General features: G+C 40.6%; 4 protein-coding genes across 5 annotated transcripts in view; 3 read left to right on the top strand and 1 right to left on the bottom strand.

Annotated features, from left to right (window-relative positions):
* The window catches only part of casr (calcium-sensing receptor), a 12,950-nt gene extending 8,218 nt beyond the window's left edge, over positions 1-4,732 (top strand). Inside the window, exons 3-6 of the mRNA XM_061961589.1 lie at positions 690-1,529; positions 1,602-1,823; positions 3,399-3,522; positions 3,597-4,732. Of these exons, the coding sequence (XP_061817573.1) occupies positions 690-1,529; positions 1,602-1,823; positions 3,399-3,522; positions 3,597-4,732 (2,322 nt within the window). The remainder of the gene's footprint in view (positions 1-689; positions 1,530-1,601; positions 1,824-3,398; positions 3,523-3,596) is intronic.
* A 7,518-nt stretch (positions 4,733-12,250) lies between these two features.
* On the top strand, positions 12,251-25,259 carry b4galt4 (UDP-Gal:betaGlcNAc beta 1,4- galactosyltransferase, polypeptide 4). Of its 2 annotated transcripts, XR_012050606.1 has the most exons (8): positions 12,251-12,577; positions 18,565-18,957; positions 20,532-20,764; positions 20,849-21,036; positions 21,893-22,015; positions 23,334-23,438; positions 23,518-23,757; positions 23,799-25,259. XR_012050606.1 is itself a non-coding variant. In XM_061962382.1 (7 exons), exons 2-7 carry the CDS (start codon positions 18,708-18,710, stop codon positions 23,651-23,653), a joined length of 1,035 nt encoding a protein of 344 aa, XP_061818366.1. In that variant the 5' UTR covers positions 12,251-12,577; positions 18,565-18,707; the 3' UTR covers positions 23,654-25,259. The 2 variants fall into 2 exon arrangements, 1 of the variants encoding a protein (XP_061818366.1); XM_061962382.1 differs by having other exon boundaries at positions 23,518-25,259.
* A 7,423-nt stretch (positions 25,260-32,682) lies between these two features.
* arhgap31 (Rho GTPase activating protein 31) lies at positions 32,683-64,899 on the top strand. Its single transcript, XM_061962383.1, has 12 exons — positions 32,683-32,789; positions 45,787-45,889; positions 46,102-46,246; positions 48,496-48,578; positions 48,651-48,758; positions 57,856-57,998; positions 58,077-58,281; positions 58,395-58,516; positions 59,203-59,259; positions 59,351-59,995; positions 60,169-60,311; positions 60,400-64,899. The coding sequence occupies exons 1-12, from the start codon at positions 32,690-32,692 to the stop codon at positions 62,329-62,331; spliced, it is 3,786 nt and encodes a 1,261-aa protein (XP_061818367.1). The 5' UTR covers positions 32,683-32,689; the 3' UTR covers positions 62,332-64,899.
* A 5,012-nt stretch (positions 64,900-69,911) lies between these two features.
* Positions 69,912-71,109, bottom strand: gsx1 (GS homeobox 1). The gene is made up of 2 exons (XM_061961590.2): positions 70,618-71,109; positions 69,912-70,507 (listed from the first exon to the last, which is right to left on the bottom strand). Exons 1-2 carry the CDS (start codon positions 70,997-70,999, stop codon positions 70,152-70,154), a joined length of 738 nt encoding a protein of 245 aa, XP_061817574.1. The 5' UTR covers positions 71,000-71,109; the 3' UTR covers positions 69,912-70,151.
* Positions 71,110-72,089: the final 980 nt, after the last annotated feature.

The following is a 72,089-nucleotide window of genomic DNA, read 5'->3' as shown; positions in this document are numbered from 1 at the left end:
CTCTCTCTCTCTCTCTCTCTATATATATATATATATATATATATATATATATATATATATATATATACGGTATATATATATATATATATATATGAAATACTTGACTTGGTGAATTCTAGCTGTAAATATACTCCTCCCCTCTTAACCACGCCCCCAACCACCTCCTGAAATCGGAGGTCTCAAGGTTGGCAAGTATGCTTATGTCTGACTTAAAATTTTCCTCCTCTCTTTCTTAGTAGTGTGCTGTGAAATTCACTTTGCTCATACAATTATGTGCAATAATATATAAAAAGATGACATAGGCCACATCGCAGTTACAGCTGCCCCCAACGGGCCACTATATGAACGTATAATCGCCACATGATATAAGGACACAAGTACCCCTTTCATTTGATTCTTATGATACAGTTTGCCAACAAACTGTGGAAACAATTGCTTGGCAATCAGAAGTCAAGGTGACAAAAATATATTAAGTTCCGCTGTTGGAGAAAAATCATTTCAAAAAGGGCTTCATTGACATAAAAAATGTTCAAAATAAGATTTTGCATATAATACCATGTAGCAAAAATCCCAAAATGCCCTATTCACACACATTTCCAGGTATTTGAGGGCTACATATAATGTGGCCCCTGGGCCTTGAGTTTGACACCTGCTACTGAATGATGATGGGAATATGTACTATGTTTCAGATCAGCTATGCCTCATCGAGTCGACTACTGAGTAACAAGAACCAATATAAGTCCTTCATGAGAACCATACCCTCAGATGAGTACCAGGCCACAGCCATGGCGGATATAATCGAGCATTTCGAATGGAACTGGGTCATCGCTGTGGCCTCAGATGATGACTATGGTCGTCCCGGTATAGAAAAGTTTGAGAAAGAGACGGAAGAGCGTGACATCTGCATTCATCTCAATGAACTCATCTCTCAGTACATGGAGGACCATGAAATCCAAGCTCTGGCTGACAGGATCGAGAACTCTAGCGCCAAAGTCATCGTTGTGTTTGCCAGCGGTCCAGACATAGAGCCTTTAATCAAAGAGATGGTGAGGAGAAACATCACAGATCGCACTTGGATCGCCAGTGAAGCTTGGGCGAGCTCGTCTCTCATCGCTAAACCTGAGTATCTGGATGTCGTGGTGGGGACTGTTGGTATTGCTTTAAAGGCGGGACACATACCTGAGTTTAAAGAGTTCCTGCAACAAGTACAACCCAAGAAAGTCAATCACAATGAATTTGTCAGGGAGTTTTGGGAGGAGACTTTCAACTGTTACCTGAAAGACAGCCCCAGACTTCACGAAAACGACAATGGCAGCACAAGTTTTAGGCCCTTGTGTACTGGTGAGGAGGATATCATGAGTGTAGAGACCCCATACCTGGACTACACCCACCTTCGTATCTCCTACAACGTGTACAGTGCCGTTTACTCCATTGCACAGGCCCTGCAGGACATCGTCACCTGCACACCTGGACGTGGTCTCTTTGCCAACAACTCCTGTGCAGATATAAAGAAAATGGAAGCATGGCAGGTAAATGTTCCCCTTTATCCACAACCTAAGATGAATTAATTGCAATCCAATTGAGTTTTTTGTGCTACACAGGCACTGAAGCAGCTAAGACATCTCAACTACACCAAAAGTATGGGTGCAAAGAGGCATTTTGATGAGAACTCTGCAAACTACACCATAATAAACTGGCACAGGTCTGCCGAGGATGGTTCTGTGGTGTTTGAGGAGGTGGGATACTACAATATGCACTCCAAGAGGGGAGCCAAGTTGGTCATTGACAAGACAAAGATACTGTGGAATGGACACAGCTCTGAGGTACATGTAGTGTTTTAGTTCAGTTTAGTGTGGTACAGTCATGTGTTTCTATGGACAGGATTTTCTGCTTCATCTAAGTAAACAGTGTGACATCACAGCGGTCATAATGTACCAACCCAGTGAATTACCCGAGCAAATAACTGCAGTGTTTAGCTTCACTTATGGTACATCAACGAGAGGGGTCTAAATGTAAAAATGATTCTGGTACATGTCACAATGAAAACAAAACACTTCATTAATTATTATCCAAATGAATCTTAATTAGAGGAATACGAAAGACAGTTTTTATGGTATCTTTTAACACAAGACCGTTTTTCATGAGTACATTTTAAAAACAGGTCTTAAAATTGCATTTTAAGGAGTGTTTTCCTTATCCTAAAGATTTTAGGGGGGCGGGGGGATTCTAGAACAAGAGGGCGTGGGAATGATTGGCAGAGTTCTGTTACGGTCTGAGTTGGGTGTTGTTGATCTGGACCCCAAATGCAGACAAAGCAGGCGAAAAGCAGGTAAAACCCCTTTTGTTAGAGAAAATACAACAAAAATATTATATGAGGGAAGTGCACAAAAAGCCACCAGGCAAAGGAAGCATAAGGAAAGCTCTGTAGCACTTTGAAGTACACAGCAAAAATGCTCCAGCCCAGCGGACAGGGCTGGCATAAGAAGCAATCTGATTGGCACCTAGGGGCAGCAATTGCAACCTCAAGTCTTTTTGAATATGATGCCACAGGCCGATATTATCGGACATCTCTAATAATAACGAAGGAAAAAAACATATATAAGTCGCACTGGAGTATAAATCGCATTTTTGGGGGAAATGTATTTGATAAAACCCAACACCAAGAATAGACATTTGAAAGGCAATTTAAAATAAATAAAGAATAGCGAACAACAGGCTGAATAAGTGTACGTTATATGAGGCATAAATAACCAACTGAGAACGTGCCTGGTATGTTAACGTAACATATTATGGTAAGAGTCATTCAAATAACTATAACATATAGAACATGCTATACGTTTACCAAACAATCTGTCACTCCTAATCGCTAAATCCCATGAAATCTTATACGTCTAGTCTCTTACGTGAATGAGCTAAATAATATTATTTGATATTTTTACGGTAATGTGTTAATAATTTCACACATAAGTCGCTCCTGAGTATAAGTCGCACCCCCGGCCAAACTATGAAAAAAACTGCGACTTATAGTCCGAAAAAAATGGTACATGTGATTTTTAAATGTTAATACACCTGCAAAATAAAACAATATATATATATATATATATATATATATATATATATATATATATATATATATATATATATATATATATATTTTCACATTGTCAATGTGGGGTATTGTCTGTAGAATTTTGAGAACAAAAATTAATTCATTCCATTTTGGAATAAAGTTGTAACATAAAAAAAATGTGGAAAAGGTGAAGGGTTGTAAATATTTATTTTTTTTGCACTGCATGAGCCCTTTTGGTTACCTCATGGAAAATTAGTGAATGACAGAAGGTATAAGGTATTAAGATGGGGTCTGTGCTTTGCTTTCTCTCATGTAACATTTGGTACAGGTGCCGTTCTCCAACTGCAGTGAGGACTGCGATCCTGGCACCAGAAAGGGCATCATAGACAGTATGCCCATGTGCTGCTTTGAATGCACCGAGTGCTCAGATGGAGAGTACAGTAATCACAAAGGTACGCTTAAACCAGATGATATTGAATATGTCATAAAAGATGTGGTTCTAATGGATACATCACTGCTCACACAGATGCCAGCATTTGCAGCAAGTGTCCCAATAACTCCTGGTCCAGCAGCAACCACACCTTCTGCTTCTTAAAGGAAATCGAGTTCCTCTCCTGGACTGAACCCTTTGGGATAGCGTTGACCATATGTGCGGTCCTGGGCGTCCTATTGACGGCTTTTGTCACGGGAGTTTTTGTCAAATTCCGCAACACCCCCATAGTGAAGGCCACAAACCGAGAGCTGTCCTACTTGTTGCTCTTCTCACTCATTTGTTGCTTCTCCAGCTCCTTTATCTTCATCGGGGAGCCGCACGACTGGATGTGCCGTCTGCGCCAACCGGCTTTCGGCATCAGTTTTGTGCTGTGTATTTCTTGCGTCCTTGTCAAAACCAATAGAGTGCTTTTGGTGTTCGAGGCCAAGATTCCGACGAGTTTCCATCGTAAATGGTGGGGGTTGAACCTGCAGTTCCTCCTGGTTTTTCTCTTCACTTTTGTCCAGGTCATGATATGCGTGGTGTGGCTTTACAATGCCCCCCCTTCCAGCTACATGAACCATGACATCGATGAGATCATTTTCATCACCTGCAACGAGGGCTCGGAGATGGCACTTGCGTTCCTTATTGGCTACACCTGCCTGCTGGCGGCTGTCTGCTTCTTCTTTGCATTCAAATCCCGCAAACTTCCGGAAAACTTCACGGAAGCCAAGTTCATCACTTTTAGCATGCTCATATTCTTCATCGTTTGGATCTCTTTCATCCCCGCCTACTTCAGCACTTACGGAAAGTTTGTCTCAGCCGTGGAAGTCATCGCTATCCTGGCGTCCAGTTTTGGCATGCTGGCCTGTATTTTCTCCAACAAGGTCTACATCATCCTCTTCAAGCCCTGCAGGAACACCATTGAGGAAGTCAGGTGCAGCACGGCGGCCCACGCCTTCAAGGTGGCTGCCAAAGCCACGCTTAAACACGACACGGTGTCCGGAAATAAGTCTGGCAGCATCGGGGGATCATCTGCCTCCTCCCCGTCGTCCTCCATCAGCCTCAAGACAAACGGAGACGACGGTGAGACCACTACTAGGAGGCAAAAGCCGAGGGTGAGCTTTGGCAGCGGGACCGTCATGTTGTCTTTGAGCTTTGAGGAGTCAAGGAGGAGTTCTTTGATGTGATCATTTACCTTTTTACTCATTTTACTTTGGACTTTATTTTGAAATGTAAAGTAAACCACGTCATTTTCTCTAACATACCATACTTTCCAGGCTATAGAGCGCATCAGGATTCAAGCCACAACCACCAAACTTTAGAAGAAATAAACATTTTTGAATATATTATCCGCACCGGAACATAAGATTTTGTAAATGTTTATTTACATGGTGCCTGTCACGCGGCAGTAAAATGGCTGATCAAACAAAACAGAAGTCATTGCCATGGACCCACTAGCTGCGGAAGTTACCTCTCCAATCAGCTAAACAGACTCAGTAACTCCACGGTGACGTTTTGGTGAATTTACAAAACTGAAACAATACAATAAGAACGCCATTGTAAGTTAAAAGTTCAAACACAGAGACTTGGAAACATGTTAGCGTATTCGCTAATGCTAACGACGCGTTAACGACTTCATTACATTACGACAGCATGTACAAATATACATGAAAACGCTCCAACAGACATCACACATGGGACAGTTTGTAATAAATAGTTTTAGTTATATTGTAAAACTTACAAATGTTGCTCGGAGTGATGAATGAAGGACCATTTCAAACAGAAACACCATAGACCAATTGTGGACGAAACGCTAAATATTTCCGGTTCATGGCATAAAACAGGAAGTATATTTTCAACAACTCGTCCAAACCATGGCGCCGTAGCACAACAATAACACACCTTTTCAGTGTCTCTGTCGGTGTTGAAAACTATTTGTCGAATTGGCACCAGCCGTTAGCAAAGAAAAGTCCTTGGATTAAGTGCATCGTTTTATAAGCCACGGGTTCAAAGCGTAGAAAAAAAGTAGTGGCTCATAGTCCGGAAAATACAGGAGTTAAACGGATATACAGTGGTACCTCAACTTAGGAGTGCCCCAACTTAAGAGTGTTTTGAGATAAGAGCTGACTATCGACTAATTAATATGCATTAAATTGCAAGAAACAATTCAAGTTACAAGCATCCCTGCAATTAGTTGCCGTGGCAAATGTCCCAGTGAACCCCGTAAGGTCCGACCAAAAACATCTGGTCTTACTCGCTAGCATTAGTTTGTAGCTAGAAATGGACATAACTTTGATTTCCACTTTTGTGAAGGAAGAGAGTGAGTTGAAGGACAGTGCTGAGAAGAAGTGGCTGATAGTCATTGGATTAAAAAAATAAATAATCAAAAACATATAGCAGACTTAGCATAGAAATTTGAGCGTATCACTGCTAGTCTGCACCATACTAAATGCAGACTGTGTCTAACACCAGCCAGGGATGTTAGATATAATATCAAAACGGTGGGCATTTATCCATGAAAATATGCAAAAGCTACTGATGGTGTGGTTTGTCGGAGAAGCAGCTTGATGGAGACATTGTAGAAGTCCACTGTCCAAGGTGAATGCTGTACATTATTATTACACTACTTCATTAAACTACTGTGGTCTTTTTGTAGTAGATTCTACAGTACATTCTATTGTATAGTTTTTTTGTACACTATTTCTTATCTAAAATGTGTTCATTTTTAAAAAGGCTTTAACATGTTAAAATTGTGCTGTTTCAGAGGGCAAGCAACAATTAAATTGAATTTAAATTCATTTCAATGGCCGAAGTGGATTTAAGATACAAGTGTTTTGACTAGACTTAAACTTTTCTGATGAAGAAAATAGCCTTGTTATGCAAAACACAAATGTCCACTGCAGAGGACGCTGAGTCTCAGAAGGATATTAGTACATGTTTTGTCTTAAAAGCATTACTATAAATGCAGTCACATTTAACCTGGGAGCCAAAGTTTGGTTTGGGACCATTTGTGGGCAGTCTGTTTTTTTTTTTTTGTGTTTGTCTTTTTTTTGGGTAGGTGGGGGGGCTGCTGCATACTTAAATCAAATTCCCACTAATATTAGGAAGGACATTTCAAGTTGCTCACACACTGTTGTTACTTAAAAAGTTGCACACAATTATTTTGACAGTAATAACTACTTGATGTGGGCAGCACGGTGGAAGAGGGGTTAGTGCATCTGCCTCACAATACGAAGGTCCTGAGTAGTCTTGGGTTCAATCCCGGGCTCGGGATCTTTCTGTGTGGAGTTTGCATGTTCTCCCTGTGACTGCGTGGGTTCCCTCCGGGTACTCCGGCTTCCTCCCACCTCCAAAGACATGCACCTGGGGATAGGTTGATTGGCAAAACTAAATTGGCCCTAGTGTGTGAATGTGAGTGTGAATGTTGTCTGTCTATCTGTGTTGGCCCTGCGATGAGGTGGCGACTTGTCCAGGGTGTACCCCGCCTTCCGCCCGATTGTAGCTGAGATAGGCTCCAGCACCCCCCGCGACCCCAAAGGGAATAAGCGGTAGAAAATGGATGGATGGATGGAACTACTTGATGTGTAAATGTTGACAATACATTAGATAGATTTTAGCATGTTCAATAAACAAAAGGGGTACGGAATATCAAAAGTAGTATTCAAACCTTTAGTAGAAAAAGTATTAACACCTCTGGATTACATCAAACCTTATGATTAGATTCAAGAGACTACACTAGATAATCACATTAGGAAGAACTACATTATTGTCAAGATCAAGAATTGGATTGTTGCTGTTCAATTGTTCAATTTGGTTCTAAACCAATTTTGTTTTTGTCCTATCATCCATAGATAGACGCATACTGTAGCACATACCTTTTCTGACACACCACCACATATAATTATGCACTTGCTGCAAGGCTGTAAGACTATACCAATGTGAATTCTACATAAATACACAACAAGAATGGAGGCCCTTTAAAAAAGTGACTGCATATCTGGGAAAATGTGTAAATCAAGCCCGCTATCATTGCAATCTGCCAATGCTTCAATAAAAACTACAGTAGTGATGTTGCAGTAGATATGAGAATTTGTGAATTTGAAGTGTTTTTCAGAGAACACTACTTATTTGCTTGTCACGAGTGTGTGACCTGAGCAAACAGGTGTTTCTCACATGTAAATGCTATTCAGACTGCTCGACTACAGTAGGCGGCCGTGACGTAAACACACATGCAGGAGGAGCAACTTCACAGAGTCACGGATGGCACTATTTGTTTAAAGCCACCCAGGCTTGACAACTGTGAAGTGGATTATTTCCTTTGTGACTGAGCCATGGAGCTTCTTTGTCCTGGGTGAAACAAATCATCACAGTAGAATAGTAGAAATTGGAATTATACTGTGTCCATGTCACCATATGTATTTAAGAACATGTACAGTTAAGCCGTGTGCCTCATGACGAAAATAAAATGTTAGGTATACAGTATAATATATTGGACCATTATAGGAGTTTGAATACACTGTATATGATATATTTTGCTATCTAGTGTTAATAGGGTGAGAAAAATTTGTATTTTTAGGTAATAATCATACAAAAATAAAATAAAAAGACAAGGTTTTTGATGAGGCCCAAAAAGAGTGAAGTGCTGGGACTGCTGGGATCATGGTTGATCTAAAAGAGGCTGACAAGCAGCTGGACAACTAAAGAGCCTCAAAACAAAAACAAGTGGATTTCCTGCAGATGTAATAGTGTGATGTTGTTGCGCTATATTATGAACTAGACAAGGTGTTATATTTTATTTTGAATTATCGCTTTTATTTTGAAGAACCGGATGTCCGGTGCGGGAAGTGTCTTTGCTGTTTTTTTCGATTACTTTACTTCTTCTTTTTTCGGACTTTTGAAAGAGAAGTTAATAGTTCTTCACTGCACCGTGTTTCTTCATATTGTAAATATTCTTCCTAAACGTTCCTAGATACTTGAAAGTTAACCCAATAATGTTGTGTGTACAAGTGATGTGTTGTTTAAAGTAATTTTTTATGCATGCACAATTTAGTTTATTTAGAAGTAGAGCGTCGACTGTGTGAATGGTTTGGCAGTATTTACGCATGGTATTTACATCACACAGGAGCAGATATCATTCTGCCAGAAAGTTGAGACCTGTGTATGTGTTTCGTGTTTCCAACAGTGGATTTGTGCATTATAATTATTTTGTGAGAAAACGTTTTTGTTAATGTAATTTAATTTGTAATTATTTTTATATGAATGAATGTTTGTTACTTCCTCTTTCTTCGGACTTTTGAAAGAGAAGGAGCAGATATCACTCCGCCAGAAAGTTGAGACCTGTGTATGTGTGTTTTGTGTTTCCAACACAGGTGGCCAATAAATACTGAACCGACGGCATGGTGAAGTGTCTTTATTAAAAAAAAAAAAACTACACAACGCAGAATAAGACTCACTACACAGAGACCAGCATGGTGTTCCCGTCTGATATGCTCTGTGGAAGCAAACATTCAATGTGTCTCAGTTCTTGTCATTGATTATATCAGCACTTAAACAAAAGATCTAAAAATAAACAATAAGTATATATTTAAAAAAACAAAACAATTAATACATAATAACTGCACAGTGTAGTAAATGGTCAATTTCAAATTGAAAATATTACTATAGAAGTTTTCAAATTAAACTAAAAATCAGTTAGATACATACAACTTGGTTCAATGGCTCCACGTCAATTTCTAGCAGCGGTAAAACATGCTAAAAGTTACCTTTTAAAATACTAACAAACACTGTATGTAAATACTATAGCGTCCAGAATAAGTGCACACAAAGTCTGACGCTCTTTTTAAACTACACAGCTCAAAAACATTAAAGGAACAGTTTTTTTTATCAGGGTATGGCATGAATTCAATTGCACTTTTCTGATAAGGTTTTGGTCAGGTACGTGGAAAAGGGTGTTGTTAATCAGTTTCAGCTGCATTGGCGTTGATGGAATTAACAACAGGTGCACTCGAGGGGCAACAACGAGATGGCCCCCAAAACAGGACTGGTTTTGCAGGTGGAGGCCATTTCAAGTTCCTCCCTCTTGATCTTTTTTAACTGTTTTTCCACAAGTGTTGGCTTTAGCTAGAGTCATTATCACGACTGGGAGCATGAGGCGATTTCTTAACCCTCCTGAAGTTGCGCAGATTGTCCTACTCCTCCAGGATGGCACATCTATGCGTGCTGTTGCAAGAAGATTTGATGTGTCTCCCAGTACAATCTCCAGAGCATGGAGGAGATTCCAGGCGACAGGCAGTTACTCTAGAAGAGCTGGACAGGGCCGTAGACGGTCCTCATCCCATCAGCAGGACCAAAACTTGCTGCTTTGTGCAAGGAGGAACAGGTTGAGCACTGCCCGAGCCCTACAGAATGACCTCCAGCAGGCTACTGGTGTGAATGTCTCTGCCCAAACAGTCAGAAACAGACTTCACGAGGGTGGCCTCAGGGCACGACGTCCTGTAGTGTGCCCTGTGCTCACTGCTCAGAACCGTGGAGCTCGATTGGCATTTGCCATTGAACACCAGAATTGGCAAATCCGCCACTGGCGCCCTGTGCTTTTCACAGATGAGAGCAGGTTTACCCTGAGCACCTGTGATAGACCTGAAAGGGTCTGGAGAAGCCAAGGAGAGCGCTATGCTGCCTGCAACATCATTCAGCATGACCCGTTCGGTGGTGGGTCAGTGATGGTCTGGGGAGGCATTTCCATGGAGGGACGAACAGACCTCTACAGCAGTGTTTTTCAACCACTGTGCCGCGGCACAGTGTGCCGTGAGATACAGTCTGGTGTGCCGTGGGAGATGATCTAATTTCATCTATTTGGGTTAAAAATATTTTTTGCAAACCAGCAATCCGCAAATAATGTGTTGTTGAGTGTCTGTGCTGTCTGGAGATCGGCAGACTTACCACGTTATACTCTTCCATATCAGTAGGTGCCAGCAGGTAGCTAATTGCATCGTAGATGTCGTAAACAGCGGGAGGCAGCGTGCAGGTAAAAAAGGTGTCTAATGCTTAAACCAAAAATAAACAAAAGGTGAGTGCCCTCAAGAAAATGCATTGAAGCTTAGGGAAGGCTATGGAGAACAAAACTAAAACTGAACTGGCTACAAAGTAAACAAAAACAGAATGCTGGACGACAGCAAAGACTTACTGTGGAGCAAAGACGACGTCCACAAAGTACATCCGAACATGACACGACAATCAACAATGTCCCCACAAAGAAGGATAAAAACAACTGAAATATTCTTGATTGCTAAAACAAAGTAGGTGTGGGGAATAGCGGTCAAGGAAGACATGAAACTGCTACAGGAAAATACCAAAAAAAGAGAAAAAGCCACCAAAATAGGAGCGCAAGACAAGAACTAAAACACTACACACAGGAAAACAGCAAAAAAGACCAAATAAGTCAGGGTGTGATGTGACAGGTGGTGACAGTACACCTACTTTGAGACAAGAGCTATATTGATGCATGTTTGGTTATTCTTTAAAGTCATATCCAACAATTGCGACAACGACTTTTTATTGTCAATATCGGCTGCTGAGTTTCAGTTTTTAATTAGTTCTGCTGGTGGTGTGCCTTGGCTCAAAAAAGGTTGAAAAACACTGCTCTATAGACTGGAGAACGGCAGTCTGACTTCTATTAGGTATCGGGATGAAATCCTTGCACCCATGGTCAGACCCTACGCTGGTGCAGTAGGTCCTGGGTTCCTCCTGGTCCACGACAATGCCCGGCCTCATGTGGCAAGAGTGCAGACAGTATCTGGAGTATGAAGGAATTGACACAATTGAATGGCCCTCACGATCACCTGATCTAAACCCGATAGAACTCCTCTGGGACATAATGTTTCGGTCCATCAGACGCCGCCAGGTTGCTCCTCAGACTTTACAGGAGCTCACTGATGCCCTTTTGATCTGGGAGGACATCCCACAAGACACCATCCGTCGTCTCATTAGGAGCATGCTGCGACGTTGTCAAGCATGCATACAAGCACGACGTGGGGGCCACATAAGATATTGAAAATAATTTTGAGTTGCAGAAATTGAATTTAGGCAAAATGGACGAGCCTGCCACATAATTTTTTCACTTTGATTCTTGGGGTGTCTATATACTGAGCCCTCTGTAGGCTGAAAACTTTTATTTCCATCAAAAGATGTGGCATCCTTTTGTTCCTGAGACATTAAACTGTCAATATCAGTATAGATATCCGACATTTTTTTTTTCACCATTGAAATCTGATGTGTTTTCAAAGTATTCTTTTAATTTTTTGAGCAGTGTATTATTGAGCAACCTACATTAACACAGCTCAACGTATCTCGTTCCTTCCACACGCACTTCTATCCTCATTCCTCCTTTTTCGCCAATCACCTTACAAGCGTGGTACGTTCATTACAATAGGAATTCTGAATATCACTTACTCAAGAACACAACGTCAACCTCAGCAGGTCGTTACAATACATCGAATGCGGCTGTTGTCCTAGCTGTTGATGCTCTTTTCAAAATAAAACACAATCCATTTTTTAGGAAAATATTGATGGGGGGGAAATATGAAAATGTATGTAGATACTGTTGAGTACACAAAGGCGTTTTACATTTTTTTTGTCAGCAATCTGATCCATCATACCTTTAAAAAAGCACTTGGACGTTACGTGGTTTTACTACGAAAATCTCATACCGGAAGCAAAATTAGATTGACGCTTTACAGCCGCTGCTTGGGAAATTACATGTTAACGGTCAAAGTAACAGCAATATTAACATATTTTAATAAGTAACAGGAATAGGCTTTCTAAGGGCGTTCGCTCACTTACAACACCGCGGTATGATGCGCGGTGTACTTTTTGTGCCGAGGTTTGAAAGCTTACGTCTGCGTTAGTTGGCTGCCGTTAGCGAACGAGCAGGGTAGTCCAAGTAGAAAAAAAAAAGCTCCGGAGGAAGATTGCTGAAGGACTTCTTTTATGTAAACATGGGCCGCATCCGGGCGGAGGAGGACGCGTCGTGAAAGGTGATGTGTCCTTTTCTCACACTTTCTTTGACATATAATAGCTATTAAATAGTGTTGCGATGTTGCCTGAAGCTAGTCAATGCTAGCTCGACTGTACGTCAACAAATTAAGACTACAATAGAAGGTTTCTTAATTAAGTCTATTAATGTTAGTCACGTGGTTGCTAATGAGTGGTTAAATGCATTGATGTAATTAATCAGAATACTGTACATGTGTTAAGTCAGTATATCAAACAAAAGCCAATTTTATGTTTTTAATTCATAATTAATGATTTAGAGAGAGAATGGATTAAAAATTGACTACTTGATATGCAAACCAGCTAATGTAACAGTAACTTGTGGGTACTGTATAAATGAGCAATATAATAAGTGGTTAAAACACCTGCAATGTAATATGACACTTCACTGTACATCAAAGTGGTCTTTTTTGTAGTGTCACTAATGGCTTGCAACACAGAAGGGAAAAACCTGCACTTAGTCTGTTTTCCATTATGATTTGTCACTGTATGGGGTTATTATTGAGGGTGTGGTTGACACTCAAGGATATCCAATATGAGGACTGGATCAAATATCATAATGTACAGTTTTGGTTGACACCGTCAGAGTGTTATTATTGTGTACATGACAACCCTTTCTAGTACTTTCCCTCTGATTCTTAATGTGGATGAAATTATTATATATTACCTGTGGATTTCAGTACATATGACCCCACTAGGCAGCACGGTGAGACATGGGTTAGTGCATGTGCCTCACAATACGAAGGTTCTGAGTTCAATCCCAGGCTCGGGATCTTTCTGTGTGGAGTTTGCATGTTCTCCCTGTGACTGTGTGGGCTCCCTCCCACCTCCAAAGACATGCACCTGGGGATAGGTTGATTGGCAACACTAAATTGGCCCTAGTGTGTGAATGTGAGTGTGAATGTTGTCTGTCTATCTGTGTTGGCCCTGTGATGAGGTGGCTTGTCCAGTGTGTACCCCGCCTACCGCCCGAATGCAGCTGAGATAGGCTCCAGCACCCCCCGCGACCCCGAAAGCGACAAGCGGTAGAAAATGGATGGATGGATGACCCCACTACAAACTACAATGGAACCCGCTTATGTCAACACCAAGCAGCATTGACATAACAGCATTGACAGCATTGTGGACATAACCAAAACCGGAAATAGACATTGTTTGCACATTTAATTGTGATTTTCGCCTGGGGTAAAAGGAAAAGTTGAATCTCCATTGTTCATATTTTTAATTTAGATTATTGTGTTTTCATATGATATTTCAAACTTATCCAACAGAACTACTGCGGTGATTTCCTTGTATGATTACAATTACAGTAAATCCTTCATACTTGTGCACATTTTTCTCCTGGTGGCCTAATAGAAAAATACAAAATAGGTTAATTTTGTTTGTTGCTGTGGTAGAATCCTGGTTAATACTTTATGGTTTTTATTTTGAAACTTACTTTGCACTAAGTTTGTCACAATATCAAAATTTCAGTAGTCGATATCAACACCTGTAATCTTCCACGATTCTCAATACAATATAAAAAAAAAAAAAAGAAACCCTGAACCCATGTACTTTTAAATTCACAATTTTATTGAAAATTATTTGAACCAGTCAATTATTAACATCTTTTTAAACAGAGTTTACATTGCAGTAGCAGCTGCCAATACATAAAAAAAAAAGAACAGCAGTGGCCCATAGCCACCCAGTATATCAAAACAAACTACTGTACTTGTGAATATGCTTTTGAATAACAATTTAACATTCTAGAAATAACAGCAGTGGTGTGAAGCCTTATTGTTGTATTTCAATTTTAAGTCAATATAGGTATTTTAACCATGTTAAAACTTCACAAGCGCACATTTGGCTCAAGTGATCAACTGTCCAAAAGGAGTTGGTAAAAACAGAGCTTGTCTGGTCCCACCCCTGTGCCGTAAGCAGCAGAAAAAAATGAACAAATAAAGAACCAGCTGAAGTATTCGGTCAATATGGTGTTAGCGTGACGTCATCACGTAATTTCTAATAGGCTAATAAAAAAGGCTGAGGCTCAATCCAAATTGTCCTTCTTCCCCCGTCCCCCTTCTTCTTAACCCTCCCCATTGGCTTTAGAATCTAGTGTCATGGCGAAGTGTTGAAAATACGCCCTAGGCATTCAGACGTTGCTCGAGTTTTGCGATGTTATCAATCCTCGCCATTTGCTGGCAGACACGATTAATGTTTTGTTTACTTTCAAGATGCCGTTGCACAGGATTTTATGGTTTTGTTCACTAACAGCACCGCTTATGGGGAAGACTGTATTACATCATTCTCACCCACGAAACGTTGCCACCTGGATGTTACTCACTATTGATAGGACACTGTGGAGATGCGCTTATTTTTTTTAACCCAAAACAAACACAAACGTTTCTGTGGGGACATTCTGCTGACGTCACTTCCTGTTGCTCCTTATTGGCTGAACACTAACAAATGTGAACACTATGACCCCTCATGGCCTGGAAGATCAGAAAAAACCTTTGGTTCCAATACAAAAAGAGTGGTGTTCAAAGTGTTGCCAAACGACAGAAAGGTGTCCTTACGTTGTTGTTAGCACTGTGATAAAGGTTGGGTTGCACGTTCTAGACGTTTTCTGCACGCTAGGGTAATGCACACTCCCTGTGCGCGGGGCGAATACTTTTGTATTGTATTTATTTGATTATCAAAGATACACCTCCTTCACTTTTAATATTTACTTCTACTCACTAAAAACAAAAAAGTCATTAAAGTGCATCACAGATCATTTCTGCTGCATATTTATCCCTGGAAAACCAGGCACGTACTGTATGAGAAGTGTTGTGAAGCAGAGTTATGCCACACCTACTGACTTTTTATTGAGCTTTCGATGAGTATTCACATACAATGTGAATTTTCTCACACTTTATTTGTCTACATGCTTGCTGGTCAGAAGATACAATGAAATAAACATAATTTAAAGTCACCACTTACTTGTACACAAAGCAGCTGCTTCTTGTTCAAGGCAAATATTTGAAATATTTGCGTTTGTGTGCATGCTAATTAGTGTTGGAGAGCAGACATCGACAGAACACTCCTCTACCCCATTCATTGCCACCTTCAATTCTGTTGTTTTTCAGTGTTCTTGACGGTGCCTGGTGTAATACACCCAATTTGTTTCCTTTTGTACGATTACCGACTTAACCAGTCAGATTATTATATGTAAATTTATATAGTTTGTTCTATTATTCTTATTTCACTGATTTCCAACATATTATTACACTTCTGATTGAAAATACATGATCAATTAACCAATCAACAAATAGGTAGTGGGTAGTTTATTGTATTTAACAATATAACCAATCAACAAATAGGTAGTGCGTATTTTATTGTATTTAACAATCAAGCACTGAAAAACAAAGAAAATAATAATATAGTGTCCTGGCTCAAAATAGTCCATAGGTAAATATGTAGCATTTAACTTAAATGTGCAAGTAAAACAAAGAGCACATGGAATACGTTGTTATAAAAAAAATATCAAAAACATCAACAAGCCTCATGCAATCTCAATTAAAGTTTAAATTGGCTTGTCTGTTCACAGTAAGTCTCACTAGAAGACCCAACGCCAGGCCTTTTTGTTAGCAAATTTGCTGATGATGTCTTATAATTGTCGGCTTAGCTGAATTTCAATATTAACTCTTGCAAGGCTTATTTAGCCTCTCTTGGCTTGTTGTTGCTCTGAGATAGTTCTTAACTAGTTTTCGTTTGCTAAAAGCCCTTTCACCACCTGCAACAGTCACAGGTAATGTTATATGAAAACCAGTCTAAAACTGTCCCGGATTCTAAATATGTTTTACTACTTTGTTGTTGTCAGCTATTATGGTATATTTTCTTTTATATTTCGATGAAAACAAACAACAAATCCTTGAACATTGAACTTTTTTGTGCACTAGGGTTGTACGCCATACCGGTATTAGTATAGTACCACGATACTAATGAATCGTCGTCACGTTGTGTCATTGCTGGTTTATGAGCAGACGAGCATGTTCGGCAGCGCACAATCACGGAGTACTTACAAACAGACAAAGTGTGTAGACAGAAACGGGAGAACGGACGCATTTTGGCTTAAAAACTAACAATAAAGGTGAAGTTATTACAAGGTTGGCAAGTATGCTGACTACATGCGCTCTGAATACGTACTGCTGATTGGCTGTTACCGCTCTGCGTGTAACCAATCAGATGGTTCTATTCTTTATCTCTACACATGGTTCTTACTATTTTACAGGTTTTATTATTTTTATTTTCCAACGTTCCTCAGATGAGCCATCTGCCTCAGGGGTTATCGACCGTGCTTGTGGGGGCGCTTTTGTGTCAGCGTCCACCATGGTCTGATGAACTACTGGTGCAGATGGCTCCTGTGATAGTGTTTACTCACATGTCTCCTCTGTACCCAGCCATGCAATCATTGGTCCATATAGTTGCATATGTGTGTATGTTGTGTGTGTGTGTGCGTGTGTTTGTGTTTGGTATCTGTATCCGTGCGTACGTATGTGATAATGGGGGATATGGGTCACCGGAGTATTGTTTTTAACTTTGTGAAGCACTTTGCGTTGCATTTCTTTTGTGTATGAAAAGTGCTTTATAAATTAAGCTTGATTTGATTTGATTTGATTTGATGATATGGCCCCTTTGGTTGGGTCTTAATTTTTGTTTCGAAAAAAGTGTCGATGTCAGCTCAAGCAGGCAATATTGTAGGTAATTAGGTAATAAGTAGAACACGTCCAGTTTACATCTGCTGTGACAACTAGCAACACACGAGCCTCCACCAGGGGGCAGTGTAGCATACACAGATGTAAAACCTATTCTGCACAATCAGCCTTTTCATATAAAGCGATAAAGGAATGAAACGACCTCACAACAAACTTGAAAAGTCTAACAGGTTACTTTTCATTCACAATTGAAGTTAAAAAGTGGCTTTGGAGCAATCAAAGCTGCTCATACGGTCACTGAGGTGGGCACTATGTTTGACATGTCAACTTCATATATATTATATTTATGCATGAGAAGAAAATGTAAACTGTGAGTTGTGTCTGTTAAAATCATGGTTGTTTTTACAAATGATGACAGATGTGAACGAGAGCATGTATTGTCTGTGTGATGATGTAAATGAGGTGTGGTTGTAATGTATAATATGTGTCAATGAAAGGACATTTTATGACTTTTCTTAATTTGGTTACATGCTATAGTATAATTTTATTCTTATAATTTCATCGCATGTTTTTGTATATCATTAATTTAGGTAACCAGGGACCGCAGATGGAAATGAGCTATTTAGCTATAATCTGGTGCAGAACATATCTGTCTTTGAGCTTGATGTCTCTGTGCATTGTCCCTTCAAATAAAGACTAAATTACTACTACTACGATGGTGAGTTGGTCGATATGGACTGGTTCTCAATAGGGTTGTACGATATACCGGTATTAGTATAGTACCGCGATACTAATGAATCATATTCGGTACTATACCGCCTCTGAAAAGTACCAGTCCGCCACCCCCAATTAAATTAATAATTCATTTTCTACCACTTGTCTTTAATAATTTAGACAAAATAATAGAATGGAAAATGTCACAATATGTTACTGCATACGTCAGCAGCTAAATTAGGAGCCTTTGTTTGCTTATTTACTAATGAAACACAAGTTGTCTTGTATGTTCACTATTTTATTTAAAGACAAACTTGCAACAAGAAATATATGTTTAATGTACCGTAAGATTCTTTTGTTGAATTAAAGCCAATAATGCAATTTGTTGTGGTCTCCTTTATTTAGAAAAGTACCGAAAAAGTTCAGAAAAGTATCGAAATAATTTTGGCACCGGGACAACACTAGTTCTCAGCATAAATAGTGTGGGGCCATTGTGTCATTAGTTAGGTCTCGGCCTCTTGTAGGGTTTATAAATGTGTTTGTTATCTGCATTAACTTGTAACATCTGCTCTTTCTGATAGGTGTCGGTGTTTCATCCCTGAAGGCAGCATCAAATTCAAGCCATGGAAGATTGTGTAATTTGTAAAGCATCAGCATGCTTCATCACACAATGACTGCTCCGTCCAAACAATAGAGTTAACTGCGATCACGTCATCACACAGCCATGGGCGTCTGTTCATCTGCCTGCAAGATGTTGCGCAGGGGGAAGTACTTTTTCCTGCTGCTCCTCTGCTTGTCTGTGCTGGCATGGGTTGCCATGTTTTCTGGAGAAATTGTCAAATCCCTTCCTGTGTCCTCGGTGACAACGCAAGCTCTTGCTATGCGGGACACGGCACACTCATGGACATCAGCGGCGGATCACTTGATTACTCCAACGCCAATACAGGAGTGTCCTCAGAAGTCGCCGCTGCTACGTAAGTGAAGGCCCACACTCAGATATGTTTGCTGTGTTTAAAGTCAACATTGGTTTAAACCTCTGCACATTATACACTAATCTACTGGGCACGCCTGTACTAAGTGTTATACTACCTTATTTACAACCACAAACATTTACCTATTGTGACAATGTCAACCCAAACATGAGCATTATTATATTATATACAGCTTTTGTAGTGAATCTCATTTCAGTGGTATATTTTTTTTGGTTAGTAATTTGTTCTAAAAGACGAAGACAGAGTCATACGTTTTTCCATAATAATCCGTTTGACACCCAAAAATACTACCAACATTTTTTATATTTTTTACACGCAGAAAGAAATGCATAATACATATGAGTGATATGAATAAATTAAGATTTAATTACATTTATTGAAGACCTGTTGGCAAAGATGGTAATGAGCAAGGAGTTAGGGGGATAATTCAATAGTGTTTTTCACCTTCTTTATCAAAGTGTTGCCACCTGCAACTTTCTTTGGCCCCATGGTGGGGTTTTTTCAGCTGTACTTAAAATAAAAAACTCAGAAACTTGTGGTGTAACTGTGTTAGTGTCAAGTTTATTAGGATCTTAGGAAGATTATAGAGAGCACTTTATCGACTCCACTACTCACACTAAACATTGTTAAGTGCTTGGTAAATAACAGTCTAACCGTATCTTAGGACCAACAATACTATAGTTGTTACATAACAGTAGTCCGGTCTTCTCTGGTTATAATCATTTCAGTAGTGTCTTCTTCTTCTTGTTTTATGGCAGGGCACTTAATGTTAAACGTATTGGAGTGTGAACCAGAGATGCCCCCCTTCTCCCTCCCTCACATACACATATATACCATCCCAAACTAAATTATTTTCCATACAACTGTACCTTTTAGAAACTTTACTTCTGCTTCTAAAATGCCTATAAAAAGTGGTATATGTCTGCTGCTTGTTTGAAAACATAGCAAAATGCCATAGGTAGAAGCATGATAACATGCATGTGCAGTAAATGATCAAGTGTCTCCGTGGCGAAAGACACGTAGACGCACAAAAATGTAATTCATATGAGGCAGTTTGCTCGAGTGTAATGTTAGTAAATTGCATGCAACACGGCCATCGATAGTACATGCTGTTTTATAGATTGCACACGCTGTTTAGTGCGTGGTGTTTGAATCTTAGTAGATCAGGCCCTAAGTGGGAATCAATGTTTCTCTTGTAAATGTGTTTAAAGATGCAGCTCTTTAAGAGCAATAAGTGCCAGGATAAACATAGTAAGCAAAAGTAAGTAAGTATAAGTATTATACTTGAGACTATTTCACATCAACTAAGATACCATGTTTGTTTTACACACAATCTGTTCCCAGACATGATCTGACATTGCATTTGTCTGGATTAATATGGAAATAGAAATGATCTGTTCCAGAGTCAAATCTTTACCTTCATAGCAAGTGAGAACGAGGTGTAATTATGTCAAATACAGTACATGCTGTTACACAAATGTTAACAATTAAGTTAACCACTAATGTAATTATTAAAATGTAATCCATTGACTTTTTATTTAAAAAATAATCCGCAGAAGGTGCACTGAAGCTGAACTTTGAGCCCACCCTGACACTGATGAACGTGGAGGGCGAAAACAAGCGAGTAGCTGAAGGCCAGTTTGAACCTTCCTACTGCACGGCCAGGCAGAGCGTGGCCATCCTTATTCCGCATCGCAGCCGCGAGCGACACCTCCTCTACCTGCTGCACCACTTGCACCCCTTCCTGCAGAGGCAGCAACTCCACTATGCAGTCTATGTCATCCAGCAGGTGTTCAACCACACTGTGTACACTATCATATTGCTGTCATAATTCAAAAACCAAAACCCTCTTACTTGACTGGTTTTCAAAAAGGCTGGTGAGGTCACTTTCAACCGCGCCAAATTACTCAACGTGGGTTACTTGGAGGCACTTAAGGACTACAACTGGGACTGTTTCATTTTCCACGATGTGGATTTGGTTCCTGAAAACGACCACAATCTCTACATCTGCGATACACAACCCAAACACCTGGTGGTTGGACGTAATTCCACTGGATACAAGTAAGTACATGGCAAAGACTCTCCTTGTACTTGTACTACATGTTTGTTGTGCCAGTAAAACCATTTTAATAACATAAACTAACAATGAGACATGAGTGTTTTTTTTATTCAAACTAGAGTAGCCTCTATTTAGATAAAATAATGCTAAACCCATAAAACACATAAGTGTGACAACTGTGGCGACTCAAGGAAAGTTGGACTAAAACATGTGGACTGTGTATCAAATAAAGCGGGGTAAACATGTAAATATTTTCTAAATCTGAAGAGATCTGTTATGTGTTACAGACCCCACACAAAGATAACAAATCTGGCATTGAGCAGTATTAATCTTACAGTAATGTGTGTGTGGTGTCCTCCAAGCCCCAAATCTTGTGTGAACAATTGTGATCTAACAAAATCTAGAAAGACTAAACGTAGCAACCAACCACCGTAAAAACAGGCAATATAAAAGACAACATACAAGAGTAGGGATCAAAGTGTTCTAATTGTTGAGGAAATGTATTCATTAGAACTGTGACTACAGCTGTCATAGTTCAACGATAAATGGAGGAAATTGACAATATTCAGGACCAATCAGCAACAACATCATATCTAACTTGTAAAACCAAAACAATTTGTGATAGCTTGCCAAAAGAGAGCTCCCACAGTTGCACTTGTCTCATTGTATGTGTTTTTGTTTCATGTTTTCTACCAAAAACGTGTAAGGTCAACACCAAAAATGTCATGTAGCCCATGCACTGAGTTGTAATTCCCTGAAAAACTAACACGCTAGTTGGGAGTGAATCTTAAATGGAGGAGTAAACGAAACAAACAGAAAAGTATTTGTGGCCTAAAAGTAATGTATTTCTTCCCTGAGGCTGCGTTACAAGGGCTACTTTGGAGGCGTCACAGCCATGAGCAGAGAGCAGTTCCATCAAGTCAACGGCTTTTCAAACGCCTACTGGGGTTGGGGTGGAGAAGACGACGACCTCTGCAAAAGGTAAAACACATTTTACCACAGCCGCTTTGAAAGCCACTTTTAAGATGCACAAGTGTGCATGCAAGCACTTTATGTAGCTTGTCTGTGGCTCGTTGTTAATTCTTCTATCTAGAAAACTACACTGTAAGAACCTCCTAGAACAGGGGGGTCTGCAACCTTTTTTTTGACACCTACCTTTACAAAATAAAAATGGCAGAGAACTACTCATTTGTGTAATCTTTATTTGCATAGCTTATTTCAACCCAAAGGGAATAACCTTGTTTTGCTTACGTAATAAAAAAAATCAATAACAATAAATGTTGTTTATCGACATCTTGTATTTCAGTGTGTATTTTTATTCTACTGTAGGTTTTTGGGTTTCATTTATATGAGTGGCATCATTTAAATTGTACTTAAATTAGGATGCAGATCTCCACTCAAACAGTGTGCTCATTGTCTTTCTGCTATTTTGTGGTCATTTGTCATTAACGATAGTTAACGAGTTATGAAAATACTGAGAGTTTAAGCAAATATTCTTTTACCCCTTGGTGAACTACTCAAAACCAGCTCATGGGACCCCTGGTGTAGAAGAAAGCAATAAAGTCAGCAAAGAATAACAATCCAGAACATCCATGATGCTGTGTTCTTTCTTCCTGGAATGTAAACAATATTACGTAAAAGAAAACACTTTGTTTGAGTCTGACATTGGCCAATCAGTGGACTGCAATCTGTCTAGTCTCTATACCATTAAACTGCTTTTCCACTGCATTGCTTATGCCACTGAAAATGCATCAACAGCGGGTACAGTGGAAAAGGGGCTTTAGGTACCATATTCTACAACCACGGTTGGTCCCCAGTGTCACTCGACGTTCGATAATTATGGTATTTGTACAATAATTTCACATCCTCTCTGTGATGTACTATTAATATTTCCAAAATGTACAATGCATGGCTATTAGCAAACACAAACATCTGATGTTGTGCATTGCTTTACATGCCTCTTTATAGCCAGGCGGGGGTGCTGTTCTGACAGTGACTGCTTATTTTCAACAGTGCTGTTTGTTTATTTACAGGTAAAACTGCATTATAAACTGTACTATACACTGTCTGTTGTAATTTTTTTTACTGTAGCAGTAGTCCTGCGCAACGTCAAATTGTACTCAAAATACTATCATTTTAAGCTTCTGGTACGATAATGTGTCATTTCCCATCTGGCATTACTGCTGGTAGCCCAGCAAATGGGTTCTAATAAGTACTACTTATTATGTGTTTTTTGCAGTGGTCATTTAACTGTACTGCTCAAAGTAAACAAGGCGTAATGTCTCACTTTTACTCGTAGGGTGGAGCTACAGAAAATGAAGATTGTGCGGCCGCCTGCCGGCATCGCCCGCTACACAATGGTATTTCACAAACGCGACAGCGGCAATGAAATCAACAAAGACAGGTTGGTCCATTCAGGGATTTAGAAAATGCGCTGAAAACTATGACTTTTCCCTCATTGATGTTTTAAAATGCCCCATCAGGATGAAACTGTTAGGACGAACGCCAGTGGTATGGAAAAAAGACGGACTCAATAGCTGCTCGTACAAGACTTTATCGGTGGAGAGGCCGCCGCTGTACGTCAATGTGACCGTGGACATTGGAAAGCCACAGAGCTGAGGTTTTTAGTCGGTTGCCAGATGAGTGCAGAACTACGACCACACATTTGCAGCAGCGGAAGTGAAAGGGGATGCTGTTGGATTTCCAACAACAAATGTCCACTTCAGCTGTGTTCACATTTCAACGACTCCTTATGTGCAGTCTTAAAGTGCCCAAACATCCACCCAGAGCTCAGTACTGTTTGATTATTAATATGTATCCAATGTGATTCATCACTTCGTCATTTCTTAGTCTTTTTTTAGCTGGATGCACATCTAATCTACATATTATACATGTATCATATCTCTCTTAAGAGGAGGCTGAACTGCATTTTATTTTTAGACCAACACCTAAGTTTGGTAAAAGTAGCGTGACAACATAAATACTCGGTAGGAACTGAGTATTGTGATGTTTTTATACGTGCAGTGTTTCCACACTAAAAGATAGTCCAGGTGTATGGATTGAGCATGGAGACATTATCATTCTTGGCTTATTATTCTAGAAATATCAATAAACACGCGCTCGAAATAATTTACCAGCTAAATTATTCAAATGTTGTATAATGCTGTACCGTACTTATCTAGAAGTGACAATATTGAATTCCAGATGAGCAGACAAGTTCCAAAATGAAGCAAGTGACCTTGTAGGATTTGGTGGATGTTATAAAACCTTCCTCAAATCATCATATTATATAAAAAATAGTCATATTACTGGACTGCCTTTTCTTAGTAAGCAAAGACTTGTTTTTGTCCTGCAAAGGAGCCAGGACAATATACTTGTTTGTATAGAGCCTTATGTACTTGACTTGGGTGGTGGATTATTTATTACCTTATCAGGATGTGACCAATCAAAATGACCTAATATTATATACAATACAGACATTTTTGTAAATGTTTATTCAAGTGACCATCAAACTTGACACTTCCTGATCATGCCAGATGCATTGCCAATCCCGAAAGACTGATTTTATTTTTGAATTTTCTGAATATCTTTGTTGAATGTATCAATTTTTAGATGATTGGTGGGAGAAGAAATGATGACTGCTCTTTGCGCACCTAACTATTCGACCAGGGTCCAATTCCCGGGGTGACGATTTGATCGCGACTCAAACCGATTCTCGCTATGTATTATTTGGTATTATAATTCAAATTATAAAATGTTTCAAAATAGGTTAAGAAAAAGCTCATTCTGGCGTAAAAAAATATTTAAAAAAAATGTATTCTATTAAAAAAATATATCATTTATTTTCCATCCATCCATCCATTTACTACCGCTTGTCCCTTTTTGGGGTCGCTGGAGCCTATCTCAGCTGCATTCGGGCGGAAGGCGGTGTACACGCTGGACAAGTCGCCACCTCATCACAGGGCCAACACAGAGAAGCAGAATATAATATAATATATATAATATATGAACATAAGTCCATAAATAGGGGATTGTTTTTCATACTATTCTGCTTTAATTTATTTTAATTTGATTTTTTTTAATCGATTTTTATTAAATTATGAATGGATTTATAATCAGGATGAATAAGAATGTGAATCGCTTTTTTTTGTGCACCCCTATTGAATATGATACATTTCATGACTAAAAATTAAATGTCTAATAAACTATTATTTTCTTATTTTCACGTGGTTTTAAGTGTTGTTCTTTAGTGGAAACTACTAGTTTCTTAATGTCATGTAACAGTTGTAGGGGTTTTGCTGGGGTCTCCGTGCAAATTGCAGTGTATCATTTTGGCCACTTGGGGTCAGTATTCACGATGTTGTTTGCCCTGCAATGAGAGTTAGGCTCACTTCTACAATCTAAAGACATACAATGCAGGAGCTCCTTCAAAAAATGCAATTACAATTAAGATAACTTATTATCGTTATATTGTGTTCTTGAAGTTTTAGGTATTATTTAGCGTCATCAGATGTGCAAATGTATGTTGCACTGCAAACTACAGTCTCGTAGTAATAAAAACAAAGCTAAGCGTTATCCAAGTAAAAGCAAAAAATGTGCTGAAGACTGAGCCATCATTTTACCACGATAAAGGGAGCGGTAGAAAAGCAGTTTATCAATTCTTTTTTCAGTCCTGCTTGTCCAGAGCAGAATGACTGAGCCCATTGCAGTAGACAATGGACACGTGGTGGGGGGACACACTGTAAAGATAAGAATGAAATCACTAAGATGCCTTCCTATCCTTGCTGTGAGTTGTATGTCTTCCTCGTAATATAACACAACAATAGTCCTTTTAGCTGCACTGCCTCATATTGCACAAATGGTAAATATCACCGAAATTTAAAAAAAGTCTGCTTGTTGTTCACTTCCAGTGACCTCTGCACATTTTTTTTTTTTTTTTTTTTTTTGGAACAGTGCAAAGAAAGAGCGGGATGTCTGAAGCTTTGTATGGACAAAATGATGTCATGTCCTCTTCCTATGGTGCAGAAAGAAGCTTTGTCTTCCAGAGGCCAGGCCTGGTCATCAAGCGCACATGTGACACGCTCACATGCTCTTTATAAAACCATCTCTGTTATTGCCATATTGTTAGCACAATGCTCTATTACACTGGTTCTCAAACCTTTTTCACCAAGTACCACCTCAGAAAACACTTAGCTCTCCAAGTATCACCAGAGTGACCAACATTAAAATACAGTAGTGTAGTAGGCCTAAGTATTCATTACCACACAGATTATTCAGCTTTATATGCAAGGGACGGCGTGGCGCAGTGGAAGAATGGCCGTGCGCGACCCGAGTGTCCCTGGTTCAATCCCCACCTAGTACCAACCTCGTCATGTCCGTTGTGTCCTGAGCAAGACACTTCACCCTTGCTCCTGATGGGTGCTGGTTAGCGCCTTGCATGGCAGCTCCCTCCATCAGTGTGTGAATGTGTGTGTGAATGGGTAAATGTGGAAGTAGTGTCAAAGCGCTTTGAGTACCTTGAAGGTAGAAAAGCGCTATACAAGTACAACCCATTTATCATTTATTTAACTAAACAGGTACAGAAAGACAAACGTACTCTTCAAAAATAATACGATTAATCAATGATTACTTATATAGCCCTAAATCACAAGTGTCTCAAAGGGCTGCACAATCCACAACGACAGATCCCACATCAGAGCAAGAAAAAACTCAACCCAATGGGATGACCGCAGATGTGGGGACCGCAGATGTGGGGACCCCCTCCCTGGGCGACCAATGCAATGGACGTGGAGTGGATCTAGCATAATATTGTGAGAGTCCAGTCCATAGTGGATCTAACATAATAGCGTGAGAGTCCAGTCCAAAAAGAGATGTATGAAAACATGTCCAAATTTTGCACATATTAAGTATATAATAATATGCAGTAAATTAAAGTATAGTTACTATAAACATTTTCATACAGTATGTACATTATGTAAGGTAAATAGCCCTCTTTTAACCATATTTTATTCAAACGTAAAAGAACTTAAATAAGCTTCTACAAAGATAAGGCAAGGTGGTGGATAGCATTGTGGTCTAGGGCTGCATGAGTACACCAGGGGGAGCTCCACTAACCACGTTAAACCCAGATTCCGAACTAACAAAGGTCTTAACTCATTCTCTTTCTATGCCACATCAATGTGGAATGCGCTCCCAACAGGTATAAAAGAAAGTGCATCTCTATCCTCCTTCAAAACCGTAATAAAAGTTCACCTCCAGGCAGCTACAACCCTAAACTAACACCCTCCCCGTATTGTTAATAATCAAATGTAAACAATCAAATGCAGATACTTTTTCTTATGCCTTCTGATCTCTCTCTCTCTCTCTCTCTCTGCCCATTACTTGCTGTCCATATCCTACCAAGTCAGACCTACACTTTTCCAATATCCATTTCTCTGTTCTCAATTGTTGATGACTGATGATAACAACCAAACCTAACCCTCCCCCCCCCCCCCCCCCCACTCTACACCCCGGATTGCAACTAATGTAAATAATTCAATGTGATTATCTTGTGTGATGACTGTATTATGATGATAGTATATATCTGATAGTATATATCTGATAGTATATATCTGTATCATGAATCAATTTAAGTGGACCCCGACTCAAACAAGTTGAAAAACTTATTCGGGTATTACCATTTAGTGGTCAACTGTACGGAATATGTACTGCACTGTGCAACCTACTAATAAAAGTCTCAATCAATCAATCAATCAAACGCTTGTGGTCCCGACCCTATATGGTTTAAGAAACACTGGTCTATCGTGCAACCCTATTTGTGATTGTTGTGGCCTAAAATGCCTGATTTCGCAGTAGCATTTTTAAAAAGTTGCAGCAAAATGTCCCACGGAGATGCAAAAAGACATTTGATCTGTTGGAGAGCTGTGCTGCGTTTGAGTGCTGCTGGGACAAATTAAATTGGTGAAAATGTTGCTGACTGGCCAAAATGTGCGAGAAAATTGCAAGGATTGGACGAAGTTGCAAGGCAGAACATAATTTGCAGGGATCGGTTGAATTTGCGTGAATTGTTGTGATCATCAAAAAACCCTGGATCTAATTGAAATCATGACGCGGCCCTTTAAGGGCCTCAGTGACTGCGATGTGGCCCATGATGACTTCAGAGAGAACACTGCAATAAAACTCATTGCTGGAATGTGAGGGGTTCTCATTTGGTGAGATACAGAACTGTTGACTGTGCATTGAACCTGAAAGAAAGCCTGATGTTCACTATCTTTGTATTACTTTGTTGGGATTGAGGCCAGGGCTCCTAATGGCGCAGCTGTAGTGGCTCCTGGTTGCAGGAGGAGCTGTGTGGTCTTGTGGATCCTGTTCTTGTGGTCTTGATGTTTCTCAGTTGTCTTCATGTGTTTTTGCTGTTTGGTTCGGGCCCCTTCAGGACTGTGCAACAAGAGTTGGCACTTTTGTGACCTCTGCGTGGTTTTTGGTGCTTTTTTTGTGAACTTTTGGATCTGCCTCGGGGCACTATGGACATGTCGGCACCGGAGACCAGCTGCTGGCTCTCTGCCACACCGGATCCGGGTGGAGGGACCGGAAGAGATGTAGAGGAATAGACGGAGCTATCTTATAGCAGCGGGGTGGACAAGCTTCATCGAGCTGAATGAGCATGTATCGAACAGTTCGGTCTCCCTGCATGGATTCCCTTCTCATCAGCACAAACCGGAAATTGGCCGAGAGCTAGTGGGCAGCCTTGGACGGAGTCTGCTCTCTTGGTTTCTTAGTAGGGTTTGTTCCTGTCTCTGGGCAGACGATGTTCCTGCAGAGGCCCCCGCTGTGTATGTGGGTGTTGAAATAGTGTTTTTGTTTTGTTTTGTTTGTCTTTGCACGGTGCAATCGTAGGTGTGCAATATGTATTATAGATTGCTCATTTTTTGGTCTGTTGTGTTTTGCTTTTCTAGCTGTACGTAGAAATGACGCCGCTGGAGTGGCATCTGGTTGCATCAGCTCTGTGCTCTTTTAATGTCTTTTATGTTGTTTATGTTCTTTGATGTTGTCCTCTTTTTTGTTTCCATGTGATTTGTATCCTTTATTTTTGTTGTATCTTCACTGCATCCACACCATTTCCCCATATTGGGATGAATGAAGTCTATCCAGCTACTTGGAAAATGTAGCCAGCTAAGCGACAAGTTACTCTCGATTAAAGGTAGCTAAGCTACAGGTGAAGCTATCTCGGTAGAATTGTAGCAAGCTACACGGCAAAAGTAGCTTGCTACATCAAAGATACATTTAACAGCATTTATATCTAGGGGCCCTCATGTATAATATCAATATTAATGTAACTGAGGGTGTACAAATTACTATTAACTATCTGTCATTTAGCTGGGGATGCCCTACAACTACCTCCAGGGGTCCCTGCACCCCACTCTATGTATTTAGTTAGTTAGCTTTTTCTTTGGCCCACCCCTATAATGTTATTCATTCTCTCTGCCTACAGTAAAAAAAAATCTATATCTTGACAAAAAAGTACATTGACTAGTGTGTTGTTTGGGAACAGTTAGTAATAGTTATGTGCAGTAAAACTTTTCATGAACTCAACTCACCTTAATTTGTGTTGGACGTCTTCAATGAAGAGAGCAGTTATGATTTTGGTGTACAGAGTAAACAACTAAAAACTAAGGTTTTGGGCGTTGTTTTCTCTATAACCATACATTTGTCTAAATATGGCCAAGAACACGCATTATTGTGGGTTTCCTGCACGTCATCTTCATCACTAAAGGAAAAATCGAATCTGCGGGAGACAATTCCTTTGCCATTTTCAAGTATGTTTTTAAGGTTTTTTTTAGTCGTCAGCTTGAAGCGTCCCTCTGTCTCTGTCTCCTTCATCGTCATGTGTTATGATTTTGCTTACTAGTTTCGATGACCCGCCTTATCTTGCCTCTGATTGGCCAGTCTGTAATGTTTCGGCCTTACCTTAGCCAATTGTCACTCATCAACCAATCATCATGGATTTTCTCCGTACGTATTGATGTTCATCCAGGTCAAAATATTTTCTCCATATTTTTGGCCCGTGTTTGCAGTCCATTTTCTCCCTTTGTAGCTTGTAGCTTCGATGTAAGCTACCTCGCTATATGTGTCTAAAAGTAGCTAAGCTACCGCCAAGCTACTGGAACTGTAGTTAAGCTACATAGCTTAGCTACATGTAGCTTGTTACTGCCCATCACTGAGTCCCTGTCTACATTAAGCCGGATAACTCCTTAAACGAATAATTATCTAGCCTAAGCATCGTGTCAGCCACACTAAACCATCGTTTAAGGTCCCCCTCCTTGGATAATTTTTTACACGGGTAAGTGCGCCGTGTATTTCTTGAATCTCCGGCTCTTAGCTTTGTGTGGACTCATTGATCGTTTACAAACTGAGTTCGGAGAGGAAGTGATGCCAGAAAGACCGCGCCCCACACAGGAAGTGACGTCAGAAAGAACGCGCCACTGCCAGCTTCATAACAACCTGTATCCACTCGGAGGTAAACACTAGAAAGATGGAGGCGTCTAGACATGCCCGTGTTTCTCCTTCCTCTACATGTACAGACACTTGTGGAAATCACACATGAATACCTTAAGAGAAAGCGATTGCAGCTATTTGGGATACAACACTTCTCAGACGGCAAGAGAACTTCCGAATGTCCAGGTCAGCTGGGATTCTACTTACCGAAAAACTTTGTCCATTCGTCGAAGGAGATACAACGAGAATGCAGGCTCCCATGGATGTGATTAAAAAAAGGTAGCGTGTGCTTTCTGTTACCTGGCCGGCGAGTGAAGACTATGGAAAACATCGAATGCTTTTGGATTGGCAAAGCAGACTGTACCAGTTATTGTCCGCCATGTATGTCGCGGACTCAACAAATTATAAGTATATAAAGTCACCAAAAAGGAATGGACAATGAAGGTGAAGGCAAAAGAGTGAGGAGTGTCCTGACCAGATATCTAGCTCCCTAGATTGATTGATGTAAAAATGTTCTTTATCACATTGTTTACTTTCACGTGTCCATGAAAGATTTGATTAATTTATGATGGCTCAGGTGTGATTCACTACAATAGGGCCCCACAGCACACTGGATTCCAATTATCTGAAATACCACAACACTGGATATTGTTCAGATAAGTTACATTTAATTTAAGAACTTGCACACAAAGCAACACTGGAGGTGACTATGACGTGCGCATTTTCCGCGCGTGCGTAATAGGTCGCGTTGCGCCGGCGGACGGAGGGGTGCAGGGGGTCTTAAACGACCATTGTGTGTGTGTGGACAAGGATAAGATTAAGTGGGATTTACCCTGGATGACCTAAGCCGGTTTAGTGTAGAAGGGGCCTGAGTCTATCCTATCCTAAGTTTGTCCCACATATCCACTGAGGCTCAGTCACGCTGGAACAGATTCGGCGTGAACTACAGCAAATCTATTAGCCCAATCCCTGCGTGATTTATGAATTGATTAGTGTGTCGATGGTTGTGATTAGCAGAAACAAGCCCTACTGAAGTCTGTAAACAAACGAGTGACGGCCGCCTGGCAAGGAATTGTTGGACGCTGCTTACATCGATGTTCTGCTTCGCTTCTCATCCGACTGCACTTTGAAATCCAATCGAGTAAATCATTGCGGTCAGAGAGCGTGTACTACAATTGGAAATTGCGTCCCACGTCGTGACTTTTTGGAAAGGTTAAGCACATACGAGACGTTTAAAACCCCAGGAGGTGAAAATGCGGGGTTGCGGGCGTGTAATTGTCCCCGTGAGAAAGAACCACGCCGTCTGGGACTATGGGGAGTCAATCACACTGCAGCGATGACATCCACTTAGGATACTCAGAATGGTATGGGTGAAAAATGCGTGTAACAAGAACCATGTGTCCATCTCTTAACCTTAACACCCTTTCTGGCCCACCCCCCACATTTCCCATCTGTGCCCTTCAAGCCCTCGCTGGAGTCGCCTCCCACTTCCCTCCTTCCTTCACAAGCGCTCTGTTTTTGTTTTCCAGCCCCGGCGCTTTGCACAGGAAATTGTATACACTGGGAGCATTCAGGAAGGCGGAGGGCACCCCCAGTTTGGATATGTGGAGAGAAACGATAAAAAGAGAAGTAGAAGTCAGCTGTTAGTTGCTTCAAATCTGCGGCCACAAGTTCAAACCCAGAAGTCAAACATCTTGCAGGCGTTTTGCATTATAAATAGAACCTTCTTGAGATTGGCCTCCCTTGCATTGGTCGCTGTCGGCTACAGAGGAGCCAGTGAACGAGGAGGCTGTGGAATGACGGAAAAGAGGAGGAGATAGAAAGGAGAACTGGCAAGTGGAAGGGGGGGAAAAGTCCCAACAACAGGAAACCGAGCGATTCCAACGCACTCTCCGCCGGTCCTTCACTGATAAAGCAGCGCCTGCGACTGAACTAACTCACAAAATTCCTGCCAGAGAAATGCCACTCTGACTGACGTCACTTCTCGTCCCTCCAGTCAAAATGTGAGCGGATGCGGCGCATTTGGGAGAAGATCGCCGCGGACGTCCATGCGCCGGCTTTTTTGATCCTGCACCAGCTCGCCCTCGGCTCGGGGTCATATGGATCCATCTTTGCGTTTACAAGGAGCCGCTAATCACCTGGACCGCTAACTGGAACCACATGAGGAATAAAGGGACCAAGCAGAAGACCAAGAAGAAAGGCGGCGAAAATGTGTTCGGCTGTGACCTGACGGAACATCTCCAGACCTCAGGACAGGATGGTAACACATCGCTTTTCTCTGTCACTTTGTCCCGTAACAGCTTTAACCCTTCACTTTTTGACCACTAACTTTAAATGGAGACAAAATGGTGGATGACCGTGTAATGTTTCTTAAACTTAATTACCATTCATCCTACTATTGGCTGAGCTCACTGGTCATTTTTGAAGCTTGGGTGTGGCTGTCTCTCGTTCTTTTTGGGTCAATTTCCAACAGCAGTGACGAAGAGTCTCAGTGACTCGCCGTCTGGGCCTTGCCGCCGCCTGCAGGAAACCAGCAGAGACACAAAGAACACGATGGTCAAGCAGAGACTTTCACAGTAACCGGTTGTGTAAAAAAACAAAACAAAAAAAAAGTCAGGCATATGGGAAGGTAACTTTAAGGAAGGAGTGGGGGCATTCACAATGTAAGGCGGGGCTTTGGATCCAGGAAGTGAGGGAGGAGGATGGGGGTGGGAGGGTGGGTGGTTGCTATGGTTACGCCGCCTGTGTCATAGAATTGAGCAAACATGTGTTTGTCATATAGTTTATATTGAAAAGCAAGCAATGTGTTGGTCCAATATCACAGTGAAGAAGAAAAAAGTTCAATATTATTATCATGGTTCATATGTTTGCAGTCCGCCTGGTTTTATGACACGAGAATGAACCGAGCAAAATACATAAAAAGCCAAGGTCAATCAATCAATCAATCAATCTTTATTTATATAGCCCTAAATCACAAGTGTCTCAAAGGGCTGCACAAGCCACAACGACATCCTCGGTACAAAGCCCACATACGGGCAAGGAAAAACTCACCCCAGTGGGACGTCGATGTGAATGACTATGAGAAACCTTGGAGAGGACCGCATATGTGGGTAACCCCCCCCCTATAGGGGAGACCGAAAGCAATGGATGTCGAGTGGGTCTGACATAATATTGTGAGAGTCCAGTCCATAGTGGATCCAACATAATAGTAAGAGTCCAGTCCATAGTGGGGCCAGCAGGACACCATCCCGAGCGGAGACGGGTCAGCAGCGCAGAGATGTTCCCAGCCGATGCACAGGCGAGCGGTCCACCCCGGGTCCCGACTCTGGACAGCCAGCACTTCATCCATGGCCACCGGACCTGTGCCCCCCCCCCCTCAAGGAAAAGGGGAGCAGAGGAGAAAAGAAAAGAAACGGCAGATCAACTGGTCTAACAGGGGGGCTATTTAAAGGCTAGAGTATACAAATGAGTTTTAAGATGGGACTTAAATGCTTCTACTGAGGTAGCATCTCTAATTGTTACCGGGAGGGCATTCCATAGTACTGGAGCCCGAATAGAAAACGCTCTATAGCCCGCAGACTTTTTTTGGGCTCTGGGAATCACTAATAAGCCGGAGTTCTTTGAACGCAGATTTCTTGCCGGGACATATGGTACAATGCAATCGACAAGATAGGACGGAGCTAGACCGTGTAGTATTTTATACGTAAGTAGTAAAACCTTAAAGTCACATCTTAAGTGCACAGGAAGCCAGTGCAGGTGAGCCAGTATAGGCGTAATATGATCAAACTTTCTTGTTCTTGTCAAAAGTCTAGCAGCCGCATTTTGTACCAACTGTAATTTTTTAATGCTAGACATAGGGAGACCCGAAAATAATACGTTACAGTAGTCGAGACGAGACGTAACGAACGCATGAATAATGATCTCAGCGTCGCTAGTGGATAAAATAGAACGAATTTTAGCGATATTACGGAGATGAAAGAAGGCCGTTTTAGTAACACTCTTAATGTGTGATTCAAACGAGAGAGTTGGGTCGAAGATAATACCCAGATTCTTTACTGATTCGCCTTGTGTAATTGTTTGGTTGTCAAATGTTAAGGTGGTATTATTAAATAAATGTCGGTGTTTAGCAGGACCGATAATCAGCATTTCCGTTTTCTTGGCGTTGAGTTGCAAGAAGTTAGCGGACATCCATTGTTTAATTTCATTAAGACACGCCTCCAGCTGACTACAATCCGGCGTGTTGGTCAGCTTTAGGGGCATGTAGAGTTGGGTGTCATCAGCATAACAATGAAAGCTAACACCGTATTTGCGTATGATGTCGCCTAGCGGCAGCATGTAAATACTAAAGAGTGCAGGGCCAAGAACCGAACCCTGAGGAACTCCGCACGTTACCTTAACATAGTCCGAGGTCACATTATTATGGGAGACGCATTGCATCCTGTCAGTAAGATAAGAGTTAAACCACGACAAAGCTAAGTCTGACATACCAATACGTGTTTTGATACGCTCTAATAAAATATTATGATCGACGGTATCGAAAGCAGCGCTAAGATCAAGAAGCAGCAACATAGATGACGCATCCGAATCCATCGTTAGCAGTAGATCATTAGTCATTTTTGCGAGGGCTGTCTCCGTAGAGTGATTTGCCCTGAAACCGGATTGAAAAGGTTCACAGAGATTGTTAGACACTAAGTGTTCATTTAGCTGCTGTGCGACAATTTTTTCGAGGATTTTCGAAATAAAGGGAAGGTGGGACACCGGTCGGTAGTTTACCATGAGGTCAGGATCAAGGTTAGGTCTTTTGAGCAGAGGATGAATAACCGCTTTCTTGAATGCTAGGGGAACAGTGCCAGAGGAAAGTGATAAGTTTATAATATTTAGCACTGATGGACCTAATAATACAAAAAGCTCCTTGATAAGTTTCCCAGGAAGTGGGTCAAGTAAACATGTTGTTTGTTTTATCCCACTTACACGCTGTAATAGTTCCTCTAATGTTATTTCATCAAAAAGAGAGAGACTATTTTGTATTGCAGTATCCGTCGTAGATACAGTTGTATCTGTGTTCATAGAACCCAGTTGTAGCTGGGATGCGTTGTCTTTAATCTCCTTTCTAATGAGTTCAATTTTCTTATTAAAGAAATTCATAAAGTCATCTGCCGAGTGGGTGGAGCTATTGGGAGGAGTCCCTTGTTGGGTTAGCGATGCTACTGTACTAAACAAAAATTTAGGGTCGTTTTTGTTGAGGCGGATGAGATTTGAGTAATATTTAGCTTTAGCTAAGGTAAGCATGCGTTTATACGATATTAAACTATCACTCCATGCTTGATGGAAAACCTCAAGCTTGGTCGCGCGCCATTTGCGTTCCAACTTTCTACATGATAATTTATGAGCTCTGGTTTCCTCTGTAAACCATGGGGTGCGCCTTTTAGGGGCCCTTTTTTGTTTTAGCGGTGCTATACTATCAATGGTTTTGCGCAGGGCATTGTCAAAGTTGTTAGTGAGGTTATCAATAGAGCCGACATAATTTGGGAATGGTGCCATTACCGAAGGCAGTAGGTCAGCAAGAGTCATCGTTGTGGCGGCATTAATGTTGCGGCTGCTATAGCAGCTATTATTATTATTAGTTTGTTGACAATGAGTCAGAACTTCGAATTTTATAAGGTAATGATCGGACATTACTTTAGTATACGGGAGTACCATAACTTTGGAGGTGGTGACACCCCTGACCAGCACTAGATCTATCGTATTGCCGTTGCGATGCGTAGGTTCATTTATTATTTGTGTAAGACCACAGCTATCAATTATAGTCTGGAGCGCCACGCACTGAGGGTCCGATGGGGTATTCATATGGATATTAAAGTCCCCCATTATGATTATATTGTCTGCGTGCGTCACTAGATCAGCAACGAACTCTGAGAATTCATTAATAAAGTCCGAGTAGGGCCCTGGGGGGCGGTAGATAACAGCCATATCGAGAGGCAGCGGTGCGACAGACCTCATAGTAAGCACCTCAAACGATTTGTATTTATTATTTAGGTTAGGGGTAAGGTTAAAGTTTTCATTGTATATTAGTGCGACCCCCCCACCCCTTTTAAGGGGACGGGCAATATGCGCATTCGTATAGTTAGGAGGAGATGCCTCATTTAGCGCAAAAAATTCGTCTGGTTTGAGCCAGGTTTCGCTAAGACCAATGACGTTAAGATTGTTGTCTCTAATGACCTCATTAACTAATAACGTTTTGGGAGACAATGATCTTATGTTTAAAAAGCCCATATTATAAGTATTGGGCTGTTTTGACGAGTTTTTGTTTAAATTATCCGTAGTAGAAATATTAATAATGTTGCGTTTATTATACGTAGTGCACTTTAAATAGTTTCGACCATATCTAGGAATTGATACGACGGGAATTTTCAGATTGTTTGCTTGATGCTGCGATCGACTGAACGCATCATGATTTGCCACCTCAGTAGAATGCATATCTACCCCGGACACATTCACAACAGAAAACATATTATGTGAGTTGTGTGTTATTCTAAGAAAATTGCTATGCGTACAGGAATTATCCAGCCTGGCGCTGGCTAGTTCTAGCTTAACTGACTCCTCACCCGGACTAGCAGGCTCTGTAATTGCCTGTGACCGGGCTTGCTCTAGTGTAGTTAGTCAAATGTGACTTAAACAGTAGTCTATATTCTTAGACAGGATGATGGCGCCTTCCTGGTTAGGGTGAAGGCCGTCCCTCATCAGCAAGCCTGGTTTGCCCCAGAAAGAGGGCCAATTATCAATAAACGTTAGTCCCTGTTGTCTACAGAAGCTAGCCAGCCACTTGTTAAGCGAGACTAATCTGCTATATCTCTCATCATTGCCTCTCGCAGGCAGGGGGCCAGAGACAATTACTCGATGCCTGGACATCTTTCTAGCGAGATCACAAGTCCTGGCTATGTTTCTCTTTGTAATCTCTGACTGTCTCATTCTAGTGTCATTGGAGCCAACGTGTACAACTATATTCGCATAACTAGTGGTGCGATTAGCCTGTCGTACGTGTTTACTAGGCCTGTTGCGAGTTAGCTCCCTAAGATTAGCCTCTATGTCAGGTGCTCGGGCCCCCGGGATGCACTTAATTGTGGCTGGTTTGCTAAGCTTTATGTTTCGGGTGATGGAGTCCCCTATGACTAAGGTGTGGTGCCCGGTAGACTGGGGTGTAGGACTAGCTAAAGAGCTAAATCTATTATGCGTCTCAACCGGTACACCGTAGCTTGTAGGCCGCTTAGGACTGCTACAGGCTGGGCTAGTTAGCTCGCTACAGCTAACGCTAGCAGATGTGTCCGCAACATCTAAAGTTACGAGATTACTCTGCTCTAACTGGCGGACACGGCCCTCTAGCAGAGCCAGCCTCTCCGTGAGTAAGGTGCAAGACGCGCAGGAAGCCATACTCACGGTGTTTTCTGTCACCGAGTGAAGTTCCTGCTGTCTTCCGAGAAGTCCTGGTCACGGTGTGCAGGAGTAGACTCCTTCTGACCGGCGCCCGGCGACGCCTTTCTCCGCGCTAGCTTCGTTAGCTTAGCAGCTAGCTGCTAGCTAGCTGCGGGAGGGGTGGAGAGACAGAGATCGGGTGATTTGCAAGTTAAATAGTACTACTAAATATGTTGAGAAAGTAATAAAGAAAGCTGCAGAACAATTTAAAAGCACACAAATAGAACGATACTTAGCTTTTTCGAAACAGCGAGCAGTCAGCGAGCAGTCACGCACGGTAAAAAAAAGTGAAAATAAACCTAAATACAAAAGTGAAAAACATTGAAAGACAGGGTTGTTATATTAGGATGGGGAGGGGGGCTCTTTGATACTCAACTTAAGAGCTTATTAATTGGTTCTGTGATGGAGCTCTTATCTCAAAACACTTGTATCTCAAATCAACATCTCCCATTGAAATTAATTTTATTTGATTAAATCGGTGCCAAGCAGACATGTAACATGTAAAAGAAAAACAAACATTTAGGTAAGAAATATTGTTCAAAACAATACAATATTATGAGTATAAACAAATACAATAATTAATAACAAAGTATAATGTAAGTATAATCTACAATATTTACTTTTATAGTGTTTCCTTTCGGCTGCTTCTCTTTTAAACACACCATCAGCAAATTTTCCATATGTTCTTGGATTGAAGTCCGTCGTTTGGATATTATTTGAACATTCTTGACTCACTCTGCTTCAGTATGGTGCAGACTAGCAGAGATTTGCTCAAATTCGCTCGTGTTTTTGAGGATTTCTTTTTTTCATTCAATGAAAATTGTCGACTGTCCTTCAATGCTATTAATGCTAGCAAGTAAGACCAGATGTTTCGGTTGGATGTAGCAAATAAGTGTAATATTCTAAATTAAACCCATTAATAATGAACGTATTTCATTTTTAGAATATACCTGGTGTAAATGAAAAAAAAGTAGTAATACTTGCACTGCAATCTCCCATTGGCATTCAGAGTTAAGGGGAATGGTTCTGTGACTAGGAACGGATACCGAATTTGGTACATTCACAGGTACAGACCATATTCCGTACTACCGGATATCTACGCACGTAAAATCAAACGGTACCATAATTTGAAATCTTTGTTGCACATGACGTTGCAGACTATGCAGCGGCTCAAACACTTGGCGAAGAAACAAGCAGTCAAGCAGCACTCAGAGTGGACTTAGATGAACTGCCTTTAGGTCATGTCTCAGTTTTCAAAGTCAGCAAAATAAGTATGCCTGATTAAAAAAAGAAAATGCTCAAAATGCGCTAGCTCGATGCAAATCTACATTAGATTTGCCATAGACATGCTCCTGATTAGCATTAGAGATTTTACATAGCAATTTCAACAGATGAAAACTACAACTAAGATGCACGTTAAAATCAAACAGCTGTTGTGTAATAAATACAATACTTACAGTATAAACACTTTTTAGGGCATAACAAAAACTAGATTCCGCTTAAAGGCAAAGACTAGTCCCTTGCTCGGCAACACACTGTAGTCTATACACTACTGCCATCTAATGTCTTGGAATTGTAACTGCATGCAAAGTATACTACTTGCAAATGAGACTCAGAAGTGTAAGAAAACAAGATATAACAACTGGACAGCACATTTATTATTATCAGCTAATTATTAGACAAACTAACATTTATTAACACATGAACACACACAAAATTATCAAAACTTGGTACGGTTGAGTACTGGTATCGATTCCCAGGTATAAGGAATTGGCACCGTATCAATTCAAAGGTGAAAGGTAGGGATGTCCGATAATGGCTTTTTGCCGATATCCGATATTCCGATATTGTCCAACACTTTAATTACCGATACCGATATATACAGTCGTGGAATTTACACATTATTATGCCTAATTTGGACAACCAGGTATGGTGAAGATAAGGTCCTTTTTTAAAAAAATTATAAAATAAAATAAGATGAATAAATTAAAAACATTTCTTGAATAAAAAAGAAAGTAAAACAATATAGAAACAGTTATAGAAACGAGTAATTAATGAAAATTAGTAAAATTAACTGTTAAAGGTTAGTACTATTAGTGAACCAGCAGCACGCACAATCATGTGTGCTTACAGACTGTATCCCTTGCAGACTGTATTGATATATATTGATATATAATGTAGGAACCAGAATATTAATAACAGAAAGAAACAACCCTTTTGTGTGAATGAGTGTGAATGAGTGTAAATGGGGGAGGGAGGTTTTTTGGGTTGGTGCACTAATTGTAAGTGTATCTTGTGTTTTTTATGTTGATTTAATAAAAATAAAAAATAAATTAAAAAAGCAATACCGACAATTAAAAAAAACGATACCGATAATTTCCGATATTACATTTTAAAGCATTTATTGACATCTCTAGTGAAAGGTACCCATTCCTAGCTGTGACTAAACAGCAATCTATTCTTGTATGCATTTTTATCCAGATTTGCACCAAAATGTAGGGGTTTCTTTCTTGACACGTGAAACTCCTCTGCAAGGTTTATTGAAAACACTTTAATTTTACAATCATCTTCCATGTTTGATCTCAAAATGTTTGTTTTTAATTGCGCTCTATCTTAAAATAATTTTCATAATGGTCTCCTAGCAGAGAATCAATGTCGATTTAATTACAGGTTGTAAGTATTCTTCAAATCTAATTAAACACCAAAGTTATACTGATACTGCTGGAGCAAAACATCTTTACATTTTGATAAACAATCACAATGTAAGAATAATAAGAGTACGCTTGGTTCATCATCACTCATAAACCAGCAAGCAGCCTGCTATAATACGTATAAATAACACCATATTTTGTTCATTTGTGTTAACAGTTTGGCCTTGGCAGAGGTCTGCACTTCACATTCAAATTAGGGTTATTATGGAACTACTGAAACAAATCAAAGTGTGAATCAAATGTACAGTATGACATAACGTTTTCATGTGTAATATCGCACACAAAACCAGAAAGTTGTCAGTTGTATTTATAGATGCCACTAATATGAGCACATTTGTTAGGAGGTCCTATTAAAAATGTTTTGCAACCGCACACGCACACACACACACACACACACACACACACACACACACACACACAAAAACACACATGCATATACACACACGCATACACACACACACACACAGTTTAAAGAGGCAACGTTTAATTTAAAGGTTTAAAGGTTCAAAACAAGGTCACCATAAAATGTGTTTGCAGACTTATAAAACTACAACCACAAGGCAACCACTTTAATAACGTGCAAGGAATGATGCTTCTCATAACCCTCGAGAGATCCTGGGGACCTTTTGTGTCCATTTCTGGGTTTTTTCAAGTCAGGAATATTTGGGTCAATCATTGGATGGGTACCATTTTCTTACATTTCCGTCGTTTTCTACTCAAAATCTGTTAAGACATGTTAAACTACAAACCCCAAAACCAGTGAAGTTGGCATGTTGTGTAAATCGTAAATAAAAACAGAATACATCCATCCATCCATTTTCTACCGCTTATTCCCTTTGGGGTCGCTGGAGCCTATCTCAGCTACAATCGGGCGGAAGGCGGGGTACACCCTGGACAAGTCGCCACCTCATCGCAGGGCCAACACAGATAGACAGACAACACTCACACTCACATCCACACACAAGGGCCAATTTAGTGTTGCCAATCAACACTTATTGTTTGCAAATATTAGCTCATTTGCAATTTTATGCCTGCAACATGTTTCAAAAAAGCTGGCACAAGTGGCAAAAAAGACTGAGAAAGTTGAGGATCATCATCAAACACTTATTTGGAACATCCCACAGGTGAACAGACTAATTGGGAACAGGTGGGTGCCATGATTGGGTATAAAAGCAGCTTCCATGAAATGCTCAGTCATTCACAAACAAGGATGGGGCGAGGGTCACCACTTTGTGAACAAATGCGTGAGCAAATTGTCGAACAGTTTAAGAACATTTCTCAACGAGCTATTGCAAGGAATTTAGGGATTTCACCGTCTACGGTCCGTAATATCATCAAAAGGTTCAGAGAATCTGGAGAAATCACTGTACGTAAGCAGCAATACCCGTGGACTTCGATCCCTCAGACGGTACCGCATCAAAAAGCGACATCAGTGTGTAAAGGATATCACCACATGGGCTCAGGAATATTTCAGTAAACCACTGTCAGTAACTACAGTTTGTCGCTACATCTGTAAGTGCAAATTAAAACTCTCCTATGCAAAGCCAAAGCCATTTATCAACAACACCCAGAAATGCCTCCGGCTTTGCTGGGCCCGAGCTCATCTAAGATGGACTGATGGAAAGTGGAAAAGTGTTCTGTGGTCTGACGAGTTCACAATTCAAATAGTTTTTGGAAACTGTGGACGTCGTGTCCGCCGGACCAAAGAGGAAAAGAACCATCCGGATTGTTCTAGGTGCAAAGTTCAAAAGCCAGCATCTGTGATGGTAAGGGGGTGTATTAGTGGCCAAGTAATGGGTAACTTACACATCTGAGAAGGCACCATTATTGCTGAAAGGTACATACAGATTTTGGAGCAACATATGTTGCCATTCAAGCAACGTCTTTTTTATGGACGCTCCTGCTTATTTCAGCGATACAATGCCAAGCCACATTCTGCACGTGTTACAACAGCGTGGTTTCGTAGTAAGACTGGCCTGCCTGTAGTTCAGACCTGTCTCCCATTGAAAATGTGTGGTGCATTATGAAGCCTAAAATACGACAATGTAGACCCCGGACTGTTGAATAACTTAAGCTGTACATCAAGCAAGAATGGGAAAGAAATCCACCTGAAAAGCATAAAAAAATTGGTCTCCTCAGATTCCAAATGTTTACTGAGTGTTGTTAAAAGGAAAGGCCATGTAGCACAGTGGTAAAAATGCCCCTGTGCCAACTTTTTTGCAATGTGTTGCTGCCATTAAATTCTAAATTAATGATTATTTGCAAAAAAATATTTAGTTTCTCAGTTCAAACATTAAATATCTTGTCTTTGCCGTCTATTCAATTGAATATACGTAAGTTGAAAAGGATTTGCAAATCATTGTATTCTGTTTTTATTTACGATTTACACAACGTGCCAACTTCACTGGTTTTGGGTTTGTACTAAATAAATGCATTTGCCTACTTCAGACAAAAAAAAGTTGTACAAGGTTGTGAAGGCAAAGATGTCTGAAAGTAACAGAGGTGAGTTCTTAACATACAATTAGCAAATAAATTAAACAAAGCCACGTAGCATTTATGCTAATAGCATGTTAACACAAAGTATGTTACAGTGATTAAAAAAAAAAAATAACATCAAAAAAATATGTTACGTAACAGGACAATGCTGATATTTTAAAGACATTTAAGGAAAACAAACTTAAAGTAGTAATACATCAGGAGTAATACAAATATGTAGGATTTAAATGATAATTCATTATAAAAATCACATTTTAGGGAAGTGGTGACAGGCAACAAATGCCTTTTTCCCAGGGTTTAAGGTAGTTTGAACTCATCTTTACATTTTTATGACTTGAATAAAAGGAAATCTATGATTAATTTTGTCTTTTCTGACTTATGAATGTTGTTATAATGTTGGATACTCCTGTTGTACAATGCCAAAGCATCAAATTACAAACGTATAAGGTTCATGCATTTTGGCGTGAGGTTGCATGCAGTTTGTCGATGCACCACAGCATATCCAATACATAAAATCCAAACCACAAGGAAATGTGTCAAATGTAGGTCATCATAGGTCTTCTATAAATAAATCACCAATCAAAATCAACGTGGAGGACACTTTTTTTTATACCAAAAAATATTTCAGAGGTAATTTTCATCATTTACACATTTTATTTCCTGGGGATGCACACGGCACCAATTCTGTGCTATGCCGCCTTTGATGAAAACAATTCCGGAGGAATTGGTGTGTGTATATATATACACATATATGTGTGTATATATATATATCCATCCATCCATCCATCCATTTTCTACCACTTGTTCCTTTATTGGGGCCGCGGGGGGTGCTGGAGCCTATCTCAGCTGCTATATATATATATATATATATATATATATATATATATATATATATATATATATATGATGTGTGTGTATGTATGTATATATGTATATATGTGTGTGTTTGTGCTTGTGTGTATGTATATATGTGTAAATATGTATATGTATATATTCATAATATATATGTGTGTGTATATGTATACATTATATACATATATATATATACATATACATATATATATATAAGTATATGTATATGTATATGTATATGTATATACATATATATATATATATATATATATATATATATATATATATATATATATATATATATATATATATATATATATATATATATATATATATATATATATAAGGGGACGGCGTGGAGAAGTTAGTAGAGTGGCCGTGCCAGCAATCGGAGGGTTGCTGGTTACTGGGGTTCAATCCCCACCTTCTACCATCCTAGTCACGTCCGTTGTGTCCTTGGGCAAGACACTTCACCCTTTGCTCCTGATGGCTGCTGGTTAGCGCCTTGCATGGCAGCTCCCGCCATCAGTGTGTGAATGGGTGAATGTGGAAATACTTTCAAAGTGCTTTGAGTACCTTGAAGGTAGAAAAGCGCTATACAAGTATAACCCATTTATCATTATATATATATATATATATATATATATATATATATATATATATATATATATATATATATACCTGTATATATGTGTGTGTGTGTGTGTGTGTGTGTGCGTACGTGTGTACAGGTGAAACTCAAAACAATTTCAACATCGCGCAAAAGTCTATTAATGCCAGGAATTTAACTTCAAATGTAAAAAAAAAAGTGAAATAAAGTCATGACATGCACAGTGAGTTATGTCAAGCCTTTATTTGTTATATTTTTGATGATCAATATATATATATATATATATATATATACATACATACATACAGGTATGTATATACAGACAACCACTTTGACACTTTTTTTAGAATGGACCTCTGTTCCTTAAATTTAGAATTTTGGGGAAGCTGACATTAATTGTCGTTAGGGACAAACGTGTGATTGCATTTTAAAGACCTCTTAGGGACAGTGGAGAGTGTCTGTGTGTTTACTTAGTGCACAGGCATAAGTCAAGACAGGGACACTGTTGAGCATCCAGCATTTCATCGCAGGCACGCAACCTAGAGTCCAATCAAGTCAAACGTATGAGAACATGGCTGGAAGTCTCTCTGAGTCTCAGATGAAAGCAGAAGAAGCACTGCTAAAAATAGGTTTTGGACTAAGATCCATGCAAGTCAGGGCGTATTTGAATGCAGGAATAGTCTGCACTGGGCAGAGCGAGCACCAATTACATGCACTTGAACTACAAAAATGTGCGCATGTAGCAAAGAAAGGCATCATGTTAGTGCTTTAGTTAGACTAAAAAATCCCCAACTAAGGGCTGGTGCAGTCAAACAGAAGATGATGTACCGTATAAGCAAGCAAAGCTGTGTTGGTCACTGGTAGCCCTTTTCTATTAGAGGAAATGTCGTAAGTAATACCCGCTACAAGGACTGGGTGTGTCAACCTTCCTCTGAAACAAACAAACCATTTTTAACTTCCTGTCAAAGGCCACCTACAATCAGTAAGCCTTAGGGACCGTAAACAAGTCCATACCATTAAAGGCAACGTGACGGCGCAGTGTTGGTCATCAAGGTTGACAAAATGTCTACATTTTAATAGCTGGGAGTCTGGACTAACAAAAACATTTTCTATTGAAGTCCCTCAGGTTCTGCAGAAATGTGCAGAGTTTATCGAGAAGCACGGGATTGTTGACGGGATCTACAGGTTGTCAGGGGTCACCTCAAACATCCAGCGGCTCAGGTATTTTGCAATATCGGGTTTGGAAACAGATCTTATGACGTTCCAGATTACTGCGCATCTCATTTTGGTCACATGGGCATTGTAATAAATACATATATGCCATATATATTTTCTCACATCTTGCACAAACAGTTTGATTGTGAGCGATATGAAGTGGTGTTAAACAATCAAAGCATATGCGTGTGTGTGTGTGTGTGTGTGTGTGCCTGCAGACAGGAATTCAGCTCTGAGGCGTGCCCTGATCTTACAAGGGAAGTGTACCTCCAGGACATCCACTGTGTGGGTTCCTTATGTAAGCTGTACTTCAGGGAGCTACCCAATCCTCTGCTCACCTATGAGCTGTACAGCAAATTCACCGTAAGTATGCTCAGACGCACGGTCAAACACATCGTAGGTGCCATATTATACCATTTTCCGACAATTGGAAATTAGTCTCAGAGGTCCCAAAAACATTGAAAGTGCATTGCCCCAAATCGAGCCTCGATGTTGGAAGTTCACAGGGCTTAAAGGTGCTTTTGCTAAGCCCCTTCACCCTTTTGTGTGTCTGTAGCTTTAATGCTAATGAACCGTGTTAGTCAACGCCTGTCTGCCACGGAGTGTGTGTCTAATAGAAGCCCTATTGTGCACTTTATCCACTTTTTACATATACCCTGTAACTCTGCACTTGTCCAACGTAATAGATGCCATATGTCCGATACAACAACATAACATTCAGGACACATACACTAGCTTAGCTATGTGAGGTGCAGTGCTAACGTTAAAGTCAGAATTTAACAGTAACATCACGCTAGGTTAGCTTATTCACTTAAGAAAAACTAAATAATTAAACTGACAGCTCCCGAGTCGAGTGCCGACTGACCTATACGACAGAACACGAGACTTTATTTTAAGATGTGTAGCGAAGCCATTTTTATTTTTTTATTTTTTTATTATTATTTTAGTTTTTTACAAAGCTATCCTCTTTCATTCATGCCATTTAACACACCAGGAACTTCAAAAGCCACTTTTGTTGAAGCGAACCACTGAGGGAGATGATAGATTTTCCACATATGGCGGACATAAACAGGCTCAAGGGCAGTCCTTCTCAAACAGTGGGGCGGGCCGCTCGGGTGGGGGGGGGGGGGGGGGGGATAAGCGCATGTGACCCTGAGGAAAATGTTTTATCAGTATCATGCAGTAGCTGTGCGCTACAAAACATACTCATTTTTCATGAATCCTGGCTTTCTCATTTTGATTAATTTCCCCTCGGGGATTAATAAAGTATTTCTGATTGTGATTCTGATTGATTAAAAAAAATCAGCAAAAATTGTTTTATTCATTTTTGTTTTGTAGGTTTACATGTTTTTTATATTGTGCTCTGAGTTAATGTTGCTGATCAATTTTGAATGTAGTATTATATTTTTAATTTAATTTTAGATTTTTGGATGGAAGTATCAGATGGTTCAGGTCGGTTAAAAAAAATTTCTTAGTTTAGATAAGGATTTTATATATATATATATATATATATATATATATATATATATATATATATATACATTTATATACACACACATGTATATATATATCATGTGTGTGTATATATATATATATATATATATATATATATATATATATATATATATATATATATATATATATATATTAAAACCTAATTTAAATAGGTCGGTCTGCACCACTTTTGCACTTATTATCCATTTTGCAGAGCATTTTTAGTAGATCACTCAACACGGCTACTAATAATACATGCAATTACTATATGTATTTTGCGCATGGTAATTAGCACTTGTTATTTGGAATTTAGTAGATTAGGCCCTAACTGTACAGTAGCTCCAATAGTTGTACCTGAGACCAATAAACTAAGGTCTGAGACTTCTTAAATAATTTATCAATCAGGGATTAGGCAAGATACCCCTGAGTTTCTAACTGAATCTCAATTTTACCAATATATATTGTACAATTTTATTCTTTGCACAATGTGAAAACAGTATAGGGAAGACACTGATCAAGTGCAATTCACAAAACCAAGTCCATAAAGGTAACACATTTGGTAGAATAGAGAACAGAGATTGTAAGCCCGGCGCTCTCATTCAATTAAATTCCGACATAACTCGCAAACTCCTTTTTTTCTTCCCTTTCTAGATTGTAAAGATGTGCTAGTCAAGGTGTCCAAATACTTGCATGCATTTTTTTGGTTTTCAGGTCTGTGCTTCTTGTTTAATTTGGCACTGAGACTGTAAAACAGCATTTGAAGGTGCTTTTGGACTTCCTGCCATCCCCAATAACCTTCCTGGAAGCTTTCAGGATAGACAGTATATCTGTCACCCTGTGCTTTATTATTATCATTCTTTTCCTGGAACCTTGCCAGCAGACATGCTGCCAAACTCATACAGACTACATACAAATGATTTACTTTATTCACACATGAGGAACAAAAGTAGAAAAACATCTTCAGTCCTTAGTCACATCTGTTTGACCACACGGTCTCCACTGTGGGCTTGTTTCTTAAGTGTGTGTGTCACTAGGTGGGAGCATACTGCGTTTGCACAATTCAGTTCCTACTCCAAATAAAGCGGTGATTGGAATAAAAAAATTGTTTTCACATACAGGAAGCAGCCTCAGTCTGCGGGGATCATGAACGACTTCTTCACATTCAAAAGGTGGTCAGGGAATTACCAACGCCTCACTTCAGGTGAACTATAGCACCATTTTACACCTAAGCCTGTAACCTATTGGAGACTGAGTGTTTGTCAACTATCTTTAGGACTCTGGAGTACCTCACCAAACATTTGGCCCGCCTCGCTACCTTGAGTGCTCAGACCAACATGCACACAAGGAATCTGGCTTTAGTTTGGGCTCCTAATCTATTGAGGTGAGTTTCGCGAATGCAAAATAAAGATTATGTTGGGTAAGCTAAGTATTTCCCAAAAAACAATGTGTGATGTCTATGGATGTTGTCATTCATTCCAGTCAATGTATTCTCTGGGCATTTAATTGGTCGCAACTGGCCTGTTCAGTTAGCCTTAAAATATGTTTTGCCTCATATCCCAGCAGGTTTAATTTTTTTAGCAAATGCAAAGTCCTTCAGCCAAGCAGTTGCCTCCTGGTCTGTTGTGTAGAGGGTGACCATTCCTCCTCTCAGCCTTTGGAGAGGGCAGGCTTCAATGATGTGGTCCATTGTATGCCGCGGGCTAGGGCTACTGCCCCATCTGTGAAGGCTGGCCAAGCACGAGCCATGTCCAGTCCTGAATCTGTTGATGGTTGACCACTGTGTCCTAGGGAGGTCAGTGCCAGGGACCTGTAGGAAAGGGTCTGACACCAAATGTTTATTGGGGACCTCCTTGGAAGCCCATTCCTTCTCCCAAGCTGATTGGATAGGGAAGTCAGTTGGTGGGGTGTTCTACAAAATGGGGCGTCTGGATGGGAGTCCATGGTTGAAGATGTCTTTGTTTATTGGTAGATGAGGGGAGTCTTCAACCTTTTGAAGCATCCTTTAGGTGCGGGCTGTTATGTTGAGGTTCAATGTTTGATAGGACAGGGAACCAGGGGAGTGGTGTTGAACGAATTGTTCCGGTTATGATTCTCATGGTTGTGTTGAGCTGGGTGCCCACGTAGTGTGTGTGGGATGACCTGGACCAAACAAGGGCACAATAGTATGCTGCAGAGTATGCAAGAGCCAGTGCTGAAGTGCATAGTGTGAAGGTTGACGTGCCCCATTTCGTACCAGCAAGATTGAAGAGCAGGTTGTTTCTGGACTTCAACTTAGCCGCCGTCCATTTTATATGTTCCTTGAAGGACAGGGTCCTGTTAAGGGTCACTCCAAGGTAGGTTGGATTAGGGGCATGTTTTAAATTTAAGCCCGCTCAGGTAAACGTTGAGTTCTCTGACAGCGTTTGCATTGTGGAGATGGAATACGCTGGAAACAGTTTTTGCTGGGCTTGTTTTGCAGTACTGATTCAGTTAAGTGAGGTCCTCAGTCAGTACGCGTTCCAGTTGATTATAATCTGGTGCTTGGAATGCCAGACGGATGGGGGACGGCGTGGCGCAGTGGAAGAGTGGCCGTGCGCAACCCGAGGGTCCCTGGTTCAATCCCCACCTAATACCAACCTCGTCATGTCCGTTGTGTCCTGAGCAAGACACTTCACCCTTGCTCCTGATGGCTGCTGGTTAGCGCCTTGCATGGCAGCTCCCGCCATCAGTGTGTGAATGTGTGTGTGAATGGATAAATGTGGAAGTAGTGTCAAAGCGCTTTGAGTACCTTGAAGGTAGAAAAGCGCTATACAAGTACAACCCATTTATTTATTTATTTATTTATGTCATCTGCGTAGATGAATTTACGGGATTTGGTGCTTTGTAGGTTGTTTGTGTAGAGGTTAAACAGTGTTGGAGCTAGAACTGAGCCTTGTGGGAAACCATTTGTCTGTGTTCTCCATGAGCTCTTGATTTGTCCGAGGTGAACTCTGAATCTCAGGTTGGTCAGCAGAGTTTTGAAGGTGGATGTGGCCCAGGCAGGGAGCGCTTTTGTGAGTTTCAGTAGTAAACCTTTGTGCCAGACCGTATCATAGGCGGCTGTGAGGTCGAGAAACACAGTCCCTGTCTTCTGTCTGCTCTTGAAACCATTTTCGATGCAGGTGATTAGGAGCAGTTCTTGTTCTTCTGTGCTGCGGCCCTTGCAGAAACCTGCCTGATCTAGACAAAGAATTTCCTCTATTCCTGGTGATATACGGTGAAGTAGGGCTGAGCGATATATCGATATACTCGATATATTGCGGGTTTGTCTCTGTGCGATATAGAAAATTACCATATCGTGATATTCGAGGATACATTCTCACGCAGTTGCTTTTAGCTGCAGGCATTACACTGCATGCGTTTCCCACTCTTTCTTGTCTCTCCTTCTCACAGAGACGTAAACCAAGCCCACCTTCTTACACACGTCACATACTGTCACGTGTGCAACGTCACATGCTCCCGCGGAGCAGAGAGGTAGCCACATGGTAACATTAGCTGGGATGCTAACGGTGAGGGGCGGGTGGTAATACGAGAGAAAGAAGGTGCAAATCTGGTAACAAATGGAGGAAGAATTAATTCCCAAGAAAAACAGCACGGGATTCATCGTCCGGCGGTGGTTTGGCTTCAAGTGGGAATATGTTCATTTCATTTTTTTCATTTATTTATTTATTTCAGGCAATGACATAAAAAAGTACAAAGTTGACAACACATAATAATATAAATTAATATAGTGCAAAGGGTAATGTATGGTATGTAATGCATGATTGAATCCCACCCCCAGTTCTCCATTCAGTGATTATTCACATGAGTTTCACTCTTACTTTGTTCAAGGATTATAGTACAGATGTTGTATCATAGTGGCATTACCACAGGTAACAATAATTATTGTTACACTGTAACAATAATTTGTATCAACAATGCAGGAATAATGAATATACCAACAATGGTAATAGACAACAAAGCAATAATGGTAATAGACAACATAGCAATAATGGTAATAGACAACATAGCAATAATGGTAAGGAAACATTGAGCACATGTTAACACTTTGAGACAGAGTACAGCAGCAGGTCAAATTAAAGACCCTCATCTCTATATTTGAACCAGACCCCATGTTTGTGTAATAGTTTAAATCGATTAATAGTTTGGCATTGCTTGTGTTGTAAGTCCAGTTTGTTCCATATTTTTACTCCGCATACAGACACACACAAACGTTTACGAGTGGTTTGAGCTCTCGGCAATAAGAAATATCCAAAGCCTCTCAAGTTATGAGCCTGCACTCGTCTTATAAAAAAAAAAAAGGTTGTAGATTAGGCGGCAATAATTTGTTAAATGCTTTATATAAGATTATTAATGTATTATATTTAACAAGTCATCAAATTTGAGCAACTTTGATTGCATAAACAAATTATGAGTATGTTCTAAATAACCCACGTTGTGAATGATCCGCACTGCTCTTTTCGTAATATGATCAGAGGATGAATTGTGTTGTGGTAAGTATTCCCCCATACTTCAACACAGTATGTAAGGTATTGCAGTACCAAGGTGCAGTATAGAGTACGGAGTGCATTTTCATTGAGGTATAGTTTTGCTTTGTTTATAATTGAGAGGCTTTTGGAGATTTTTGTTTTAATGTGTCTGACATGAGGTTTCCATGATAGTTTACTATCAATTATTACTCCCGAAAATGTATTCTCATTTACGATTTCAATTTGGGTACCATCAATACTTATTTTCTGTTCAGACGTTATGTTGCGATTTCCAAACATCACTATCTTAATTTTATTTATATTCAAAGATAATTTATTTGTGTCCATCCATTTTTTTTACTACTCTGTGTTTACTGTATTTATGAGCTCATTATAGTCATCACTACTGTAGAATATATTTGTGTTGTCTGCAAATAGTATACATTTCAGTACTTTGGATGTATTAAACATATCATTAATATATACATTAAACAGTTTTGGCCCCAACACGGACCCTTGGGGGACACCACAGGCAATGCCAAGAGTATCAGATAAAAATTGACCAATTTTTACAAACTGTACCCTCCCTGTTAAATAACTTTTTAGCCAGTCACCAGCCAGCCCCCTAATTCCATAGCTTCCCATTTTATCTAGTAGAATTGAATGATTAATGGTATAAAAAAGGCTTTCTTTAGATCAATAAAAATACCAACTGCATATCTTTTATGCTCCGGTGCATTAGTAATTTCTTCAATAGCTTCAGTTATTGCCATTGTGGTTGTTCGTTTGGCCCTAAAGCCATACTGACCGTCATTGATTATGTGATGCTTCTCAAGAAAAGATTCAAGTCGAGAGTTAAACAGTTTCTCTAAGATTTTTGAGAACTGAGGCAAAAGAGAGATTGGTCTGTAATTGGTGAAAGCGTGTTTGCTGTCACTTCTGAAGAGGGGAGACACTTTAGCGATTTTCATTTGACTTGGAAAGCAGCCAGTCTGGAATGATAGGTTACATATATAAGTTAAGGGTTTTACAATATTCAGTATAACTTTTTGAACCAATATCATGTTGATATCATGGCAGTCAGTGGAGCACTTACTTTTACACTTCCGCACAATGTTTGTCACTTCTTGCTCATTTGTAGCTGAGAGGAAGAATGACGAAGATTTCTGTTCAATAGTTGATTTTGTAACTCCATTGTCTGGGATATCAACAGCCAATTTAGGACCAACATTTACAAAAAACTATTGAACTTATTCTTCACCGTTTTCATCAATAAAGTAATCAGGATATGTCAATTTTGAATATCCTTGTTTGATTAGACTATTCAAAACATCCCAAGTTCCTTTTATATTGTTTTTGTTTTCATATAGTTTTTTTTTTTACAATATAACCATTTGCTTGTTCTTATAACATCAGTTCATTTATTTTTGTACTTCTTGTATTGTTGTTCGACTTCTTTTGTTTTTATTTTGATGAAAAGTTTGTAGAGATTGTTTTTCATTTTACAGGCATTAATTATCCCTTTTTGTGACCCAAGGGCTATTTTTCTTTTTTTCTTTTATAAAATATTATTTCATGGGGCAATGTTTATTATGCAGGGAAGTAAAGATGTCTAAAAAATTACAATAAGCACTGTCCACATTTGGTTCTCTGTATACTGAAGTCCAATCCTGAACTGCTAAACTATTGTTTAGGACACAGATTGTTTCCTCAGTTGTTATTCGTTTAGAGATTTTTGCCTTAGTGTCTTTGGTTTTCTTGAGATGACAGTCATATAAAGTAAAAACACGTAAATGGTCAGTGATATTACATATAAATAGGCCACTGGTGACTTGATTTCCCATAATGTTAGTAAAAATGTTGTCAATGATTGTGGCACAATGTGTTGTTATTCTGCTTGGTTTGGTTATGGTTGGATATAGAGACAAGCTGTACATTGTGTCAATGAAGTCATCAACATGTTTTTGCTTGGTTGAGTTTAACAAATCAATGTTAAAATCACCACAGATAAATATGGTTTTATGGTTCACGGAGGAAAATAGTTTACCCATCCACTCATTGAAAGTTTCTATGCTTGAACCAGGTGCCCGGTATACACAGCTCATGAAGATATTAGTCTTTTTGTCATTTAACATTTATGCTGCAAAAGCGTTGCTACAAAAAGTAGCAGCACTGCTAATGTAGCATCATTTGAAAAGTCACCCGCTAGAGAATGAGGAGTGCTTGAAACTCTGCATCAACATCTCTGGCTGGTGCCACACCAACAAAATGCCGAAGCAACTATTTCCAGATCAACATCGTATGAAAAAAAAAAGTCAACAACTGAAGGAGATAACGTCCGCAGGAACCTATTATGCAGCTCATTTTATTTGACAGTTATTGAAATATCTTGTGTGACATCATGCACAAAAGTGCACTTAATTTGTTTTCAACTATTGTAGTGGTGTTCTGTACAAAAAGAACACTTCAATTTAGTGTTATTTTGATATCTCATCTTGGTGACATCATTCACAAAAGTGCACTAATAGCTTGTTTTAAAATGTCTCTGACAATCTTGCACTTTCTGTTTTGGAAATGACATGAATGTCTGTGCCACTGCTTAATAGCTGTTTAATAAATACAGTTTTGGTAAATTGACTTAGTTGTGATTTCCCTCTCTACATGGAAGTTTAAAATGAGCATATATAAATGCAGTATGAAGAAGAATGTTTTAATGTAGACACATAGAATCATCATACTGGTGTGATTATATACATCAAGTGTTCATTCAAGGCTAAGGAAAAATATCGAGATATATATCGTGTATCGTGACATGGCCTAAAAATATCGAGATATTAATAAAAGGCCATATCGCCCAGCCCTACGGTGAAGTATAAGGCAATCTAGGATTTTGTAGGGAACACAGAGTACAGAGATTCAGGGTAGCTTGCTGGTAGTTTGTGGTCTTTGTTAGATTTTAATATGGCAATTACGTTTTCTGTTCGCCATTTCTTTGGGATCAGGTTTGCTTGTATGATTCTGGTGTAAAATTGGTTCGAGTTCGGGGGCCAGATGTTGCATAAACTCTGGTGAGATGTTGTCATATCCTGCTGCCTTCCCAGATTTGAAACACTGCAGGACTTTCTCCAGTTCAGCAGCCTCAAAAGGCTCAGGGTATTTTTCTTCTCTGCAAGCTTTCTGATGTGACTTAAGCTCAGCTGTAACTGCTCTTCTGGTCTGTTTGTCCTGGGCTTTTGCAATAGACACTAGATGGTATGCGACTTGGTTAGATGTGACAGATGATCGGCTTTGGGAAAGAGGTTTCTGTGCAGCTTTTAAACGGCAAATGAGGCTCCAACACTTCCTGCTAGAGTGGGTGAAGTTCAGGTCAGCTACTGTCTCCTCCCACTTTTTAGCCGGCTGTAGTTAGCGATTCAATGAGGTGATCTGCCATCTCAGGGTCCCTTGATGTTTCATATGCTTGTAGGAGGGCAGCACTTTCTTCGTCTAAGCATGGAACGGAAAGTGGTCGGTAGTGGTTGTTTGCTTTTGCAGATGGCTTTTGATGGTTTTATTTTTAACACTTTCTTACACAACACTTCCTGATGTATATTACAATGCAAAAATGTAAATGTCTGTCACTTTATCCTGCATCCTCTTTGTTGTGAACATATCACGCCTGTAAGGTGATGGGCGAAGAAGGAGGAAGCGTTGCTCTTGCGGAAATGAGGAATGAGGATAGACGTGCGTGTGGAAAGAACGAGATAAGTTGAGCTGTGTTAGTATAGGTTGCTCAATAAAAGTTTAAAAAGAGCGTCAGACTTGGTGTGCACTTCTTCTGGACGCTACAATTGGTGTCAGAAGTTGGATGAAATGCCTCCCAGTTCGCCTTGCCATCAAACCAGGGAGTCTTCATTGAGGGCGGAATTCCCCCATGCCAAGCAGCGTGCGCTGCACCTGTAGACGCTGCCTCTCTCCTTCCACCCTCTCTCTCTCTCTCTTAGCGGCGAGCTCCTCACGTCCGGGATTCACACAGACATCTGCAGTCGCTGCCGGAACCTTAAGTCCCCACTCAATCTTGACAAAGTCACCAGGAAACATTGCGGCACGTACCTCCCGATGATGTAGCAGGCTGAGCACACAAGCAGCGCAGTATGCTCACACAAGCAGCGGCAGTATGCGCAAAGTTTTACTTCTGACACCAATTGTAGCGTCCAGAAGAAGTGTACACCAAGTCTGAAGCTCTTTTTAAACTTTTATTGAGCAACCTATACTAACACAGCTCAACTTATCTCATTCCTTCCACACGCACGTCTATCCTCACTCCTCATTTCCGCAACTAAAGAACACAACATCAACTTCAGCAGGTCGTTACACTATATTCTTTAAACACAGCAACCTGTGTACCACAAAGTAAGCACACGGCTTTACCTTTAATTTCTGTAAAGAAATACTTGGCAGTCCATGTCTTGTTGAAAACACGCCATTCGTCATCAACTTTTCTCTTTTTAGCGTCTCGGGGATAACCGGGCATCACTTGTCGCTGTGCACCTTCACTCACAGGTTACACACGGACATACGCCCATAAAGAACACTTTTCAAAATAAAAGCAGCACAGTTGTATTGCACGCGCGACATAGATGATTTTTTAAATTTATTTTGTAATTTGTGATTGCCGCTGTTCACATTCACTCACAATCGCGCACAAGCATACGTCCACACGGAAGTAATACAAATAACGCTTTTCAAAACAAAAGCGGCACCGTTGTATTGCACACTCGAGATAGATACTTTTTAAAATTTATTTTGTAATTTATGTTTGGCCTCACGCGGGCCGGACAGGGACGTACAACGGGCCGGATGTGGCCCGCGGGCCGCAGAATGCCCAGGTCTGGTCTACAGTGATGGTGTGGAGTGGGACTGTGACAATACTCTGGTCCAGGGTTTCACTGTATTTCTTCAGGTTGGCTTTGAGGAAGTTCTAGCGCTTCTTGGGCTGGTTATTACTGGGAGCTGTAGGCCAATGTGATTGAGCGAGGGCCGGTGTTGACTGTCAAGAATGAGGATCTGTGCATGATAGGGGGTTGCATTCAGAGAGTTGACCCAGCACAGGTTAGGAGAATAGTACCTAATCCACCAAGCTGAGTGGAACGTTCCTCTTTGTTTGAGTTCATGTATCAAAACAAGGTCATTTCTAGATGCCCAGTCTAAAAGTGCCCCACCGTCACTGTCCGCTGTTGGGTATCCACAGTCAGGGTGGTGGCTGTTAAAGTCCCCCACATCTGCAGATCCCAGTTGGGACTAGGTGGGTTGTACACATTAGCAATATAGAAGCCACCAATGGTTATGGCATTTGAGTAGTGTGTTGTTTGCCTCAGCTTTGTCAGACCGCACATAGGTGGGCAAGTCCGTGTTTGGCGTGGGGTGTGTAGCACAGCAGGTCAAAGCCGTTGATGGTGTCGCGGCCTGCTACCTCTTTGGCTATGTGGGTCTTTTGAAGGCAGATCACATCAATCAGATGTTGGGAGGCAAAGACTTTATTAGGGCTTTGCTTTGCAGCAGAAAAGCCTTCAGAATTGAGTTGCAGTATGCGAAGGGCAGGTCCTACCCCCAGGTACTCTTGAGGCTGTCTGCTTTTGGTTTTAGGACTGTGACTAGGATTTTTTTACTTTGCCCTCAGGCGTTGTCTTTTTGAATTGAGTCTGCTGGTGGGATCATTTGCTTCCCGGGGCGTACGTGAGTACTGACGGAGAACATGACGAGAACGCTGATCCACTGTCCTCCAGAACGTTGATTCATTGTTCATGCCCATAGACTTAGATTGGTCATCTTTTGTTGAAATTAGATTAGACTAGACTCATAGATTAGACTAGATCTGACAATTCTAAATCTATGAGCATGAACTGATGAAGCCAGCTCGGATTAAAGGCGAAACGTCCCCTAAGACAAACTGTACAGTCCAGTTGCAATTGATGGAATACTCTGAGAAAACATGTGTAACTTTTTTTTTAGATCCAAAGCAATTGAGGCCTCATCTTGTAATGGAGACATGGCTTTCCAAGAGGTGCGAATACATCAGTCAGTAGTGGAGTTCATTCTAAACAACACTGAGCAGATCTTCAGCGGCAGTTCTGTGCTAATCAAACCCAAAGAAGGTGTGGTATTCATCAAATGTAAACTGAAACAAACTAACACACAAAAAAACAACACACTGACTGATTCCTTTTCAACAGGGCCAAATATCGTGAGTGGTGAGAAGTACGCCACACTCCCGATCAGCGGGCAATGTGGGCCAATGAAACTGATGAGCCTGGAAGAAGCCCAGGCCCGCTCCTTAAGTCCAAACCATCCTGTGCACAGAGAACGTCAGCGAGAGAACAGCCTCCCTGACACTAGCATGGCCACGCTCTACCACACCGTCATAGACTTGGATAGCAAGTATGTCACACTTTACTGTCCTAAATGTACAATCAGTATAGTCAACACTCAAACCAAAACATGTGTTCTTGGTTCATGACAATCAAGCTCAGCAACAACTCCCTATCTTTCAGGAGAAAGTTTTCAGGGAAATCTAAGAAATGGAAATCCATCTTCAATTTGGGACGGTCAGTGGACTCCAAAGGAAAATTGAGCAGGAATGGCAGTGTGTTTATAAGAGCTCCAGGGTTAAGAGGCAAGTGTGTAAACATTATTGGACTACACATCAAGCACAGAAAAACTTCCAAAATGAAAAAGTATTATAGAAATGTAATCAACCAAACCTGCAATTAATAAGTGGAACAAGGCTCAGGGTTGCAATTCAAGTCTAAAATATTATCTGCACCAGGAATGTCACCGTGCCACCGTGCGGCCTGCAGAAAACCGCCGTAACAAAATGTAGGATTTGTAACGGTGTGTCTAGCTGTTGTAAATACTGATGCTGTTGTATTTGTATGTATGCTAAATTTGTTATCTTTGGGAACCGCATTCTCTTTGGTTATTGCAAGTGTCGCATGCCGGTATATTTAATATTACAAAATATGTCAAAAAAAATAACAATTTTAGCTCAAAATGGTTCTTGAACTTTTTTTACGTTTGGTCTTTACTTGTAGTCATTTTTACCCACAAACAATGAGGCCTGATTTTATTGCAAGGTTTTATCTATTGGGCCTCCATGGTTTTGTGCATAGCCTCAACACAACATAACGTCAAAAGCAATATTTTAACGAAATTCTACATGATAGACAATTGTTGTTAACCCAATTCATCATGCCAATTCAATAGTTTATTTAACTAGATTTCTCATAATTCCATACTGTACTTTAGTTTTTTGAGGTTTTTGTAATGCCTTGTTATAACATTGTACATTATTGCCCTCAGAAAAGGCATCTCTTCGACCATCCAGAAGCATGGAGTCACTGTGTTCCTTGCCAACAGGTAAGGTCTTTGACACATTAAAGTCAAATGTATATGGTATGTACAAACTCATAAAAGTTTTGATTTTTGGTCCACCTTTCGTTGCTACCAGATGATGACAGAACTGGAAACAGTCCATCAGGGGGACAAGGCAACAATTTCGTGCCAGATGTAAAATCCAGAACTCTCGGATCTGATTCTCTTTACGACTTGAGCGAACATGACCAAAACTGGGAGTTTGAGGGGAAAAAATCTGATGGAGCAACAGGTGGTTGGAGCTCCGGCTTAGATCAAAAAGGTTCACTGGGTGCTTCGGCAACTCCTCAAAAAACATTGCCAGAGCAACTGAAGGTGTTCAAGGGAGATGACCTCAGCAGCTACCAGCCAACGTCCCCTAAAAACAGGCGGACGTTGTACTCGGGTTCGTCCTACAACAGCTCCTCACGGCCTTCCTTTCCCGGAAGCTTCTTTCCACTTGAGTCATCACCGAGGCATCAGCGAAGAGTCGTTAACATATCGGAGCCTTTCGCTGTGTCAGTACCACTTCGCGTGTCAGCCGTTATCAGCTCCAACAGCACGCCGTGTAGAGGGCTTGCCAAGGATAAGATGGCAGCAACAGGCCTGAAACCCTGCAGAGAAACCTCCGAGCCGAGCAACTGTGGGAAAAGTAACATGTTTCCCCAACTGGAGCCTGACAAGAGAGAAGGAACAGAGAGGAAAGACACATTGGAGTTGGCCCAAAAAATCCAGCCACAGGGTGAGAGCTTCTTTCTTTATTGAACTAATTTTAGAGTTCATCCTTATTTATAGACACACATATCTTAGGTTTTAAGGCCTTCAAACTTTTGTTGCCTTTTAGGGCCCAAAGCATTATTTTATAGATTGTAAATTGAGGACTACATGTAACTCAAAATCATGTTTTTTCCTCAGATACTAGCAATGGTGTAGACCAGAAACCTCAGGAAATGATCAGTAAGACTCAATTGGAAGAGCCTTCAGTTGTGAGTGAAGGCACAGCTACAACGCCATCTAGTGGGCAACAACTGGACAATCAGCCTATCTCTGCTCAAAAGGTACACCTTTGTTGTTGCTGAAATAAACATCTTCGGGCACCGTAATAATTTAATGTTAACAATTGTTTGCTTCTTTCATAATCTGTAGGATAATGAATCATCTACTGTAAAGAAAATGTGGTCTGATCTCCACCAAGAACTGGAGATAACCGAATCCAAAAGTGACCTGACGGATAAGACTTCTGTTTTAACATATAAAAACAAGAGGTTAACCATGGATGTAAAGACGAAAAGAAGTCTCAGCTCTCCATCGCTGTCTTTATTATGCAAGGATCAGTCTCCAAATACATCCCGCAATGATCATCTTAATGCCTCCAGGTCTGGATCTACAAAGAAGCAGCCTTCAGAGCCAGACATCCTTTTTTCTCTCTATAAAAATCATGTTCAGGTCGATAGACACAGAAAAAGTGTCAGCCCTATTCTGGATAAAAAGGACAAGAACATTCAGAAGATCGTTGCACAAATCCCACCTTTGGTTAAAGACGCAGCTCACACGGAGCAGCAACTTCCTTTGAAGGAAACATGTTTATGTGATGACACTCCAACAGTTGATAACCAAAGACAATCAGAGGAACATAAAAGTCCTAAAGAAAACAAAAATGCCTCAAATTATGTGGAGAAGATACCGGAAGTTATTTCAAGGATGTCTGTATGTTTAGAGAAGAGACCCAACTCTCTGGAGCTGCTAATCCATGGTGAGGACGAAGGATGTGCAGGGAACTCTGAAGAGTTGGATCTAGTGGAGCCTTGGGATGACATCAGCTCCACTAAGCAATGGGTCACCAGCCCGCTGCACTCACCTGATTTGGAAGAACTATTTAAACAGCAGTTAGGGTTTAGCTCTGGAGAGCCTACTCTGAATTCAGAAAAGGAACAGACCTCATCTTCTTCATCCAAACAATCAAACGGAACATCTCTGGTAAAGAGCTTGTCCGGAAACTTCCCTCAAGCATTCGGCACCAAACAAGAAACTAAATTGACCTGTTTGCCAAATTCTTCACAACCCAGCGTCAATGGCAGCAATGCATCACCAGCTCCAGTAGGGAGAAGCAGCACAACAAAACAGAAATCATCTCAACGGTTTCACAGACAAATGTCTTATGAAGCAGCAGCTCTAGAGAAAAGAGAAGAACACCACTTTTCTAAACACAGACCATACTCCCTTAACTTGGATCTAGGACCTCGGTGCATTAGGGATATTTCTAATCAGCAAAGCAGACCTTTATATGAGAGTTCCTTCTATCAGAGGAGCTTGTCTGTAAACAATGGGCTCCTCTCAGAGTTGGATTTGTTCCTGAATGATCGTCAGGCACCTTTGCGGCGGAACTCTGCTCCCGTCAGCGTGTCATCAGTCCGGACGGCCTTCATGATAAAGACATGCCAAGCAAAGGCTGTGCCTGTCGTCCCTCCAAAGGTCCAGTACAGTCAGATACCTCCCTCTAGGAGAGATGGTGACTTTGACACAACAAAAGAGCAAGACAAGGAGTACCCTAAAACAAGTGCAGAAAAAAGCCACACAGCCCCTTTGCCCATGATGACTGACCTGAAGGAGGAGCTAGAGAATAAAGACCCTGTACCTGAACACCAACTCCAAACAAATACAGAGAAAGCTGCTGAGACCACGAGGACTGCGAACACTCCAGAACTGCCAGTCATCAAAAGGCGACACGCTCCCAGTCTTGAGGTGTTTGTTGATTGTCCCAGACCCAACAGAGCAAACCTCTTACAGAGGCCGTCTTTTAGGAACCGGCAGAGACCACAGAGTCTGATCCTGTTCAGTCCCCCTTTTCCCATCATGGATTACCCTCCATCAGGGGACGATAGCAAGCATCTGACATCCATCAAGAGCCTGAATGAGGCGTCGACAGTGAAAGAGGTGTCAGGCGAGGGAATTGCTCTCCAAAATAAAATGACTATTCCAAAAAGTGGTCAGAGACTGGAAACATCAACCAGCTGCTTCTACCAGCCACAGAGGAGATCCATGATATTTGATAGCAGGAACCACAGACAGATAGAGTGATCATGCAGACTGGCGGAATGTAAATAGCTGTACCGAGACCCGTACAGTATCTCGCAGAAGTGAGAACTCTCCTCACATTTAAGCAACCATTTTCATGACCACAGGGACAGTACGACAAAAATAAAACTTTAAAATAACTTCAAACATTCAATATATAGATGTATATGAAAGAAAGGTAGACTGTAAAATAACAACACACTGTCTAAATAGCTGCCAGCACAAATGAGTGCACCTAATAGGTAATCCTGTCTAAATGGAGTCCAAATGTGTGAATATTTAGTGTGAGCACCATTGTTATCCAGCACTGCCGTAATCCTCTTGGGCATAGAACTCATCAGGTTGTTACTCGAATCCTCTTCCACTCCTCCATGATGACTCCTCCGCTTAACGATGTCCAACAGGTGCTCAACTTGGTTCAGGTCTGAAGACATGTTTTGACTACTCCATCACCTTCAGCTTGCTTAGCAAGACACATGTCGTCTTCAAAGTGTATTTGAGCTTCTTACCATGTTAGAAAACTGCCATGGGGCCCAGTTTCCCAAGGGAAATGCTGTGCTTCAGACAATCAATCACAAAACAGTGGTTAGCGCTCGTGCCTCACAGAGACACGATCCTGGGTTCGATTCCTTTCTGTGTGGAGTTTGCATGATCTTTCCGTAACTGCGTCGATTCCCTCCGGATACTCCGTTTTCCTCCCACCTCCATAAACATTCACCTGGGGATAGGTTGATTGGCAACACTAAATTGGCCCTAGTGTGTTAATGTTGTCTATCTGTGTTGGCCCTGCGATTAGGTGGCGACTTGTCCAGTGTGTACCCCGCCTATGCAGGTACCTAGGCTCCAGTCCCCTGCGACCCCGAGAGGGACATACAGTATGAAATGGATGGATGTTGGAATTTATGCACCACAGCTTCTCAGTGCTTGCAGCACTCATGCAACCACCATGTTTGATTATCAGTAAGACACAATTATCTTGGTTTTTACTCATGTGTTGCAGCTATTCTGACAACAATAACTGTGTGTTGACTCATTATTAGCGGATCGTGAATCTATACTGCTCTACCCTGACTACTCTAAAGTATATCCAATTTTCTATAGTATTCCATGAGGAGATATACTAAAGTGCAAATTGTAGCTAAAATGTTTGGGTTGTACTCAAATTTTGGGAAATCCTGTACGATAACATGTTGTAAATCATAGTATAGTATTTTAAAGAACGCTTTGAGGGATATTTAATTAAGAGTCCTTTATATAGTAATGACGTATATTAAAGAAATGCACATTTCTTAAATACGAGAACATTTTTAAAGGCATCTAAAAATACCGTAATCAAATGCTTTTTAGTATAATACACATACTAAACGTTTGCATTCAGCATTAGACTATCAGTACGCTGTAGAATTTACTTCAGATTTTATACTTGAAAATGAACGAAGGTTAGTGTAATGAGTGTCATGTAGACAAACTCACTCCTACCTTTTGAATTTTAGTGATTTACTGGAAAAATAACATGTTTTTACTGCTTTTATGCATGTCCAACACTATTGTAAAGTTTTAAAAACCAGGTTGCAATCACAGTCAAAATACATTCTCTGCCTGGTAAAAGTACAGTTTTCACGAAGCAATGCAGCTCGGATCACTATCCTTGTGAAAAGCAACAAAATAGAGCAGTACCCTGCAACATTTTGGCACCCTTTCACCAAGATTCACAGCAGTACGGTACCTCAAGGTAAGCCTGTAGATACATCGCAGTGGTCGACATAAACACTTTTGGGATCGGGTAATAGTACAGCAACATTTGTCTTGTTTGTTTAATCCGTCGTATCGCGCTGCTATGATGTCACACTATTTGCGATGGAGCAGGACTGGTTGTACCGAACTGTGCCGTGACAAGCTGAACTGAACTGTGTCGCTTTGTGGGAACATGACTTGGAAGGCGGTTATAGCATTGTGCTATAATATAATGACAGTGAGCAATCAAAAGCCGGTGTTGTCAGTCTTTTGGGTCACAGTAAGTGAACAAAAAGTGGTAATGATGCTGTTTAACAGTTCACCTGCACTGGCTATGATGGCTATGACCATGTAGACTGCAGGGAATGTACTGCTGAAGGTGTTTACTGGCGACATGAAGTAAACATTAATTATACTGTATAAGGAAATGCATCTAGTTATTATTGTGATATTTAACAGTAAGACAGATGATAATGTTAACCCACCGAAGGAGCTTTTCATGTTGTTTTTTTTCATCTTCATATTTTTTTCTGTTTTTCAAGTGACAAAGATGCCAAAAAAGTCTTGTGCACGGAGGCGAGCACAGGTGATGGAATCTACATTTTAAAAGCATGGGGTTGATTCTGTGGAGATTGTGCATGCTGACTGTATGTGTTTGGACCTTTGTGATGCTTCAGGTCAAATTCGGCATATGAACACAACTATTATTGGACCAGGAGAGACTCTTTGTGTTTTATACCGTTACTATTACATATTTTGATTTTTTTGTTCTTGTTCTTTTTAAATAGCATTGATGGCGAAAACATCACTGAAGAGGTTATGAGAATAAAAAGTTGTACAAACGACATATGTTGGTGTTTTGCTTGCCTTCCTGTTGCATGTTCTTATTTTCAATCCCTGATTCCCCATATCTAAATGCATTTATGAGACGGCTGTTCCTTCAGAGTGTGCAGAGAGAAGGTCCAGATAACTGGATTGTGTTTATAAGACTTATACTCCCAGGGGGGCCCTCACTCACTTGGGGCCCCTTTGAGAGACTAAAGGCATTTATGCACAAGTGGTCTGTTTAGAGCAGTGGTTCTTAACCTTGTTGGAGGTACCGAACCCCACCAGTTTCATATGCGCATTCACCGAACCCTTCTTTAGTGAACAATAGAAAGTATTTTTTTTCAAATTCAAGACAAAGTTATATGTTTTTGGTAACACTTTAGTATGGGGAACATATTCTCAGTAACAAAGACTTAATTTAGAGTTATTTGGTTGGGGTTAGGGTTAGAGGGTTAGGGCCAGGGTGAGAGGGTTAGGGCCAGGGTTAGAGGGTTAAGGTTATAATAAGGCCATGCCGAATAAGGCATTAATAAGTACTTAATAATGACTAGTTAAGAGCCAATATGTTACTAATTTGCATGTTAATAAGCAACTAATTAATGGTGAATATGTTCCCCATACTAAAATGTTGCCATGTTTTTTTACTGGTGCACAAAATGAACCGTGTATGAACATCACCTTGTTCAAAGAACAAAACCAACACAGTGCATAAACTCACAACAAATTACACACCTGCAAATCAGTGTGACTTCTGCTGTTGCCGTATCCGTAATACGCCGATAGGGAAAAGTTTTTATTTACACGATGAGTCGGGTGTGTTTTGACCTCCGCCGAACCCCTGAGCCCGACTCACCGAACCCCTAGGGTCCGATCGAACCCAGGTTAAGAACCACTGGTTTAGAGCCTATGAAAGCATGAAAGCACTATAGCCGTGTGCACATTTGTAATATTTTGGTATATAAAGATGCATGTGTGTGTAACTGTATACTCATCATGTCTACTTCGTCTATTTGTTTTTGTGTTTGACTTTCTCTTCTACTGTTACCACGTAGCATTATTTTTGTTTTATTGAGGTTAAGGATAGTCTATTATGGTCAAACCATTTATTAATTCCTTCTGACTTCTGTGTGTTCTTTCCTGAATATTATATATATATATATATATATATATATATATATATATATATATATATATATATATATATATATATATATACATATATATATATATAAACATATATACATATATATATATATACACATACATACATATATATATATACACATACATACATATATATACATATATACATTTATGTATGTATATATATATGCATATATATATATATATATATATATATATATACATATACATACATGTATATAGATACATATATATATATTTATACATATATATACATATATATATATATATAAATATATATATATATATAAATATATATATATACATATATATATACACACATATATATATATATACTGTGTATATATATAAGCGAATTCTCACATTTAGTTTGTATATTATTCACTGTTACAAACGGCCCTCTGAGAACAGCCATAACTGCATGTGGCCCTCAATGAACACACGTTTGACAGCCTTGATTTAGGACCCATCTGTGGAAATGGACCAAAAGTCTGCTTTTTCCTACACCAGCAGGTGACGCTCATGCGCTACTCTGCAGGAAACCACAGCACATTATGCAAGTGTATGAGTGTGCTGCTGCAGGTGCACAAAGTATTGCAACATTTAACCCTTTCAATATACGTCCGGTCACATTTATTCTGACGTTGTTCCATAGGAAACACATTGGAACAACTGCATGTTTGTGCGTAAAAACGGCTTGAATTTTTAGTTAATCATTAATTACAACCTAACAACTCAAAGATGGCGCAGTTCACGTCTATTATTTTAAAGTTGCACATACAATTTGAATTGGCAATCTCGAACAATAAATACAGTCCTTTACTATAGTTCCATAGTGCATGTAGGACTAATTTGTTGGTGATGAAAGTGTCCAAAAACGCACGCATGACACTCTTTAAAAGTTGTCACTTTGCAGAGGTCACTTCCATGTCTGAGTCAGTTCATTATTTGTCGACCTCTGACACCGTTTCTATGAGCAAAGACCGAATTAAAAGGGCGTATTCTATGAGCACCCTGGAAAAAAAGGCAAAAGCAGGGTTGCGCGCGTTGAATATTCAATTAGCCGAGGGGGCACATGAGGGAGAAGTGAAGCTGCAGCGTGCGTGCCATGCAGTCCTTCATCTTACATTACTGATGAGCAGTTAAACACATTACAGGCAGCTGAATGGCTTCAAATGCTGCAGCCAGAAAACACTCCAAAAGTTTAAGACGTCAAAAAAGTGAAATACAAGAGTATCAAAATCAACATATTCGCATTCGATGACTCTTATGTTCTATTGTATTTATTTACTTTTTTAAAACCTTAATTGTGAAGATTTTCCATTTGGGTCTCACAAACCTATCATGCTTTTTGTGTTAGCACTCCATTATTTTTTTTTTTTTTTTTTTTTTTCAAATAAAAACGTCAAACGTGATCAAATGTGATTTACTAATAATGTCGTGAATGGAAGAAAAAAAAGTATATTTTTTGTATATTTTTTTACAGAATAAAACCTGTTAAAAAGATGGGTTGCACGGGTGGAGTGTGCATGCACAATGGAGCGAGTAAACTATTTCAAAAGCATGTTTACAAACAAGCTAAGTGTTGTTGTTCAGGTTGCTATGGGTGTGTGTTAGGTCGTCTATTAGTTATTTACTGGGCTGGGAGAAGTTTGAAAGTATAGTGGAGTGTGTGCGCGGCGCCATGCACAAGCAAGGGCTCTCATTGAGAAGCCACGTGTCCGCTTGCAAAGCCTCTCCAACTTAACCACCTCCTTTGTACCACTAACCCACATCGGCAGCGTCCCTTCACATAAAGGGATTTGCAATTTCAAGATATTTCAGCTTAAATGTTTTTGACAGTTCCCTCGCTTTTACCTCGGCTTGGTTATTTTAACTGTGCCAAATGGGTCACCTTGGGTTGCTGTCTGCGCGCAAAGGGGCTTTTGCGCGCATTCAGCCTGAATTTTTTCCAACTTTCCTTGACGGGGAAACCAGCTGCTGGTCGTGAAAAGACGGCTTATTAATTGTCCTTTGTCATGCAGAATTGCTTGATTTCTAAAGAAACGTACAAAGGCTCTTTTTCAGGATTCAAGTATTTTGTTTCGTGCGTATTTTCAAACCATCGAATCAGCTGCAGCGCTGCGCCCCGTCTACCAGACTCTCAGGTACTGACTGCCTGCTCCCTTTGTCCCCTTTTAATGCTGTTGTAAATCGTGCAGACTGATTTGTTACAAGCCGTTCTTTTAATCTGATAGATAAGAGACATGTCAAAGAAAAGCCGTAAATAAAAAATTAGCCGGGATAAAGACGAGGGCGAGTCTGCTAGATGGGCGCCTGTTGACTCAAGCGGCTCTCCAGCGTCAGGGGAGCCCTCTCGTCAGCCCCGTCGAGGTTACGTCCACAATTCCCTTTTATTCCCTTTTAAAAGACACCGTGCTCCTTTTAGCTTCAATGAATTGATCGGCACAAAATTAAGAATAAATAAATAAAGCATTTGGAGCACCGGGCCGGGCGTATAAGCTCCCCCAGGGCGCATACCCCCGGGCTATTGAATGGCCAAAGGGCGCTTTACAGAGCACATTGGGCGCAAAATGGGGGCTGTATGATGCAATTAACAAAATAGTCTAATCCCATATCTTAACACATGCAAATATTGCAGTTTTGTTAAAACGCTTAAGTGAACCATTAAAGGGAAGTTTAAAAGCGAAACGCACCGACCAAATGGAACGTCGACGCAAAAGGCAGCCCGTGTGTGCACTTTCAGAGCCCATTTGACAAGTCTAAAGATATGTTTACAATGAGGCAGTTATAATTTAAAGTCTATTCAATAGACTCGGATCGTTTTCAAGTCCAAACACGGCGGCAGAAAGCAACCAGGACGGTGCGTAAAAGACAGGCGAGCTGCGGGAACAATTAGCCCAAACAGTGCAGGACACGTGCACTGCAGGCTGCGTGTAAAATATCACTTATCAAAATATATATTAATATGACATTTATACAAAAAAACAACAACAACAAAAACATTTGACTAATTTATTTAGTGTTTGGGAATGCATACTTAAACTATTGGTGTGGAAACTGTTGCATGAAAAATACAAATCACAGTACATATATTATTATAAAACTAAAAAGGCTAATTATAAATAGATGAGACTAGATTAAATAAAAATAACATAACAGCGACTAAGCACCGTGTCGCTTCAATCCACCTGCAGCCACAAGTAACGTGACCACTTTTTGCGCGTGGACGCCACAATAATGAGGTCATGTCTCTTATCCTCCTTTCATTTCATGCCAGATCGATATCTTGTGAAAACAAATGCACACTTCTAATTGATGGGCCTTTTATTCCAGCAGCAGTCACACGAGACTTCATCATTTCATCCGCTCATGTGATGAATGGATGAGTGAGAGCTCCCCACGGGAGAAAGGCTAAATCCTTGCCATAGTTGTATCACTTGAGCAATAAAATATGGTTTATAAATTATATTTTGTACTGCTTATTTAGATTAGGTTTTGCAGAACTATATGACAATTAACTGCATATAAACTTAGAAGTGTTATATGCGGCTTATGATTCATCTTCACCAACAATTGACCCTCGTCCTGTTTCTAGAAGAGTCTTATAAATGTGATAAAAGGCACACTTTTACCGTCTTAAATACTAAAATATTTGACTCCAGTATTTATCTTTAAATATAACCAACAACTATAGCATTTTTATTTATTTTTTGCACGCAAAATTGCTGCGTGCGCTTTTGACCAAGTTGACCCGCACTCAAGGCGCGCAAATAAAGACCCACACCAGACCTGTACGGTTGAGAAATATGCTTTTATTTCAACATTTTTAAATAAATAAATACTTTTTGCCGTGACACAAAACATTTGAGGGGGGGTGTGCCCAGAAGGGGAAATGTTTCTCCATGATCTCAAATGCACAAATAGAACAAATTGACCGTTTTCAGAAAAAAACTACATAGCAAACGTACAACGTGTATACTGCTCTATACAATACTTCAGGACAAGTCCCTGATTAAATATTCTCTTTGTATGTACACAAGTGAAGCAGTCTTTTTTTGGCTTTTTTTTTTATATATAAAAGAAAATCCTCAGATTTAAGGTGAGACGGACAAGTCCACGTCATCCTTCTCGGAGGACGACGAAGGGGACACGGGCATGTCGTCCTCCTCTTCCTCCGAGCACCTGGCGGCGGACGAGCACTTGCAGCCGTGCGCGGCGGTCCTTGGGCCGCCGGGCCCGCTCTTGCCCTCCTTTTTGTGCTTCACCCTGCGGTTCTGGAACCAGATCTTGACCTGCTTCTCGGACAGGTTGAGGTAGGTGGCGATCTCGATGCGCCGGAGCCTGGACAGGTACATGTTGGACGTGAACTCCCGCTCCAGCTCCAAAAGTTGCGTGCTGGTGAAGGCTGTGCGCATGCGCTTGCTGCTGTGAAGTTTGCTGTTGCTGCTTTCTGGAAAGGAAACATCAAGACGATACGGTTAGTATGCATGATACTGTAGGTCGACAGTATATGTGATATATATATATCGAGGTCCTTTTCGGGGACGAAAGGGGGCTCACCGATGGAGATGCAGTGGTACTGGCGTGGGTCCGGGACGGTGTAGGCGGCCTGGTACATGGCGGCGCCGTGGCCGAGGTTGATGCTGTTGGATGCGGAGTGCTGCCTGGAGAGGGCCGTGTGGCAGTACTGCGAGGAGAAGGCCGGGAAGGAGGCCTTGAGGAGCGGCAGTGCGGGTGGAGAAGGGTGCAGCTGGGAGGCGGCCATGCACAGCGGGCAGAAGCACAGCAGCCCGGCCTTCCTGGAGTGGCAGGACCCCGGCAGGCCGTGCGGGTGGTGGCCGGCCGAGTGCACGGCGTAAGGGAACAGCGGCGGGCTGTTCTCGCTCCCCTTGTCGTTGGCTTCCCTTAAAATCAACGAATCCACCAGAAAAGACCTCGGCATGGTTGCGGTTGTGCTGCGTCGGGTTGGCGCGTTCGTGCGTGCGTGCGTGCTCTCCCGTGGGTGGGTGGACAGCGAAGTGGTGCTGAAGGCGCGCCGGAGCCTCCTTAAATAGGCGCGGCGGAGCCACTGCGGCCATGTGACGGTTACGCTGCAAGCGGCCAAGAGCCCTCAATAGGGTTTTGTGCTTTTCTTTCGGCATTCCCACTGCACGCTTCCCCATTATTTCACTTGTTAACTAAATGAACTGCATAATGTAGTCTATTCTTGTCAGCCCCACCCACGCCGCGAGAGGCGGCACTGCCCCATTCTGCCTTTTATCGCCGCTCTTATTTCATCATAAAACACTGCTTAAATTGCCCTTTATTCCAAAAAAAAAAAAGAAAGGCAGGCGACGTTATATGAGCATATACAATATCATGTGTGCTATACATGCACAAACTTGCATTTTTCTGTGCGTGCGTGCGTGTTAAGTGTACACACATGCAACAGCTGAATGTTAAGTGTATGCAAACCAATTTAGGGTTAATGTGTCATTTCTGGGCACACAAAAAAGGGACAAGTCATTGCCTGAAGGCAGTTGCTGTTAAAGAGCAGTGATTAATTCCTTTGCTCGGGCCCCTGCCGAGTCGGGGGGGTCTGCGTGAAGGGGGGGGGTGTTGGTTTGGAAGAATATGTAAAAATAACCAGGTTTTCACTCGGCGGCCCTTATTGAATGTCATTGTGGAGGGTTTTCAATGAGGGAGAAAGAGAGTCGAATTAAAGTGTGTGACAGCGGCGGATAGACGCAACAAAGGCGACTCTGTCATGGAGGAGCGCGGCCTCGCCTTGCGCGCTCATTCAATTAACTAATAGGAAAACATTTTCTTTCACTTTAAGACGCCTCAAAGACGAGAAACTTTTTTTTTCCCCCTCTAAGTTGGACATTTTGAAAATCATTAACGTCCAATGCCTTATATGGTCTAAACAGACCACACTCGTTTATTTGTGTGTGGATGTATTTTGGGGGGTAGATGGGGTCTGTTAAAAAAGGACCCTAATATGCTCAACATCACACTAATGCTCAATAAAGCTTGGACCTGTAAGGTTCACC

The sequence above is a fragment of the Nerophis lumbriciformis genome, linkage group LG09 (assembly GCF_033978685.3).
Source record: "Nerophis lumbriciformis linkage group LG09, RoL_Nlum_v2.1, whole genome shotgun sequence".
In the NCBI taxonomy this organism is placed as follows: domain Eukaryota; kingdom Metazoa; phylum Chordata; class Actinopteri; order Syngnathiformes; family Syngnathidae; genus Nerophis; species Nerophis lumbriciformis.
The sequence above is the reverse complement of the archived record's forward strand: the minus strand, read 5'-3'. Positions and strand labels throughout refer to the sequence as shown.

Coding starts and splice junctions, on each gene's coding strand:
- gsx1 (XM_061961590.2), bottom strand. CDS start 70,999: ATGCCGAGGTCTTTTCTGGTGGATTCGTTGATTTTAAGGGAAGCCAAC. Junction 70,508..70,617: donor GTACCACTGCATCTCCATCG/GTGAGCCCCCTT, acceptor TTTCCTTTCCAG/AAAGCAGCAACAGCAAACTT.
- arhgap31 (XM_061962383.1), top strand. CDS start 32,690: ATGAGGAATAAAGGGACCAAGCAGAAGACCAAGAAGAAAGGCGGCGAA. Junction 46,247..48,495: donor AGCTGTACAGCAAATTCACC/GTAAGTATGCTC, acceptor TTTCACATACAG/GAAGCAGCCTCAGTCTGCGG. Junction 59,996..60,168: donor CCAAAAAATCCAGCCACAGG/GTGAGAGCTTCT, acceptor TTTTTTCCTCAG/ATACTAGCAATGGTGTAGAC.
- b4galt4 (XM_061962382.1), top strand. CDS start 18,708: ATGGGCGTCTGTTCATCTGCCTGCAAGATGTTGCGCAGGGGGAAGTAC. Junction 18,958..20,531: donor TCAGAAGTCGCCGCTGCTAC/GTAAGTGAAGGC, acceptor AATAATCCGCAG/AAGGTGCACTGAAGCTGAAC. Junction 23,439..23,517: donor AATGAAATCAACAAAGACAG/GTTGGTCCATTC, acceptor ATGCCCCATCAG/GATGAAACTGTTAGGACGAA.